Below are 70000 nucleotides of genomic sequence, written 5' to 3'. Positions count from 1 at the left end.
AAGATTTTGGAGCCTCCTAGTTCACTATTTTGCTCAAGTGACTTCTGCTGACTTCATTTTGCTCTTTCCTCCAATACCACTTCATCAGAAAGAACTTCTGTGTCTAAAATGTCTCATTCAGGAGGTTTGGGGAGAGATGCGCACCTGGCAAGGCCACGGAAGCTCTGCACACTTCCCGACACCTGGCCCTCTGCATCTCCTCATCTGTCTGTTCCTGAGTTATATTTTGTTACAATCAACCAGTGATGTAGACCTAGTCTAGGATCCCATGTTACATGCTTGTCATGGCTGCTTATTTTCCTCCTGTGTGGGGAAGGTCCTACATCTTTCCTGATCTTCTGTGTCCTGAATACTTGTGAAGAATAATGATTTCCCAATTCTGGACAGTTCACATAAATGGAATCATTCTCTCTGTGGCCTTCTGTACCACTTTAACTCAGTGTATGTTTTCAACGTAGTGTGTATCAAAACTTGTTTCATCTTGCATTCAAACAATATTCTGTCATATGGATAGAACACACCGTTTATCCATTCATCCATTGATGGACATGTGGACTGCCCTGCCTCTTTGCTACTGTCAATGCTTCTCTTAACAAGAAGATCAAAACATATGTAGGAATTAGGTTCCTTTATTTGATTTTTAAACATTTATTTTTATTTCATTCCATTACTATTTTTTCTTCCTCCCAAATGACAAGACAGAGGAATTCATCTCAAAATAAAGACCAGGAAGAAATGAAAGTGAGGGATTTAGTCAATGCAGACATAAGTAAGATGTCTGAATTAGAGTTTAAAACAATGATTATAAGGATACTAGCTGGTCTTGAAAAAAAGCATAGAAGATGCCAGAGCATCCATTTTACACAGATAAAAGAACGAAAATCTAGTCAGGCTGAAATTAAAAATACTATAACCAAGATGCAAACCCAAATGAAGGCCATGAAAACTAGGATGGACGAGGCAGCGAATTAGTGATAGAGAAGATAAAATTATGGAAAACAATGAAGCTGAAAAGAAGAGAGAAACAGAGGTGAGGGATCATGAAGGCAGACTTAGGTAACTCAGCAATTTATTAAAATGTAGTAACATTCATATCATAGAAGTCCAAGAAGATGAAGTGAGAGAAAAAGGGGCAGAAGGTTTATGAGCAGATTATAGCTGAAGATGTCCCTAATCTGGGGAAAATCCAAGAAGCACAGAGAATTCCCATTAAATTCAACAAAAGCCAGCCATCACCAAGACATATCAAAGTCAAATTTACAAAATACACAGACAAGGAAAGAATCCTGGAAGCAACAAGGGAAAAAAAGTCATTAACCTACAAGGGAAGGCAGATCATGTTCTCAGCAGATCTGTCCAAAGAAACTGGCAGGTCAGTTGGACACCAGAGTGTCCAAATATATTCAGAGTGTCCAAATATTCAGTGTGTTGAATGGAAAAAAATACGTAGCCACGAATACTCTACCCAGCAAGACTTCTTTCAAAATAGAAGGAGAGATAAGGAGTTTCCCAGACAAACAAAAACTAAGGGAGTTTGTGACCACTAGCCCAGCCCTACAAGAAATCTTAAGGGAGACACTTTGAGTGGTGAGAAAAAAAAAAAAAAAAAAAAAGACCCAAAGCAACAACGACTAGAAAGGACCAGAAAGCATCATTAGAAACACCAAATCTACAGGTAACACAATGGCACTGTATTCATATCTTTCAATAATTACTCTGAATGTAAATGGACTAAATGCTCCAGTCAAAAGACACAGGGTATCAGAATGGATTAAAAAAAACCAACACAAGATTGATCTATATACTGCCTACCAGACACTCATTTTATTTTATTTTATTTTATTTTTTAAATTTTTTTTCAACGTTTATTTATTTATTTTGGGACAGAGAGAGACAGAGCATGAACGGGGTATGGGCAGAGAGAGAGAGGGAGACACAGAATCAGAAACAGGCTCCAGGCTCCGAGCCATCAGCCCAGAGCCCGACGCGGGGCTCGAACTCACGGACCGCGAGATCGTGACCTGGCTGAAGTCGGACGCCCAACCGACTGCGCCACCCAGGCGCCCCTCATTTTATTTTTTCAAAAATATTTATTTATATTTGAGAGAGCATGAGCCCGGGAAGGGCAGAAAGAAAGAGGGAGACAGAGAATCCGAAGCAGGCTCCAGGTTCCGAGTGGTCAGTGCAGAGCCTGACATGGGGCTCGAACCCGTAAACTGTGAGATCATGACCTGAGCTGAAGTTGAATGCTTAACCAACTGAGCCACCCAAGCACCCCAGGAGACTCATTTTAGACCTAAAGGCACCTGCAGATTGAAAGTGAGGGGATGGAGAAACATCTATCATGATAATGGATGTCAAAAGAAAGCCAGAGTAGCCATATTTATATCAGACAAACTAGATTTTAAAACAAAGTCTGTAACAAGAGATGAAGAAGGGCATTACATCATAATTAAGGGGTTTATCCTTCAAGAAAATCTAACAATTATAAATATTTATGCCCCCAACTTGGAAAACGCAAATATATAAATCAATTAATCATATAAAGAAATTCATTGAGAACAATACAATAATAGTAGGGGACTTTAATACCCACTTATAGCGATAGACAGATCACCTAAGCTGAAAATCAACAAGGACACAATGACTCTGAAGGATACACTAGACCGGATGGACTTAACAGATATATTCAGAACATTTCATCCTAAAGTAGCAGAATAAACATTCTCTTTGAGTGCATGTGGAACATTCCCCAGAATAGATCACATACTGAGTCACAAATCAGCCCTCAACAAGTACAAAACTATCAAGATCATACCATGCATAGTTTCAGGCCATAACGCTATGAACTTGAAGTTGCCACAAGAAAAAAAAAATTGGAAAGCCCTCAAATACATGGAGGTTAAAGAACACCCTAGTAAAAAATGAATGGGTTAACCAGGAAATTAAAGAATAAAAAAAGTGTGGAAGCAAGTGAAAATGAAAACACAACAGTCCAAACCCTTTGGGATGCAACAAAGGCAGTCCTAAGAGGAAAGTATACTGCAATTCAGCCCTACCTCAAGAAGCAAGAAAGGTCCCAAGTACACAACCTAAACTTACACCTAAAGGAGCTAGAAAAGGAAGGGCAAATAAAGCCTATAGGCAGCAGAAAAAGGGAAATAATAATGATTAGAACAGAAATAAATGATATAGAAACAAACAAATGAACAAACAAAAACAGTCGACCAGATCAATGAAACTAAGAGCTAGTTCTTCGGAAGAATTAACAAAACTGATAAACCCCTAGCCAAACTTATCAAAAAGAACAGAGAAAGGACCCAAATAGATAAAATCATGAATGAAAGAGGAGCGATCACAACCAACACCACAGAACTACAAACAATTATTAGAGAATACTATGAAAAATTATATGCCAGCAAACTGGACAATCTAGAAAAAATGGACAAATTCCTAGAAACTCACAAATGACCAAAATGGACACAGGAAGAAATAAAAAAACTGAACACACTCATCCATAAATAGCAAAAAAACTGAATCAGTAATCAAAAATCTCCCAACAAACAACAGTCCTGGCCCAGATGACTTCCCAGGGGAATTCTACCAGACATTTAACAAAGAATTAATACCTATTTTTCTCAAACAGTTCGAAAAAAATAGAAATAGAAGGCAAACTTCCAAACTCATTCTATGGAACCAGCATTACCTTGATTTCAAAACCAGTAAAAGACACCACTAAAAAGGAGAGTTACAGGGGCGCCTGGGTGGCTCAGTCGGTTAAGCGTCCGACTTCGGCTCAGGTCACGATCTCACGGTCTGGGAGTTCGAGCCCCGCATCGGGCTCTGTGCTGACTGCTCAGAGCCTGGAGCCTGCTTCAGATTCTGTGTCTCCCTCTCTCTCTGACCCTCCCCCGTTCATGCTCTGTCTCTCTGTCTCAAAAATAAATAAACGTTAAAAAAAAATTAAAAAAAAAAAGGAGAGTTACAGGCTAATATCCCTAATGAACATGGATGCAAAAATTCTCAACAAGACATTAGAAAATTGAATTCAACAGTACTTTAAAAGAATTAATCATTGGGGTGCCTGGGTGGCTCAGTTGGTTAAGCATCTGACTCTTGATATCAGCTCAGGTCACAATCCCACTGTTCGGGAGTTCAAGTCCCGCATTGGGCTCTGCACTGATAGTGGGGAGCCAGATTAGGATACTCTCTCTCCATCTCTTTCTGCCCCCTCCTTCTCACTCACACATACACACTCTCTCTCTCCCTCAAAATAAATAAACTTAAAAAAAATTATTCACCATGACCAAGTGGGATTTATTCCTGGGCTGCAGGGCTGGTTCCATATTCATAAATCAATCAACTTTAAATTTTTTTTTTCAACGTTTTTTTATTTATTTTTGGGACAGAGAGAGACAGAGCATGAACGGGGGAGGGGCAGAGAGAGAGGGAGACACAGAATCGGAAACAGGCTCCAGGCTCTGAGCCATCAGCCCAGAGCCCGACGCGGGGCTCGAACTCACGGACCGCGAGATCGTGACCTGGCTGAAGCCGGACGCTCAACCGACTGCGCCACCCAGGCGCCCCCATAAATCAATCAACTTTATACACCACATTAAAAAGGATAAGAACCATATGATCCTGTCAACAAATGCAGAAAAAGCATTTGACAAAATACAGCATCCATTCTTTTTTTTTTTTTTCATTTTTATTTATTTATTTTGAGAGAGAGACATGAACAAGGAAGGGGCAGAGAGAGGGATGGAGAGAATCCCAAGCAGTCTCCACATTGTCAGCACAAATGCGGGGCTCAAATTCATAAACCGTGAGATCATGATTCGAACCAAAACCAAGAGTTGGATGCTTAATTGACTGAGCCACCCAGGTGCCCCCAGCATCCATTCTTGAGGAAAAACACTCAACAGAGTAGGGATATATGGAACATACCTCACGTCACAAAGGCCATATATGAAAGACCCACAGCTAATATCATCCTCAATGGGGAAAAACAGAGAGCCTTTTCCCTATGGTCAGGAACAAGACAAGGATATCTACTCTCACCATTACTATTTAACATAGTACTGGAAGTCTCAGCCTCAGCAATAAGACAACAACAACAACAAAAAGGCATCCAAACTGGCAAGAAATAAGTCAAACTTTCACTATTTGCAGATGACATATTATATGTAGAAAACCCAAGAGTCCACCAAAAATTTGCTAGAATGAATACATGAATTCAACGAAGTTGCAGGATATAAAATCAAGGTGCAGAAATCTGTTGTATTTCTATATACAAATAACAAAGCAGTAGAAAAAGAAATCAAGCAATCGATCTCATTGCAATTGCATCAAAAACTGTAAGATACCTAGGAATAAACCTAACTAGGTTTAAAGGTAAAAGATCTATACTCTGGAAACTACAGAAATGTTATGAAAGAAATTGAAGATGACACAAAGAAAGGGAAAGACATTCCATGCTCATGGATTGGAAGAACAAACATTGTTAAAATGTCTATACTACCAAAGCAATCTACACATTTAATACAATCCATATCAAAATACCACCAGCATTTTTTTTTGCAGACCTACAACAACAAATCCTAAAATTTTTATGAAAACACAAAAAACCCTGAATAGACAAAACAATCTTGGAAAAGAAAATCAAAACTGGAGACATCATAATTCCAGATTTCAAGCTATAGTACAAAGCTGTAGTCATTAAGACAGTATGCTATTGGCACAAAAACAGACACATAGATCAATGGAACAGAATAGAAAACCCAGAAATGGACCCACTATATGGTCAACTAATCTTCAACAAAGCAGAAAAGAATATCCAATTGAAAAAAGATAGTCTCTTCAACAAATGATGTTGGGAAAACTGGACAACCACATGCAGAAAAATGAAACTAGACCACTTTCTTACACCATACACAAAAATAAATTCAAAATGGATGCAAGACCTAAATGTGAGACAGAAAACCATCAAAGTCATAGAGGAGAACACGGGCAGCAACCTCTTTGATCCCAGCCAGAGCAACTTCTTACTAGGCACATTGCCAAAAGCAAGGGAAACAAAAGAAAACATGAACCAATGGGACTTCTTCAAGATAAAAAGCTTCTGCACAGCAAAGGAAACAATCAATAAAACTAAAAGGCAGCCTACAGAATGGGAGAAGATATTTTCAAACGACATACCTGAGAAAGGTTAGTATCCAAAATCTATAAAGAACTTATCAAACTCAACACCCAAAAAACAAATAACCCAGTTAAGAAATGGGCAGAAGACATGAATAGACACTTTTGTAAAGAAGATTTCCAGATGGCCAACAGACACATGAAACGATGCTCAACATCACTCATCATCAGGGAAATACAAATCAAAATCACAATGAGATACCACCTCACATCTGTCAGAATAGCTAAAATTAAAAACCCAAGAAACAACAGGTGTTGGCAAGGATGCAGAAAAAGGGGAACCCTTTTGCATTGCTGATCGAAATGCAAACTGGTGCAGTCATTCTGGAGAACAGTATGGAGGTTCCTCAAAAAATTAAAAATAGGACTACCTTACAATCTAGTAACTACACTATTAGGTATTTACCCAAAGGATATAAAAATACAGATTCAAAGAGGTACATGCACCCCAAAGTTCATAACGGCATTATCAATAATAGCCAAATTATGGAGAGAGCCCAAGTGTCCATTAACTGATGGATGGACAAAGATATGATACACACACACACACTGGAATATTACTCGGCCATCAGAAAAATGAAATCTTGCCATTTGCAATGACGTGGATGGAGCTAGAATGTATTACGCTAAGTGATATAAGTCAACCAGAGAAAGACAAATACCATATGATTTCACTTATATGTGTAATTTAAGACACAAAATGGATGAATATAAGGGAAGGTGGGGGAGAGAAGAGAGGGAAACAAACCACAAGAGACTCTTGACAGACAGTGCACATGAGTGAGGGGCAGAGAGAGAGGGAGACAGAGAACCCCAAGCAGGCTCTGCACTGTCAGCATGGAGCCCGACATGGGACTTGAACTCATGAAACTGCAAGATTATGATGTAAGCCAAAACCAAGAGTTAAATGCTTAACTGATTGAACCACCCAGGCCCCCCATATCAATAAGAGACTCTTACTGATAGAGAACAAACTACAGGTTGATGGAGGAAGGGTGAGCAGTGGGCTAACTGGGTAATGGGCATTAAAGAGGGCACTTGTTGGGATGAGCACTGGGTGTTGTATAAGAGATGAATCACTGAATTCTACTCCTGAAACCAATATTGCGCTGTATGTTAACTAAAATTTAAATTAAAAAAAGGAAAAAAACCCAATAAAATGTCACATTCATGACATTTTCATGCTTCATATTTCTTAATTGCACTTATCACTGAGAGATCATATATTACATATTTTTTATTTATCTGCCTTTTCTGGGAATATAAACTGCAGAGGAGCAAGGAACTTTATCCTGAAAGTCTGAAATGATACCTGGCACGTGGTACATGTAAATATATTTTGAATGAATAAATAAGGCTTAAATTATTATTCAAATTTTGCTCACTTTCATTAATAGTTTTTAATGGTCTTGGTTGTTTACACATCCATATTTATTTATTTACTTAACAGGCATTTATTTTATTTTATTTTTAAATGTTTTATTTATTTTTGGGAGAGAGAGAGAGAGAGTGTGTGAGCAGGGGAGGGGCAGAAAGAGAGGGGGACAGAAGATCCTAAGCAGGCTCTTCGTGGCAGCTGAGAGCCAATGCAGGACTTGAACCCACGAGCCGTGAGATCATGACCTGATCTGAAGTCAGACACTTAACCAACTGAGCACCTAGGTGCCCCTATCAGGCATTTATTTTATACTGACTGTGAGCTGGAGATGGGGGTGGGGAAAATGTGTTTCTAATCTTACAGAGGAGTTAGACAAATGCACAAGTAATACAAAGGCATGAATAAGTGGGAAAGGGCAAGAAATGTTAAATATAAGGCACAGCCAGGTCTGAGTTTGTGATGAGTTTCACTTAAGTCTTATCAGAAGGATCTCAGAGACCTGGAGCAAGCTCTGCTATGGCCCAAATGCAGAAACAGAGAGTCATTCCACCATAGGCCTTGAGGAAGTGACTTAGGACTTGGCTGAATCTCCATTTCTCCTTCTATCTTATGAGGTACTTTCAATAATTCATTAGAAAGTAACGAGATAGAGTTTTATAAACTCTATAAACTCTTGTTATGCTAACAAGAGGGATTTAAGTCTGCTCCTGAAACATGGTTGTTAGTTGTTTATCCCCTGGGTCTGAAGTCAAACCACTCAACAAGATACAAAGTTCACTTTAAAATCTTACTGCAATGATATCATCAGAATTAATTCAGAGTCCTGCGACAAGACAGCAAGACAGATGGTGGCACCAGCTTTTAAATATCATCTCAGAAGCTAGGAAGGCAGGGATGTTTAGCAACCTGTGAACTGACAAACAAGGAATTCATATAAAGAGGCACAGTAAAATGAAAGAAACAATTACTTAGGGGTCTGAAGATCTCACCCTTAGTCTGGTTCTGCTTTTTACTAGTTATATAACCTTGGGGAAGTTGTTAAACTGTTTCCTCATCTGGAAAATTGGGACAGTAATAGCTCACACTGTTCTTATAAAGATCAAAAACATAATACATGGTTTTAAGATTATTGTCTCTAGAGTGAAATATACCACAAAAGACTCTTAACTATAGAGGGTTGATGGAGGGAGATAGGTGGGGGGTGGGCTAAATGGGTGATGGGTGTTAAGGAGGGCACTTGCTGAGATGAGCATTTGGTGTTGCATGTAAGTGATCAATCACTGAATTCTACTCATGAAACTTAAAAAAAAAAAAAAATCTCTAAATCCATTCTCTACACTAAAAAGATCAAGGACTCCTTGGAGAAATGGTTGATTCCAGGTCTGGGGCATAGAGTGTACATGATGAGCCTGGATGGACATCTTGGTTTACCAGAAAACAAGGGCATTCTCCATGACTACTAGGTTAATGCCAAAAGAACACAGGAATCACAGGAAGGAGCTCCCACTGGCCAAAGATGGAACAATTTGAGCAATAAAAAATAATAAAAATGAAGTTGATCAAACACATTGACTGTGTTTTTATAAGATTCATGAGTTTGGGGCACCTGGGAGGCTCAGTTGGTTAAGCGTCCAACCTTGGCTCAGGTCATGATCTCACCATGGCTTGCGGGTTTGAGCCCCACATTGGGCTCTGTGCTGACAGCTCAAAGCTTGGAGCCTACTTCAGATTTTGTGTCTCCCTCTCTCTGCCCCTCCCCCACTCACTGTGTGTGTGTGTGTGTGTGTGTGTGTGTGTGTCTCAAAAGTAAATAAACATTTAAAAAAAAGATTCATGAGTTTATTCTCAAGAGAAAAAAAACATAGAGTCCATTAGCATCCTGAAAATCCATCTTTAAAAGGGAATTATGCGTACCTGTCTGGCTCAGTTGGAAGAGCATATGACTCTTAATCTTGGGGTCATGGGTTTGAGCCCCACAATGAGTGTAGAGATTAATTAAATAAATAAATAAACTTTTAAAAAAATAAAAGAGAATTAAACATTTGTTTTGCCTTTCTTGTCAAAATATATTTCAGGGTAACCAAATAACCTAAGTCCATGAGAGAAAGACATCTAGCAAATAAATGTGGAAGAAATGATTGAATTATAAAATTATCATCTCATAGCCCCTAGTGAAATAATAGCAAATGAACATAACAGCAAATAAAGTAATGAACTATGGATGAAATCATTGGATAAAAGTTTATGTGGAACTTCACAATTTCAGGGAAAGATTGTTACCATATGAGCCCATTGATCAGTCACAGCATCACTAAAGTTGGGACAATGAACTATTGTGGATCTCCTGTTGTGATACCAACACACATTACTTCCTAGGAACTTTTTCTTGCCCCCCAAATGGAATCTGAATATAAACAAACCTCTACATTCAACCTCAATTTACAGGAAATATGGAAGAGAGAGGAACAAGTTAAATGACACCACAAAGAAGCAGACACATCCACAAAGTGGGACACTTTACAGGATAACTGACCCAAATTCTTCAACAAGTCAATGTCAGGGGAAAATGAAAAGGACAGGAAGACTGCCCTAGAATACGAGACTTCCAAGCAAACTTCATGTATAGATTTTGTATATGTATTCTGAGGCCTTTTAGACAATCAGAGTAATCTGATTCTGGACTGTGTATTAGATAAAAACAGGACCAGTTGATTTTGTCAGGTGTGAAAATAACACTGAAGTTTATGTAAGAAAGGAGTCTAGTTTTTTAGAGTTGTATACTGAGAAATATAGGAGTAAAATGACATAAGATCTGCAGCAGAGGAAAACAAAGGGATATATAAAGCAAATATGACAAGGTGCACCTGGGTGGCTTGGTCAGTTAAGCATCTGACTCTTGATTTTGGCTCAGGTCATGATCTCAAGATTGGTGAGTTCAAGTCTGCAGCGGGCTCTCACTGACCGAATGGAGCTGGCTTCGGATTCTCTCTCTTCCTCTCTGTCTCTCAAAATAAATAAACTTTTTAAAAAATGTGACAGGTCTTGACAATTGTTCAATCCGTGTGATGGGATATGGGAGTTCACTGTTCTATTCTTTGCACTTTTAAGAATATCTTAGTATTTTCGTAACACAAAATCTAAAGAGTTTTTTTTAAGATCATGTATGGGGGAGTAGTAAAAGGATAAATATTAGTTTCTTTCCCAACAGCAAATGTAAGACACGTGGGTGGAAGAGAAAAATCCCCTCGGTGTTTTATTAAAAACACTCTCCTGGGACTTGTTCATTTAAAGAACCACCAAAATTGCCCTGAGAGCGTGGTATGTAGGCCACGCCCCACCAGGGATACGACTTCAGAGTGCGGAAGAAAAAATTCAAATGGACAACAAACAGCAAGATCAAATATCTGGGAAGCAACCCCCCCCCCCCCGCCAACTTTTTTTTTTAAGTAGGGTATTATTTTGATCTATTAAAAAGAAAATCCCCCAGGGGATAGCTGCAATTTTTGTGGGAAGACAATTATCTGGGCTACTTAAAGGCGTTCTTCGCAACAACTCCCTGAGAGAAGCTTTTAGAGACACACTAATTAGGTAATTAGACCTGGGAGTCGCCCCGGGGTGTAATGACTCCCGCTCCGCGGTGCAGCGGCGCCCCTCCGCTAAGAGGCCGACGTGGCCTTTTCCGGTGCAGTAACCCTGACGGATTCCTCTCTCCTTCGCCCCTCTCCTGGAGAACCCTTCCCCGCCCAGGGGATCCCAGCGCAATGTGCACTGATTGGCCGGACCCTCGGCTCGCGCTAAATACCCTGCACCGCCACTCCCTACTCCCGGCTCTCACCCCAAATTGCCGGCGCGAGGTTACCTCGTGTATTGTAGCCTAACTGCGGCACTTGAGTAACCGCGGATAATCCGAAATCGCGCGCAGTTCCGGGTCTTATAGCAGGCAGAGTGCCTTTTGCTTTAATAATCCCTCGCTTAAAGCAATTAAAATTCACACTCCTTATCAAAAACGGGTACGGTGGAAAAGAAAAACAGCTAATGTATATATGGCCCTTCAAGCCATAAATACTTTCAACATTTTGATGAGTTTCCTTTCAATCTTTTATATAGACAGATCTTTAAAAAATACGCTACTGGGATACCAGAGATATTTCTTCAAAAGTGAATCTTTCACTTTACATTATTACTGAGCACTTTCTGATGTCATCAAACAGCCTAACAAAATGTTTACTGCTGATCAAAGTCCTCGAGAGGAACACACATTTTCTTTAAGTAGTCCCTTGTTGACACTTGTAGTTTTTCATTCTTGACCGACATAAAATGTTCGGTCGGATTTTGCCAAATGCCCCTCTCGCGGCGGCGGCGCACAGGCCCGGATAGACGAAGTGGTCATTGTGGCGGGGGCTGGAAAGCAGAGGGCCACGCGTGACCACTTCCCGGCTCTGTTAGGTCATCAATAAGCTCCGCCCCCGCAGGCACAGCCAATCGAAACGCGGGGCGGGGTCTCCCAGAAGCGCGCGCGTGCGCCGGCCGGCGGCCATGGGGGACGACGAGATGGGCCCGGCGTTTCTCAACGCCCGGGCTCGGGTCCGGCAGCCTCCAGCCGAGGCGTGGCCGCCCGTGAGCTCCGAGGACGAGCTCTACGATTGCCTGGATTATTACTACCTGCGCGACTTCCCGGCCTGCGGGGCCGGGCGCAGCAAGGGCCGGACGCGGCGCGAGCGGGAACTGCGCACCAACTGGCCAGTGCCGGGAGGCCACGAGCGCAAGATCGCGCAGAAGCTCCTCAACGGTCAGCGCAAGCGTCGCCAGCGCCAGCTGCACCCCCGGGCGCGCACGCGTCTCGCCTGAGCACAGGTGCGTGCGGGCTGCACCTGGCCAGGACTCTGGGAAGCCCCGTGAGCGCCCTGGCCACCCGGGTGCCTCTCGCGTCCGCCCTCTGTGACTGCACCCGGGCAGAGTCGCCTCCTTCCGAGGCTGCTTCGCGTTAGCGAGTCGTAGCTGGACCCCCAAAACACCCACCTGATCTCTTGGCTGCAATTAGAATAGTGTAAAACTCTACCTTTTGGAATTTTATAGTTGGGAGAAGAAGGGTCTAGGAAATGCAGAAACATCTTAAAAATGTAAGAATTTACTTCCAGTGCGTATGCATGGGCTAAAGACAATAATTTATTTCTTTTTTGTCAGTTTTCTGCAGGATACCCGAAGGCCCTGATAAAAGTATTTTCTCTGACTCCAGCTGTAACTGTGGTCGTAAGGGGGAGAATCCGTGTTGGTCAACATAACTTCTTTCCGACATCACTTAAGTTTACCGCTCCAGTATCTTTTCCTTACTGATTGTTAATTAAGTAACATCCAAGTGTCCAAGTGGGTATGCCTTTTTAGGGTTTTTAATTAAAAGCAAGAATGGCATTTTAACTCTTCTGGTTTTTTGTTTTTTTTTTTCAGTTGCTACGGTAACTCGTTTCAAATATACAAATACTTGAGTTCATCTTAATGTGTAATAGGGGGAGAACAAAGAGAGGAATGTGTGCAAGATTTCAACCCCCGTGTCATAGATGCAGTGTGCAGGTTTAATATTTGTTTGCCAGAATAGGAATATTTTAAGTTGTAAGAGTGTGTACTGAACAGCTGCTAGATTCTCCGCACTGCTGATCCCACAACAGTCCTTTCAAGTGGACGCTGCTGTGTCCCATTTTGTAGAGGGGATTCTGAGGCAAAGGAGTTCAAATCACTCTTCAGAGGTCATGCAGCTGGTTACAAAGAAGACCAAGTATAGCAGATACTCAAAAGCCTTCATTCATTCCACCATCACAGTTTTCCTCTATTGTACACAATATTCTGTGGTGCAGTACCACCCACAAACTTCAGCTCCAACGATGAGAGTTGAGATGTGGTTTAAAAAGTATGCAGAATACATCAGGGTGGTTGTCTTTCTCTTCAGTCTGCATTCCTTAGGCCTCTGCACCCAATGGTGAGTCCTTGGTTAGGAGAGAAGGATGGTGCGTACTGGAAGGAGCAACCTGAATTTTAATCTTCTGGCTGTTCATCGCTGTGGCATTCAGCACGCTTCTGAGGTAACTACTTTCAAGTTACACCAAGCCTCGAGTTTCTCATTTGTAAAATGGAATGATACTGGATTACCTTACCACACTGGATTATAGATTAAATATATAAAACATCTCACACAATTAAGTATGCAAGAGATACTCAATAAATAGTAACTATTTTTAAGTTTACAAAACAGAATCCTTTCTCCTTCCTCTCTGGTCAGTCTTCAATTCTTTCATTCACTACATTCATTCTTTTAAAATGTCTCCAGATGGTGTGCTGTAATAGGAATTCTGGCTTTGGAGTCAAACACCTGTGTGAACTTGGGCAAATTGCTTAAACTCCAAGTATCTGTTTCCTTATCCACAAGATGGGGATAAAACAGTACTTACTTAAAGAGTTCTTGTGAGGTGTGGGGTGCCTGGGTGGCTCGATGGGTTAAGCGTCTGACTTTTGGTTTTGGCTCAGGTCATGATCTCATGATTCATGGGTTTGGGCCTGTGTTGGTCTCTGCAGTGTCACTGCTTGGGATGCTCTCTCTCTGCCCCTCCCCCATGTTCCCTTTCCTGTCTCTAAATAAATAAACTTTAAGAAATAGTTTTTGTGAGGTGTAAATAAAATAATACATGTAAAGCTCTTAGTGCCTGGTATACAAAGGCACTCACATGATTGTTGTATATGTGCTGCCTGAGTGAGCATGGCACTCACATCATTAGTAGTATTCCCATTGTCACCGTCTTAGCCTTTGATTTTTTTTCCTTACCCCTATTCTGCTGTGTCTCACGCACCATATGCAGATTAATCTTCCAAAGGCCATTTTATTTATTTATTTTCAAAAAAAAATTTTAAATATTTATTTCTGAGACAGAGCATGAGTGGGGGAGGGGCAGAGAGAGAGGGAGACATAGAATCTGAAGGAGGCTCCAGGCTCTGAGCTGTCAGCACAGAGCCCGATGCAGGGCTCGAACTCACAGACTGAGATCATGACCAGAGCTGAAGTCGGATACCCAACCGACTGAGCCACCCAGGCACCCCTCCAAAGACCATTTTAAATATATAAAAACCCTCAATGACTGCTCTAATCCTGTAGGATAAAAAGCCTAGATTCCTTATATTGTCCTGGAAGTCATCTCTTGGATTTTCTTAAATTTTGTACCACAACTTCCAAAAACATACTCTGGATCTTGACACAGATCTTCTGTCCTCCATATTTGATTCTGCTTTATTTCAATCTGTGCTGTCCTACTTACCATGCCCTTTTCCCCTTTGTAATTTTAATCTTTCTAAAACAAATTCCACCTGTACTTAATTTTACGTGCCACTTTCTCCCTGAATCTTTCATCCACAGTGAATAGCCATTCCTTTGAAATCCTTAGAACTTCATAACCACTTAACCTCCTAACCACTTGTTTATATAGTATTTTGTATTTTTAGATCAACAGTTAAAAATTCACTAACTGGTTCATTCTTTTTTTGTCTGGTATGTGCAAGGCACTGTTCATATGTCTTTGTTAGCCAAAGGAAAAACTACATTTAGAGTGTAAGGACCTTAATGTCTTAAACATCTCAGTTCCTACACAATTCTTGCTGTAAAGTACAGCATACCCAGACAGACACAAGCCATGTTAAAGCAACACTCTGTTAGATGTTCTAACTAGATTTTGCTCACCTTAGATACTAGAACCTTTACAGTTTAAATATAGTAACTGTAGAAATTGTGTATTAGTTACCTATTGCTGTGTAATTACTCAAAAACTTAGTGACTTAAAGCAACATATCTCAGTTTCTGGGATTACAGAATTCAGAAGTGGCTAACAAGGTGGTTCTAGCTTAGGGTCATGAGGTTGGAGAGTAATTAGGCTCCACTTTTTGAAGGGAGTGTCTAAGAATCTGTGGATATATTTTAAACCACCATGGTATGTTTAAGTAGTTTAAGGATGTTCATTTTAGACAAATTGGAAAATATGACCAAACAAACAAAAAAAAGGAAATCACTACCCAGTGGATAACATCACTACTTGAGTGTACATAATTCCAGCCTTTAAAAATACATGAACTTTCTCAATATAAACCTACTATGTATACTACTTTGTAATTGTTCTTTCCCTTGATAACACTATGAAGATACTTTTCATGTCAGATATTCTTTCATAATACTTTAAATAGCTGCATAGCATTTCATGTGTATATATCATAACTTTATTTCTGTATTGTAGGATACTTATTAGTTTTCCCTACTTTATGGAATTTGTTAAATAAACATCTTTATAGCTAATTTCTTTCCACATTCATGAGTGTTTCTTGAATTCCTGGATTTCTGTGGAATTTCTGGAACAGATCTGCATAATTTTAAAACTTCTGGTATCTACAGCCTAATTTGGGTAAAATTTTATTGTAGTCATCAGGAGTCCATTCATCCAAATGTCAGTATCAAATATCTGTAACAATGCCTGCAAGAGTTCTTTGTTCAAATTTTGATCACTGTGAATTTGTTGAGAATGACTGAAATCACTATGGAATGAGAAGTTGTTACATACATTTTACTAAAGAGGGAACTTCAGCATATTTATCCTGGCCAACTACAAATGATATGTAGCAGAATTCTGAAATTTGTTTTAAATTCCTGTTTTTATTTTAATTTTTACATGTTCTTAATCTGTTTTTGAGTAGAGGTAATATATTAACTGTTTCAGAATCCAAAACATAGAAAATGTTTTCAGTAAAAGTCCCACCTTGTGCTACAGCCACCCAGTCCTACTTCCTGAAGGCAACTAACAGTGTTTAGTGTTAGCAGTGTTAACAGCTGCAGATAGTTTGTGCATATTAATAGTCTTTTCTCTCCATGTTACACAGCACAGTACATTCAATTCTGCCTCTTGCTTTTTTTCTCTTGACAGTTTCTCTTGGTATCTTTCGTACTAATAATAACAGAGAGGCTTTTTTATTCCTTTTTATAGCTGCATATTGTGTGATGTGCCTTTTTTAAAAATCAGTATTACACTGACAAGAATTTAGGTTGTTTCCAATCCTTTACTATTACAAAATAACCTTGTACAAATACCTAATATTCTCTCCTCAATGTAAGAATTAACAACTTAGCCAGGTATGATTAAAATTGTCTCTATTCTGGATACCTGTCTTAATTGTCCAAAGTTATGCTCATTCAAGCTCTTCTGCTAGGATGTCCTTTATAGGGCTCCTTTACTCCGTCTCTGCTTATGAATTATCCAAAGGCAAGTACAATGTCATATCATTTGTAAAGCTTTCATTATAGTTCTATGAAAATAAAACTTTTTCATGAAAGGTTACTGCATTATTTACCCTTCGGTTCCACAAACATTCTGCTGTTACTGGAAACAATGTGCTTTTACTGGAAAAACTACTAACCTCTGGTGGAAGGGAAAATTTTCTGTTTGACATCCTAGCAGAAATGGAGGGTCCACCTTTCCTTTTCTCCTCCATAAATCCCATCCCATCCCAAGGACCTTCCCATGAAGCCGTCCTTGAAATACCACTAACCAACTTTTCCACTACTGCAGAGGCCCTAAAACGTTACTGTTACGTCACATCGACAATCACTAAAACATACAACCGTGGGGCCTTCGCAATTGCTGTTTCCTCTACCTGGAATGCCATTACCCTTGATAAACATTTTGTTTGTTTCCCTGCTTCCTCAAGCAGTCTATTCAAATACTAACTCTTCCAAGAGTTCCTGCCCTCTCCAACCTCTAGCTCCCCATCTCACTCACCATACTTTGGCTTCATATCACCACTACCTGATTTACGTAGACGTTTCTGTCTCTCCTCAAACTTTAAATTCCACGAAGGTAGAGTCTTGTTTTATTTGGTGCTGTATCTTATCTGTAGGACCTAGCTAGCACTTGGAAATCATTCAGAACATTTTTATTAATAGTGAATGAATACTATCCCAATTATGGGCACAAGTTCTATGACGTAATGAAAAGGGTCTGAAACTATATAGTAATACATAAATGTAAGGCATTATTACGATCTGATCTTAACTTGTTGCCTGAGTCCACAAAGAAGAGAAATACAAATAGAATAAACTCAGCTTTGTCGGTGTTGCCTAAAGTTTTCAGTTTCCTTCGTTCAGTTCACATTGTGTGCCCGCACTGTGCCTCAAAAAAATACCCAAATAAATAACCTTAATGCTGAGAAAAGTTAATTTGCCTAAGGTCCAGTTGCACAACGCCAGATAATCTGCCTCGCTACCATATATTTGAAAGAAGTGCGACGGTCCTCATACCCTACAAAGCAAACAGCGGCTCAGACTAGCACCAAGCTGGAAGTACACTTGCAGAGTAACCTCAGGCACTTCCGGTCTCCTAAATGAACCTGGGGCGGAGCTCATGACGTTAACCGCGTACGACGACGCGCCGCCATGACGTCCTGCTCTTCCAGTGACCTTCAGGGCACGCGGAGACGTCGGCGATCGAGAGGCCTCTGCCTGGGCACTGATTGGTCGCGCGCGGAGGCCAAGCCCGCCCCCCGTTTTCCGCTCACCAGCTCGCAGAAGCCGCCGGGGTCTCCGCAGAGTCTTGCGTTTCTAGACGCCGAGCCGCCCTGCAGTTGCCATGCCGCGTGGAAGCCGGAGCCGTACCTCCCGCATGGCCCCTCCGGCCAGGTGAGACCACCTGGGGGGTGGTCTGGGGCCTTGCCGGCGCCGTGACGCACACGGAGGCCGCAGTAGGCCTCGCCGCCGCCTGGTGGAGGCTGGCGGAGGCTCGTGGAGGCCGCTGTAAATGCGGCGGCCTTGGTGCGTCTCCACCCGCCGCAAGCTGGTTGTAAATGGGCTTTGGCTAGGTATCCCGTTAGTGGCAAACTTTCTAATTTCGAGCGTCCGTGAGTTATTACTTAAAATACTGTAGAGCTCATTTGAAAAGTATTTTGAGTTTGTTTAAATAATCTCTACACCCAACATGGGACTCGAACTCAGGATCCCGGATATCAAGAATCACCCGCTCTTCCGACTGAGCCAGCCAAGTGCGCCTAAAGCTCATTTTAAGTTAAAATGGGCAAGTCCTCCAAAGAAGTGGATATTTGTAAGTGTAAACCGGCTGAAACTTTAAAAGTAGCAGAAAAAAACAAAAAACAAAAACCAGTGTTGGAGAAAGGTAGTAAAATCAGGAAAATGATCTCATTTCAATAAACTGGATAATCTTTGAGCACCAGCAATGAGCGTTCCAGGGACTCAGCCCAGTCAGGGACGTAGTTCCTAAAGCCTCACTCGTACATGATGTTTTTTAGTTCATAAAATACTTTAAATTTTTTTTTAAGTTTATTTATTTTGAGAGAGAGCGAGCAGGGCAGGCGCAGTGAGAGGGAGAGAGAGAATCCCAAGTAGGCTCCGTGCTGCCAGCGCAGAGCCTGATGGGGCTTAATCCCACCACTGAAATCATGACCTGAGCAGAAGTTAGTGTCGGCCGCTTAATTGACCGAGCCACCAAGGCTCAGTTCATAAAATACTTTTAAGATGTACTGCCAGTTATACTTTAACCTTAACACCAATAACCTTAGGGATAGATGTTATTCCTGTTTTACAGAAATCAGGAAACTGGAGACTCAGAATAAGTGACTTGTCCAAGGTTATGCTACCAGTAAGTAGGAAAGCCAGGTCTGACCAGAGTTTTCCAGTGGCCAGTTTAGGACGTTTAGCCCAGTACCACATTGCTTTCCAGCAGTAAGGTGGATTTGTGTTCACACAGGATGCTAGGAGTGTAGGGAAGCAGTTCACTTAATGGAAAGAAGCTTCTCACCAAAGGACAGAAAACCGCATTTTTGTAAAGTGATGCCAGATGCCACCTGATTGGAAGCAAAGTCATTAGCTTTTCTGACCTAGCCTTATTTGGTTGAAGAGCTCCCAAGGAAACTATCTAAAAATGTGCAGAGGGAATATAACATGTGAAGATTTTTAAAGCAGTGCAGGACATGTTAGTGAAAATGCTGAAAGCATCTCAATGTCCTACGGGATGGGATACAATTGATATTTTGGTGTAACAGTTCAGGCAAGTCACTCCTATTTACTGGTCTTCGATTTCCTAATCTGAAATGAAGGAATTAGATTGTATTATTTCCCCCATATGACTATTTGCATATGTTTACTAAGATGATACCAACTCAGTTACACTTAACCTCACTTGACTGTCCTAAAATTGCCAAGTCCCACATGTTCTCCCTCTCTTAATATTTTTTACCTAATACTACATGACATATTTTCCTTAATTGAGCCCTCAATAGTGTCATGAAGGCAGAGGTTTTTGTCTTTTAACGGGTCGATTCCCGGCACCTACAATGATACTTAACCCTAGTATCTGAGTGGGTGAATTCTCTAAGGACCTTTTAAACTCTGAATATTTTATGATTTTTATGGGGTATTGGAATAACTGTGTTCTGTAAAGCTACTCTAGGGTATACGAATACATAGAAATGCAAAAAGCAGGCAAAGATAGTTTATACTTGGTGATTATAACCTTAAAAGGTTAAAGAGACAAAATGATGTAAATAGTTCTGGGAATTGTGTTCCGTAAAGTTTTCTGGTTTGCATAGAGTATTTGTATTTAAGAATTAAAAATGAAGATCCTGAAGTTTATTTTCATTTACATTTGACTTTTGAACAATGTATGGTTTAGGGGCACTTACCTCCAGTACAGTTAAATCTGTGAATAAATTTGGACTCCCCAATAACCTAACTTCTGTTAGCCTACTTTTGACTGGAAGCCTCACCAAAAATATAAACAGTTGATTAACATGTATTTTGTGTGCTATATATATTATAATACTGTAATCTTACAATAAAGTAAGCTAGAGAAAAAATGTTACTAAGAAATCATGCAGTACTACACTGTAGTTATCAGAAAAAATCCACATATAAGTGGACCCGCAAGTTCAAATGTGGGTTGTTCAAGGGTCAAGGTACAGTTTCTTTAAGCTGACGATTTGAAACCTGGTAGGAAGTGTGAACTTCATACTTTGTGTTCTTTTCTTTCACAGCCGGGCACCTCAGATGAGAGCTGCACCCAGACCTGCGCCAGCCGCTCAGCTGCCGGCAGCAGCTCCACCATCTGCTGTTGGCTCACCTGCTGCTGCACCCCGGCAGCCAGGTCTGATGGCCCAGATGGCAACCACTGCAGCTGGCGTGGCTGTGGGCTCTGCCGTCGGGCACACGCTAGGTCATGCCATCACTGGGGGCTTCGGTGGAGGAAGTAATGCTGAGCCTTCAAGGCCTGACATCACTTACCAGGTAGGATTTTATGCATTTTGTTTTCCAGTGGTATATTATGAGAAAAACCAGTGCTGTTAACAGAAAACGGGTTATCAAAAGCCACATTTGGCAGCTGAGTTAGTGCCTTAGGCCAGCAGCATCAATTGTACAAATTGTATTTGTTCCCAGGAAGTAGAATAGCAGTTCAACCTGATCCACTGAAAAACAGCCATTTTCCCCTTATTTTAAGGAATTTGTCTTGGTGACTCTTACCTAATTCAGTCTCCATCTTAGTTAAGTATTTAAAAATCTCTTTAATAGCTCTGTGCTGTTTTCTGATCTTTTATCTGTTATTTGCCCACTGCCCCTCTTTTTTGAAGTATGTGAATTTTCTCCTCTGATGGGCTTGAATGTATACTCTGTTGTGTTTCTGGTATATTTGACACTCATCCATCTATTTTTCTGTAATAGTTCCACTTTGTCATTCATGAAACTTTTCACTGAACCACCCCCCCCACACTGGTATTTAGGTAGGCACATAACCATTTCACTTTATTTGCATGTTTGTTCTTGAATCTTTCTGATTATAACTGGAATTTTGTTAAAACCCATTTGCTTTTCGCCTTAAAGTTTTTCACTTTCATTGTTATTAGATGGACACTTGAATTTGCATTCTGGTTCTAGTTATGGTTCCCCAGCTGACCTCAAAGACATTAGATACTGTTCTTTGTTCAGGTCTAGATCTAATTTCCTTTCTCAATGGTCCTGAATGTTATGCCTTTGCAGGAGCCTCAGGGAACCCAGCCAGCATACCAGCAGCAGTTTGGCCCCTGCCACTATGAGATGAAACAGTTCCTGGAGTGTGCCCAGAATCAGGGTGACCTTAAGCTTTGTGAAGGTTTCAGCGAGGTGCTGAAACAGTGCAGATTTGCAAATGGTAGGTGATGCATCAATCTGTGATTAAAACTGCATCTGCTTGGGGAGGGGAGGGTGGGTGATGGTATTGAGGAGGGCACCTTTTGGGATGAGCACTGGGTGTTGTATGGAAACCAATTTGACAATAAATTTCATATATTGAAAAAAAAAAACTGCATCTGCTCAGTTCACAGCATGGTACTCCTGGACCCTAGAGAACTTTAGGAGTCTGTGTTTAATAAATTAATCTGACAAGTTAGAGGAGATTTGGTTTACATTATTCTAAAAATAATCTAACTCTTCCAACAAAGGACTAGTCCAGAGGTTTCTAGTCATAAGCTTTTACCAGTTATGTTCTGAATCTCATTCTTCCATAAGTGGGTATAGATTAGTGTGTCAGATCTTGTTCTGGTTATAGGATGTGAGTGATCTAGCCATAAAGCTGTGAATAGAAAATTACATTCCATTTTCACCAAAGTCCAAGAATGGACATAAAGACTCATGTGTTGTTGGCATTCCCCACACCTGATTTGAGAGAGAAGAGTTTCTTCAATCCCTCAGTGCAACTCTGATATTTGGGCTGTCTAGAATGTTGACAGTGAAGTTGTTTTTACATAATTTCCTCCTATCAACCTAAGAATTCACCATCTATTAAAATGCTTATTTTCATTTTCAGGCATGAACTGATAACCTTGGGCTTTTGTCCCTCTTTTTATCATTTGGAGGGCTTCTGCTTTGCTAAGAAGGTACAGCTATTGTTCTAACTTACCTTTTCTGTTTGCAGGATTAGCCTAATCAAGAAGTTCAAGTTGAAGATATGGAAAATCATCTCCCATGACCAAGTTAATTTAGCATAAAAATATAACTGATAGTGAAGAAATAAAGTGTAAAACCACCAGTTAAACCTCTCCTCTATCATTAAATACAGCTTTCTTCAGAATTGGAATGAAAACAGGTGTTCTTACTGCATAGAAGTTCATTGTGAGATGGTTTTGAGTTTGGAGCTGGGCAGATGTTCGTGTGCCTCCTTAAACCAGCTTTTGTGACATTGTTTGTGAATTAATTAGAATAAAGTGATTTTCTCCCAGAATGTGGCGTCTTTTAAGTGACCTTTTAAGATGTGGTTTTGAAGATTATAAATTAGGTACAGTATATACATGTTGAACATACGCATTTTGCAAAAGAACACAATTGTCTCAACATGTCTTTATTTACTTTGTAGTCTCAGTATTAAATAAGCACCCACCTGGGGCTCCTGGGTGGTTCAGTTAGTTAAGCGACCGACTTCAGCTCAGGTCATGATCTCGTGGTCTGTGAGTTCAAGCCCCATGTCGGGATCTGCGCTGACAATTCAGAGCCTGGAGCCCATTTCACATTCTGTGTCTCCCTCTCTCTCTGCCCCTCCCCTACTCACACTCTGTCTCTCTTTACTTCAAAAATAAATGAACAACCACCAAAATAAATTAGCATCCACCTGGAGGACCTGACAGAATTCCCTGAGGAGCTTTTGTAGAAAAGTAGTTATGTAAGGAGTAGCTCACTAGTAAACAGTGCTCGTTAAAAGGGTTCTGGGGGGGTGGGGGGGTGGCTGAGTCAGTTTTAAGCATCTAACTCTTGCTTTCAGTGCAGTTTATGATCTCAGTTCATGGGATTAAGCCCTGCGTCAGGCTCTGTGCTGACAGCATGGGGCCTGTCTGGGAATCTCTCCCTCTCTACCCCTCCCATGCATACTCTCAAATAAATAAACTAAAAAAAAAAAAAAAAAAAAAAAAGCTCCAGTTGGAAGGTCAATGTTTCTTAAACTGAGCAGTAACAGGAAACTGTTTAAAATAATACTTCTAATCGACTGAGTGATAAAGGAAACGTAGGAATAAACCCCATTACAAGTGCATTCCTGTGGCCAGGTCAGCACATGTCCTAACCGCTGATCTGTCCAATTAATTGGTCAGAGATGAAAACCATTGTCTTTTGCAGTCCCCCTGCAGATGTTTTTCTTGTGTAAGGTACTGTAGTTACCCTTTCTTGAAAGACTCAAGCTCATTGCAACTGCCCACTCCATGTTGCCTTAAGGAGATAGACTCAATTTGGGGTGCATCGTTTTTAAAAATGAACTGAGCTCCATTTCTCACAACTCAAAAATTCATTCGCTCAGAGTTGACCTCCAGTCTACATTGTGCTCTGCAGTTTTCCAACTTCCAAATACACCTTTTCAAGGCTGATTTTTTTTTCCCCATCTATAAGTTTCAGAGACCTGTGAGTAAAGTGGTATTGAGATTAGTCAATTGCTGCCTGCTGCCCGCTGCCTCCTGTTCTCAGCTGTGTTCTTAGAATGCCCTACTCTTCTTGAGTTCCTGAAAGTGACCAAGACCACCTTGCCTGAATTACCACAGACAGTTCACAACTGGCAAGACCCCAGCATATTTGCTTCTGGATTCATCTGTGGGCTCCTTTGTCCATTTTCCCTGGAAGTATGTGAGTTTATAGTGTTAATGCCCCTTATGTCCAAGGGCCGATGGCATATGGTGACTAGCCAAATAGTTTATTGTTGAATCAGTGAACCAAAGGAAAATGAACCACTGACATCAATAAAATGCAAGAGTCTGGCTGGCCTGGCCTCTCCCTTGTAGGAGCCAGGGCTACACAGAGATGGGCACAGGGAATAATCCACTAGATGCACTGGCCCTTTGCCCTGAGTTCAGAAGGGATTTTGTTAAGCATTGAAAGTATAAAGCACAAGTCCACTCTACAGCTTTGCATCAGGACCACAAAAAGAGGAGGTGGGAGCTTACAGTAAGTGAAAGGAGATTGAGGTGTTTTCATCATTGGAGCCAGATGTTGTATCTCAGTTAAGCAGAGGCCTTAATGCATAGTAGACCCAAAGTCCTTCCCAGTGCCCATTTATATAGAAATCAAGCCATTTATATAGAAATCTTTTCACTCCCAGGAGTGAAAGAAATAGATGGTCAGCATGAATAAAGGAAAGAGCTCTTGGGCCCATACCTGGGGTTCATCTAGGCCTTCCTTACCTACTTCATGACCTTGAGCAAGTCACATTCTCTTTAAAATTGCCTTAATACCAGAGTTTTGGGGTCCAAGTGAGAATGTGCAAGTGCTTTGTGAAATGCTAATCAAATGGGTGCTTGTGGGCTCAGCCTCTGTGTGAAGCACTGTATTAGCCCTCCCTTCATTTGGTATATTAGGGGTTTGAAAAAAGGTAGCTTTAGGGGCACCTGGGTAGCTCAGTTGGTTAAGCATCCAACTTCGGCTCAGGTCATGATCTCTTGGTTGGGGGTTCGAGCCCCGCATTGGGCTCTGTGCTGACAGCTCAGAGCCTGGAGCCTGCTTTGGATTCTGTGTCTCCCTCTCTCTGCCCCCTCCCCGCTCACATTCTGTCTCTCTCTCAAAAATAAATAAACATTAAAAAAATTTTTTTTAATAAAAAAAAGAAAAAAAGTAGCTTTAGAATGAGAGAGAGCAATATGTCAGTGTCAGCATGTTGCATACATTATTTCCAATTCTGTCAACCTCTTAAGGTAGAATCATACTGATGAGGGCCCTCACTCAAAGAGCCCAAAGGGGCACCCTGTCAGAGCTCATATGCTTTTCCTGGCACACGGACCTCCTCCCAATAGACCACAGGCTGAAAACTAAACGGGTTAAGGATGAAATCATGGAGGCAGATCAGAGATGGATTCCTGAAGGGGATGTTCCTTAACCTTTAAGGTCTGCATTCTGCAGGTCAGCCACAAAAACTGTTCCTGAGTGGGCCCCTGTGGACACTGGGGCTACAGTGTGGGTGCGCCAGTTTCTCCTGGGGTTTCTTCAGGTCCCTGCTCTCAGCATATAGAGACACTGTTCCCAGAGAAGTGAATGTGTTCCCGTCAAGGCTGGCTTTATCTCCTCTGGGCCTGGAGGCCAAAGGAGCTCCAGAGGGAAGATTGGTCACCTCATGCTGTTCCTGCGTGCTCTCAGGCCACCAGAGTTTCCCTCACCGTCCAGCAGAGGTCACCTCCTGGTGAGACTTGGCCCCTGCTGAGTCTTGGCCTGCATCCCAGATTTGCAGTTGTGATTTATTTCTGGCACGTCAGGCTTCCGTCACCAAGTAGCAAAGCCCGGAGGACGAGCAGCAAGATATCCTACTGTGGCCACGAGTGTCTGCTGAGGACCTGCTTCAGCCCTCAGTTGTCCCCTCTCCCCAAGGGGCTCTGAGACCTTTGGGATTCCTGTCACATTCACTCAAGGGCCTGAGAGGACCTAACAGTGAGTAGCTGGGCTGGTGATGGACAAAAGCCAGGCAACAGGCAGAGAGGGAGAGGCTGTGGGCAGAGAAGATAGAAACATCCAGAGCCATTAGACCCACTTTTCCCTTCCGAAGGCAGCTGGATGCAGAGTGGCAGCATTGACTCTTGAAGCCCCCCTCAGGGTATTTGCCTACAGAAAGGGGGTTCTCTGTTATTGTATTTTCAGACTTTGTGTTTTGGGGAGGGATGTGTTGTTCCGAAAAGGACCAGGTTCTCTACTTCCATCTGGGGACCCTTTCCAAAAGAGTCTTGGGAAAGGTGGGGAGTCGGGGGTGGGAGGGCAGGTAGGGAGGTAGTGGACAGAAGCGCAAATGTGGCTCAATCAGGCCTAGAGCAAGGGAGTGGTCCCCCTGCCCCACCCCAGGACAGGTGAATGCAGCCAGAAGTGTGTGAAGCTGGTCAGGCCAGGGAATGGAGCCCCCAGCTGGGATGGCTTCCTGGAACGGGTCTACCACATCCTCTGCCTGTAGAGGGCTGGGGGAAGGGAGAGAACTTGCACTACCCAGCTTTGGGAGGTGGGGGACACAGACACCCATCTTGGGAACTTAAAAGGACCTGCAAGGAAATGGGCTTGTTTTTACAGGAACAGACATTTCTGTGCTCAGTTGGGGCTGCTGACTGGGAAGCCTGTGAGCAAGCAGCCCAGGCGCCTGCTGTTGGCAGAGATTGTTGTTATTCTAATTATTCCTCTGGTAACCAGGCACCCAGCAGTGGGGACACCAGGCTTCCTGGAACAGCTAGCCCTACTTGGCTGGTCAGCAAATTGGCCCATTTGATAGGCCAGGCCTTCCTGGGCCCAGAAAGGGCAGTGGAAGTGGGGCTAGAGGCAGCTTTGGCCCTGCTGAATGTTAACTTGTGCCCATTTTCTATCTGCCCCTCTTCCTGTTGGTAGATGATTTTCTCTGTTCCTCAAATCCTGTATCTGAGGTAGGAGTTTAGTACTATGGTGGCCTCTATATTCCTCAGGCGCCTGGGTGGCTCAGTCGGTTGAGTGTCCAGCTTCGGCTCATCTCATGGTTCGTGGATTTGAGCCCTGTGTCAAGCTCTCTGCTGTCAGCGCCAAGCCCACTCGGATTCTCTGTCCCCACCCCACCTTACCCCTTGAACTTCCCCCACTCACACTCTCTCTCAAAAATAAATAAACATTTATATTCCTCAGGCAAAGCTGGCCAGCTCAGCTCCTGTGTCCAGGCCTGAGTATCCTGGCTTTGTACCGCCCCACACTGTGGCGGGACCACTCAGGGCTCACCGGCCATCATTTGGTAGGACATGGGGCATTCCAAGGATAGAACCGACCTGCCATCAGAACCCTGAGCCAAAGGGATACCTCCAACTGTTGACTCACATCCAGGGAGCAGCACTGGGCACGGCAGGGAGGAATGGCTGGGACACCCCAGAGATCAGTCTAATGGAGGAGGTGACACCACACACTGACAGGTGATAGCAGAAGCAGGGCCCATTAAGCTCTGCATCCCTCTGAGCACCTGGCAGAGTGCTTCTCAAAAAGCATGAGAGAAAGAAGAGAAAAGAAAGAAAGAGAGAAAGGAAGGAAGGAAGGAAGAAAGGAGGAAAGAAAGGTTAGGAAAGTCCTGGTTGAGAGCAGAATGAGTAAGGAAGGAACAGTGGGAAGCACTGGAAGTGTGTTCCGGAAGGAGGGCTGTTTTCACGGAAGGACAGTTACACTGGGGGAGGTGAAAGAGAGGCTCTAGGAGCCCCATATTGAGAAGATGAAATCATGAAGCTTCTCACCTTTCCGCAAGCACAGAGAACAAGCAGAGGAAAAGCAGGACTAGCCTCATCTCCTCAAAGAGAAGAGACAGCCCTTTAATTTGTCCTCTGCAAAGTTTCTCTGGGGTTCTTTCTAAAATCAAGGGTGTGCTGGCCTCCTCAGAGCTAACCCTGGGGCTGATGGCCCAACCTTCTGCCTCTGGCCTGGGCTTAGGCCTGGCCTGCTGTCAGCAGGGGGCGGCAACTTACAGCGAGAACATCCGGGGAGCCACAGGGTTGCCTGGGGTTCACAAAAGTTTGCAGCCAGCAGGAAGACGCAAGCTGGGCTCTTTCCAAAGGGTTTTTCAACTCACATTTATTTTGAACGTCCACTATAGGCCTGTTCTGTGCCAGGAGATACAAAGATGAGTGAGAAAGGGTTCCAGTCCTCAAAGAGCACATCCCTTAGATCAGGACGGCTGCCAGCTTCTTTCCATCTCTCCCCTCAGAGCCCCTCAGAATCACCCCGGAGGAGCTGAGCATGACCCGGGACGAGGCACTGCCAGACTCGTATTCAGCACAGGGCTTCTATGAGAACTATGAGCCCAAGGAGATCCTGGGCAGGTAAGGCCTAGACCTGCCCCAGGAAGTGCTGTCTTAGGCTCCAGCCAGTTCCATGGGCCCATGGGCCCATCCCCAAAGCACTGTCCACTTGGAGAAACCCTCAGTTTGGGGTCCTGCTCTCCTGAACCGGGACAAATGAGAAGGGTATATACCTCTCCCAGCGGAATTCTCCCAGTGCTGTTGACAAGCACTTCCAAACCCACTTTGCACCAGGGTCAGAGATCAGGGGTCAGAGGGAAGGTGATGGCCCTCGATGCTGAGAAAGAGCACTAAACTAGGAATCAAGAGTCCTAAGACCAGGCTCGTTACTCATCAGCTCCAGACAAATCACCCTCCCTCTGCCATCTTCGTCCCCCATCCCCAAAAGCTCCTAGGGAGTTGGTGGATAAGGCAAGACATCTCTGTTGTGCCTTGGACCTGGGATTCTCCCTGGGGTGAGGGGCCCCTGGACCACCTGTACTCTGCACCCCCAGAGGAGTTAGCAGTGTCGTCAGGCGCTGCATCCACAAGCCCACGTGCCAGGAGTATGCTGTGAAGATCATTGACATCACCGGCGGGGGCAGCTTCAGCTCTGCGGAGGTGCAGGAGCTGCGGGAGGCGACGCTGAAGGAGGTGGACATCCTGCGCAAGGTCTCGGGGCTCCCCAACATCAGTGAGTAATGGCTCTGGGCCCCAGCAGGGTGCTCCACCATGATTCTGCTCTAATAACCCAAGTCAGGGAGTGCGTGCGGTCCCACCGTGCAGCCAGCCAGGATCCCCAGAGTGTCTCCTGCCCCGGAGACCCTGCCAGCCCAGCACCCTGAGGCTTGAGGTTCCCAGCCGCACCCTCACCACCCTGGAGACTCAGCTGTAAGCCTCCTCTTCCAGCCAGCCAGAGGTTTGCAAGCAGAACTGGCGGTGGTTGCGGGTCAGGGAATGGGGGTGTAAGGTCCCGGGCTGGCCCCTCCCTTAGCGGGACTCCTTTGAACACTGTTCTGATACCCCTTCCGGCTCTTGAAGTCAGTCGGAGCAGCTTTAGTACCCTCACCCCTGTGCCCCCCCGCTGCCTCTGCCCAGGCTCCTCTGCTACCTGAGACGAGTTAGTCATTTCCATTTCAGTACAGCTGAAGGACACATATGAGACCAACACTTTCTTCTTCTTGGTGTTTGATCTGTAAGTACCCAGTCCTGCAGCCAGCCACACCCTGGGGCCTGTCGGAGAACCTCCTAGTGTGGTCCCTACCCAGTGCTTCCTGGAGACCAACAGCCAGCTCCCTACACTGTGGAGGCCAAATAGGATCACCAATGCTTCAGGTCAATCAGCCCCGGGGTCAGGCTGCCAGGTCTCGAATCCTGGGGCCACCACTTATGAGCTAGATGGTTTCTTTAAGTATCCGTTTTCTCATGGGCATTACAGAAGTAATAATAGCACAGCAAATGGCACAATGTAAATGCTATTAATTATCAACTACAACGACGATGACGAAGGTGGTCATTCAATACTCATTCTGGACATTGAGGCTATAGCAATGAACAAGACAAAGTCCCCAACTTCATGTAATGATTATCACAGAGAGTGAACAGAAAGCAATGATACATACACATAGTTATGTACATGTACAGATGCATAAAGCAGAGCAGGAGTTAGAGAGAGGTGGGGCTTCTTTAGATGGGGCTGTCAGGGAATGCTCTCCAGAAGGTGACCTGAGCAGAGGCCCAGATGAAGTGAGGGAGGGATCAGAACCAAGACCTGGAGAAGGACCCTTCCAGCCGAAGGACAGAAGGAAGAGCCAGAGCAAGGGCCCCACCGGATGGGCTTCATATATTCCAGGATTGGCAAGGAAACCAGGGTGGAGTGGGGCAAGCTTGTGAAGTTGGCAGAATGTGAGGCCAGTCTGTACTGAAGACCGGATTTTGCAGGCATGTCAGCCATGGCAAGGACTTTGGAGGGATGAACACATCCCTCTTACTTTTGAAAAGCATACTACTGACTATAAGGAGGCAAGAGTGGAAAGGAGGAGGCCAGCAGTATTGAGGCAAGAGGCCCACCAGGGAGGCAAGCAGTAAAGGATGTATTTGGGGTGTGGCTCAAAGACTGACATCATCGTTGTCGTCATCAATGTCACTATTCCCCTGCTTCTGCACCAACAGGGCTACTGGGACAAGCCCCTTGTCACAGGGTCCACTGCCCACAGGGGGCCTTTCAGCTCTGAGAGCCTCTGTTTTCTCAAGAAAGGAAAAATGATAACAACCACTGTGCCCATCTCACCAGGCTCTAAGTATTGAATTCGACGACACAAAGTGCTCTGTGAACAATGTTTTCAGACTTATCATTTTTATCAGAAAGGCTTCCCAGGGAAGGAAACTGTCCAGCTCCTTGTCGCCCCACTCCATTGAGTCCTCACTAAAGGCTCCATGAACCACCACCATTGTGTGGTGTCTTGATTCCTCCATACATAGTAGCTAATTTTAGGGACTGGATTTACTTGAGAAAATTATTCAAGTAGGTTTTGTCTTGTTAGAATGTTTCATACTGTAGCCATGCTGAATATGTGTAGGGTTATTTTCTTCCAGACACAGTATAACCTGGCCTGTGTGTACAATTAAACTGCCAGGTCCATGAGGCAGCAGCCTGTTGTATCTTGCCCAGTCCCCAGTGTTTACTGGTTAATCTTTCTTATGTTGCTAACAGTGAGTTCTTCTAGTGTCTTTAAAATGGAATTAGAATAATAAAAACTGGATTCACACATGGCCTTTCTGGAACACAGTGCAGATATTGTACAGATAAGGCTCACCTCTGTAAATTCTAAGTTGTCTCCTCAAACAGAACCCCCCTCCCTGCCATACCAGCTAAGCTCAAGGGTTTTCTTGCCTCTATGACAGTGGCCAAATTCCTTTGTGTCCCAGGAATCCTGCTGCTTTCCCTGGAGGGGTGGGTGAGGAGAGCAGGATGTACCTTTCCTCTTTAACCAGGGGAGACTTTCCCAGGGCCGCCCAAGACTTAACCAGCTGCAGCTGTCCCCAGCTCTGCTCGGTGACACTGCCCTGTAGAGCCCTTGTGGGCAGCTCAAATATCCCTAACCTTTGAAGAAGTTGCTTAGGGAAGCTATTTTTAATGCTGCCCTGAGTTGCCCTCCAGGGTGCAACTAGATTGTTTTAGCAGCGACCTCTTTCTACATCATTCCAAGAAGTGGGAAGATTGAACTGTAATTCTTACTCCTAAAATAGGCCAACTTTGCTCTCGCAGCACCTGCACTGTTGCCTCTACTGTCCATTCCTGGGAATAATCAGGACACTCTTGTCATGATCTGGATCTGGGGCCTTGGGCCAGTGGCTCAGGGTCCCTCTTTCACCTCCCAGCCCTGATTTTGGCCCTGATAGATCCCAGTGTGTCACTTCCACAGGTGGGGGGAACTTCAGGCTGGTGCCATCCCACCCCCAGTGGGGGAGACACTCACCCTTGTGCTATCCCACCCTTTCGGTTTCCACTGTTCTTCTAATCTCCCTAGACAACCCCTCTGCTCACTTCCCCAGCTTCTTCCTGCAGCCCTTGGTCCTTCATGGGGAGTGGTCCACTCTGTCTCTGGAGATATGAGGGGAGGAAACAGGTCTCTGGGAGTAGGGTAAGAAGGGGGTGCTCTTGGGACCCATACAGATACAAACCCGCCATCCCCACAGGATGAAGAGAGGGGAGCTCTTTGATTACCTCACTGAGAAGGTCACTCTGAGTGAGAAGGAAACCAGGTGAGGATCCATTTGCCCCTATGGCCACTCCCTGCCCCAGAGTCCTAGTGAAACTGGCACCAAGCTCTTGGAGTGAGAGCAGCATGCATTTGTCTGGGCTGGGGGCATGCACTGCTGGCTTTTGTAGCCTCCCTCCCTCTTTGGCTCAGCCTAGATGGTCTCAGCCTGTCCTCCCACACTGGCAGTCTGGTGGGTATACGGGCTTTGGTCTCCCTGCTTGCTACCGGGCCCTGCGGAATAGGAGATAAGAGTGACATGTGCCTGTCCCACCCCAGGAAGATCATGAGAGCCCTGCTGGAGGTAATCTGCAATTTGCACAAACTCAACATTGTACATCGGGATCTGAAGCCTGAGAACATCCTCTTGGATGATGACATGAACATCAAGCTCACAGACTTTGGTTTTTCCTGCCAGCTGGAGCCAGGAGAGAAGCTGCGAGGTCTGGTAACATGGCCTTGGCCCATGTCAGGGGCTCAGGTCTCTCTCATCCACGCTCCCAGGAACAGAGATTGCCTGGATTTCTCCCCTGATTTCCGCTCCCAGAATAAAAATCCTACCATTTCAGGGCTAGGTGTCTCTTCAGGTAAGCCTCCTCCCAGGGCTGAGCCAGGTTCCCACTGCCTGAGTTCCAGGCCAGGATGGCTAGACGTGACCGAGGAAGCAACAGACCCAGCACCCAGGCCCTGCCCTTGGCTCTGAAGGTGGCCAGTGTTAGAAGAGTCCCAGCCCAAGCACCATTTTGCTTTTGTCTACATTTTTTTTCTTTGGATCTTCCCCCTTCCAAGTGCCCCCTGCTGACCTGTCCTGAATGTAACTATTTCTGCAGAGGTCTGTGGGACCCCCAGTTACCTGGCCCCTGAGATCATTGAATGCTCCATGAATGATGACCACCCAGGTTATGGGAAGGAAGTGGACATGTAAGTATGTTGGGAAGTGACCCAGAAGGACAGGGATGCCCCCGTGGCTAAGAGCACCTGGCTGGGGAGGGGAGGAAATGGCAGGAGCTACAGCCAGTTCTCCTGCCTTCCTCCCTGTTCCACCTGATACCAGGTGGAGCACAGGCGTCATCATGTACACCCTGCTGGCTGGCTCCCCACCCTTCTGGCACCGGAAACAGATGCTGATGCTGAGGATGATCATGAGTGGCAACTACCAGTTTGGCTCACCTGAATGGGATGATTATTCAGACACAGTGAAGGACTTGGTGAGAGACCAATCCTTCTGGCTCCTCTGCTCAAGAGAGGGGGAGTCCACCACGGGGGAGAGAAGCATATCATGCTACAAAATGGAGGACCCTACTGGGAAAGACCTTATGTCTTCTGAAGTGCTGGAGGGGACCCTGCCTTGATGTTTTCAGCTCCCCCTTCCTTATTCTCTCAGGTTTCTCGCTTCTTGGTGGTGAACCCCCGGGGCCGCTGTTCAGCAGAAGAGGCCTTAGCACACCCGTTCTTCCAGCAGTATGTGGTGGAAGAAGTGCGTCACTTCAGCCCCCGGGGCAAGTTCAAGGTACTGAAGCTCCCCTCCCACCCAGGGCAGGACTCAAGTCCAAGCCCCTAAGTCCCTTTCCTTCCCCCAGGGACTCCTTTCACTCACAGGGTTTCCAGAGCACCTGCCCTTCCCCTCCCACCCATCCCTGTGATGGCTCCAGCTCAATTTCTGGCATCAGAGAGGACAGATGTCACCCATCTGGCTCCAAAAGCCCACATCTCTGCAGATGCCGGAGGGGTGGGAATGATAGGGGGAACACTAGGAAAGGCCCAGCAGTAGGCACACAAGGCTTCATAGCAATCACGCTCAGGGACTCCCTGCACTGGAAGGGGAAGGAGACAGGCCGGCAGGGACTGGGTCCAGCTTCTCAGTTCTGGCTTTCCACAGGTGATTGCTGTAACAGTACTGGCTTCAGTGCGGATCTACTACCAGTACCGCCGGGTGAAGCCGGTGACCCGGGAGATCGTCATCCGTGACCCTTATGCCCTCCGTCCTCTGCGCCGACTCATCGATGCCTATGCTTTCCGCATCTATGGCCACTGGGTGAAGAAGGGGCAGCAGCAGAACCGGGCTGCCCTCTTTGAGAACACACCCAAAGCTGTGCTCCTCTCCCTGGCTGAGGAAGACTACTGAGGGGCCAGCAGGTGGGGTAGGTGGGGTGGGGGGCGGGCAAGGAGGGAAAGCCACAGAAACAGAAGTTGAAGGAGTGAGATCATGTCCAAGCCTCTGTCCAGAGCGGGGTACTTGGGCCTGGCCAGAACCCCTGCACCCAAGGCCCCTATCCCCTCTCAGAGGCTCTGCACAAGGGCAGGGCGCTCCCATCACACGTCATCACATGTTGGTGAGTGTGGTCAGGGCCTGTCCCCATAGAGGGGAACTGCTTCTCTACTTCCCAGCTGTAAGCACCATCTCAGGTTCTTCTCATGGGAGGCCCAGAGTTCCAGATGCTTGCGCGCCCTTCTCTTAGGGTCCCAGGGTGAGGATAAAAGAGAATAGTCTGAGATATACAATCACAAGAGGTTTTACTGACCTCACAACATCCAGTGGCACCATGGGAGCAGGTTCTTTTCTAGGGACATATGTTTAGAGGCATATGGGAGCCCTGATCTGATTAACAATAGAAAGGGAAGGTTCTGGTATTTGTCTGTCTGGAATATCATTTACTTTGTGACTCTCACAATACAGTTTTGTCTGGTAAATAATTCGGCTCCCCTAGACCCTTTTAAGACTGACATTGTGCTTTAAAGAGCCTGGTTACTGCATTCTGTGTACGGTTAGCAGAAATTAGGTTCCTTCAGAGGCATGTGAAACACTACAAATGAGGTGAATGAAAGCAGTATTTTCCTTCTACAGCAATTTGCTTGGAAAACAAAGAGAAATGGTGAAATTCTGCCTTGAGAAAACAATGTTGGATCCCTGAATCAAACATTGATTTAAAATTTTTAACAAAGTGCCTTTCAGAGCACTCTGGCCCAATTGTTTGAGTACTGGGCCCTATACAGTTAATATCTGACCTCTAAGAGAAACACCCAGCTCTTGGCCACAATCAATAAGTTGGGCCCCTTCTCCAGGAGACAGTGGCACCCCTCCTCTGAGGTTAGAGTCCTCTCCTGGCCTGGTGAGAGATGCCTGCCACAGAGGAATGGAAGAGGGGTAGGAGGTCATTCCTGAGGCTAAAGTTTAAGAGTCTGGAGTTTGGCTGTGTCTGGAACGTGGCCAGGGAGTGGCACGGGCACCATGGGGCTCTTCTCTTTGGCTCTGCATAGCTGTTCACAACTCCCCAGGCAGTCGGCCTGCACTGGATGCACAACGGAAGCCAAGGTTGTCTGAGGCTGAATCTGGAGTGTTGCCCATCCTGGCACCAGAGAAGAGGAGAAAGAATGGACATTTGTTGAAAAGGGGTCTGGAGTCTTACTCCACTTTCCTGCTCTACCTCCTAGGGCCTGCTGTGGTCCAGGGTGCGGGAGGACATGGTCTAGAAAGAAGCCTGGGGTGAGGGCGCTCCTGGGGCAATGGGGAGAAGGGCCCTGGGACAGGGTGGAGGAAGTGTGAGTGAACAGCCCTGAGAATCTGCTCTGGAAGGCAGGAAGGGCAATGACTAGTAACTTTAGCTGCTGGTGGTTTAGAATAACTCAGTCGAAACAAACAATCAAAAATTCCTGTCAGTAAGAAGCAAAATGTTGTAGTGCCAGTGAGTACTTCATACTTTTTAATGAACTTTCACATATGCTCCTTCATTTGCCATTTCTCAATAGCTCTGGAAGGGAGGGTCTGTTCACCATTTTAGAGACCCAGCAGATACTAGAAAGATGTAAATATCCTGCCCAGAGCCAACTACTGCTTCATGGGCACAAGAGATTCAGTGGCAAACCCAGCTTCCTGGTTCCCAGGCTAATATCTTCTCCATTACTTTGTCCTAAAAAAAGGAGGTGAGAGAAAGTCTTGGGCCTCAATGTGTCAAAGAAACGTCTGCAAACCTGACTTCCCGAGGCCACAGAAACTGTGGTCTCTTTTTAATCCCTATGGAACCCGTAAGGGGAGGAATCACAGGGAGATCAATCAAAATAAATGTACAGATGAGAGTGTAGAGACAGTCCCAGTAGGAGACTCAGGTGCTAGCACTAATCATCTGTGTGAAATGAGCAGGTCCCAGCACCTCCCTGAGCCTAATTTTCCTTGACGGTAAAACAAAATGGTTACAGAAAATGACTTTTCATGTGCTTTCCAGTTTGAAGGGTCAGTATTTCCATGACCCCAGGCCATAACCTATTTATGTGGCCATTCTACCCCCCTGTCTCCGCACACCCAATTAGGAGGACAAGAACAGAAAGAAAACCTTATGGTGTGGGACACAAAGTCTTTCTGGGTGCTGAGAGCTGGCAAGAAAAGGCACAAGTCGCCCTGGGCTCTTTTGCTTCTCATGGCAAGTGCTGCTTGTTCTCTTTTCTGTGCCCAACTCTGGGTGCAGACGGAGGTGTGGAAGCAGTGCCAACACCAGCTCTGGTGCTGTCTGTGCTCTGGGAGACCAGGACCTGACCCTCAGCCCCCAGATCCCAGGCTTCTTACCTGGTGGTGACCCGGGCCCGGTGGTTGGCGGAGCCATCAGCTGTGTCGATCCAGGATGCCCCCCGGAGGACACGCATGTCCTGGTCAGTGGCCGGGTACGGTGATGCCGTCCACTCCCACACGTTGCCCATGAGGTCATAGAGCCCTACAGCACAGCAGGGTGGGGGGTCAGTCCCAGGCTGGCTAGTACCCACCCCCCCCACCCCCACTTATGAAGTCTTTAGGGGAGCAAATGCTTCTCTGGTGGTGTTTCTTTCTGCCTCATTGATCAACAGAATGATCCCACCAACCAATTTGTGAGTGTTGACAGCAATGTGAAAGGAAATCTTACCATAGTTATTCTGTGGGGGGAAAGCATTCACTGGGGAGACTCCATGGAAGCCATCCTCAGCTTTGTCACCCTTGGGGAACTTTCCCTGAGAAGGAGAAATTTAGACTAAAACATTTACCATCCTGTTCCAAGGCAGGTGTCCCTGTCTACCCAGAGGAAAACCAAGGTCACTTGCTGTGTCATCTGGGGTGGGGTGAGGGGTATGGGGCAGTGTTCTGAGGTACCCATCCTGAGCTCCCAAACTAGTCACCTCATGTCCTCCACCATCACCTCCTGGCTGGATTAGGACGGGTATGCCTTCCCCTGTGCCCACAGGGGTCTAGAACAAGCCTACCCCACTCCCACTGTCTCCACTCTCAGCAGCTCCCACTCCTCTGCCTTGGACCCCATGCGCTTCGGTGCCTTGGGAAGAAAGGCTCTCCTCCCCTCCTCTGTGGTCAGCACCACCTGCCATCTGCAGAACAACCAATGCCCACCCTGTGCTCTCCTGTAACACCTCTTCCCCTTCTACCACCAACAGGTGTAACTCTCCCTCGTCTGCCCTGACTCTATCCTCATCTGTTCTTACCACCAAAATTCCTGAAAAAAAGGACCCTATATTTGCTGATGCAATGTGTCCAATGTGTTCATTCTTCTCATTAAAACTGGGATTCATCTTCCACTGGTCTACGGAAACTGCTCTTACTAAAGGGGAGATAGAAGGGGCAATAGCTACTATGTGCTAGGGCTACATTTATCGCTTTTAATTTAATACTTACAAGGTTGTGAGGCAAGTATTTTCTCCCTTTAAAAAACTGGCAACTGAGGCTCAAAATGGCTAACTTATCAAAGATTACAGTGAAGAAGTCAGATCTGTCTTTTTGCCAAGCTCTGATCCAAAGATCATCTAAGATCAGTTTACCCCTCAGGTCCTTTTTAATGCTACCCCCTGAAACGCTGACGCTGTACCACCTCACTCTATAGAGTCTCCCTGGGAGATGACATTCTTGCCCAAGATGTATGCTGATGACTCCCAAACCACTTGCTCTGACCCAGACCTCTGTCCTAAGTTCCAGACTCATATTTCTGACTTTCAGCATATAAATGACCCAAAGGCACCTTAAACTAAGCTGATCTTAGTTCAGTGATCAGTGATCTCAGTTCAGTGATCAAGTTCTAGCCTTCTGACCCCAAATGCATATCATCTATTCTGATAATGGTACACCATCATCCTGTTGCCCAAGCTTAGATTCATGCTTGAACCCAACTCTCTTTCACCTCTCCACATCTGATTAATTACCAAACCCTATCTATCTTCTCAGGCATGCCTCTTCCATTTGGCTTCCTCTCCATCCTGCTGCTACTTAATTCACATGTTCAAAATCCCTTGTGCCATTTCCACAGCCTCAAATTCAGAGACCCCCCCCCCCACTGCCACCATTGCAGCTGTACTCTGTTGGGTCCTGTGCAAATTAGCAACTAGCATACTCCCCAAATCAAAGATGCTTTTAGTCCCCTCTGTTGACTCCCCACTGCCTACAGGGTAAGATATAACCGTATCTTGGCACACCTGGTCCTTCATAATCTGCTTACAACCCACTGCCTACATCATCTCCTACACACCCCATTTCACTGTGCTCCAGCCTCTCTGAATTTGTCCCGTCTCTGAACACACAGTACCCTTTCCTAATACAATGCTTACACTTTCCTAATACCCTTTCCTAATACAATGCCCTTTCCTACACTTTTCACTTGGCAAATTCCAATCTCCATCAGGTTCAATGTCATCTTCTCTGTGAAGTCACCCCCAGCTCTCTCAGGCAGTCATTTACTCCTGCAACTCTTCAGTATGTAGCCCTACCACACTGTCTTTTGCTTTACCAGTTTAGTAGTTTATCAGTCCCATTAGAACACAAAGCCCTCTGAGTCCCACAGCCCAATGTGCCGCCTAGCCTACAGCAGGTTTCGATCAAGGCTTTGAGAAGGGAGAGGGGTGAGGAATGTATATCTTACCTGCCACAGGTTGGTGCGGTTTGGCTGGAACTGGTTTCCCCATGGATAAACCTGACCTGCCAAGACAGCAAGGAGATAGCAGGGGTGGGAGAGGTGAAGGGTTGTGGAACAAGGGAAAGACAGAAATAGTGAGGGAACCAAAAGGAAGTCAGAAGGTGATGAGAAAAGAAGAGAGAGATTACTTTTATTTCCAAGGCCTGTCCCTTCCCCTCACTGTACTGCACTCAGAGCCCCTGGCCTCCTGATCTGCTCCAGGACAGTGCGATCCCAATTGTGGTCCTGACTCATGCCAGTCTGTAAACTAACTGTTACTGGATCATGTCTAGATTAAGTACAGAAATTGGGGGTAAGAATGAAGAAACTTGTCAACTAGACTTAAATTGGATAAACAAACAAGCAACCTTATTATTCACATTAATAATTTTGACTACTGGGATAGCTGGTGTTCATTCAAAGAGTAGCAGAGGTGTTGAACACGGCGAGTTGCTGCTTCCTGCTCCTAACTTTTTGTTTAGTTGGGATTGCAGAACAACAGAGTTATGAGCAAATAGTGATTCTTTAGTCCCTTTACACCTATGGAAAAGGCAGTCTAGGTAGTGCTTTTCTTTCCCCCTATGCTATGGTGTTCTGATCATTTACGGAAATGTAACATGTCTGGATGCAATCTCCAAAAATGACAAATTTTCTGTCTGTTCCTTCATTCCATTTTTCCAGTTAGTAATTTTTATGGCATTGTACATTAGTATGGGTGTGAGATGGATTAGAATTGAAAACAGAACAACCGGCCCTTTGCCACACAGTTTAGAAGACTGCTCTCGGGAGTATGGACCCTTCCCACCCTTCAAAGCCCCCCATGCAGGGTAGTATGGGAGAAGAATAAAGGGGAGTCGCGCTGCCAACTCTATACCCGTCAAGCCCCCTCGGGCAGCAAACTCCCACTCTTCCTCGGTGGGCAGCCGTTTCCCCCGCCAAGCACAGTAGGCACGAGCGTCATTCCAGCTCACGTGTACCACTGGGAGCTCCAGTCTCTCTCGGATGCCAGAGCCAGGACCTGCAGGCTGACAGCCAGGATGAAGTGAGACAGACTTCTGGGAGCTCATGGAAGTCTGAGGAAGGCTAGGCTTAAGGTGGCTGAGTTCAGCTTTTACCACTAGATGGAGCAAGGAAGTTGGAGGAGACAGCCTGGTGAGCGCGGAGAGGCCCAGAGTCAGAAACGGAAAAGTGGGGTGGGCGATGGGAAAAAAGATCAGGGCACAGGAAATAGGGTTGCTTGGCTGTGTCCTCAAAATTTATGGTCATCCTTTTTAATTCCATATTTCTAGATGGGCAACGGGTCTAGGGAAGCCAGGCCTCCAGAATAAGAGTCAACAGGGGCAGAAAACAAGGCAGAGGAACCAACCCTTACCTGTCTCCAGAATGCCCTTTCCACTGGAAGCCACCAGAGAACAGACTGCAAAAAAAGGAAAAGGCATGACTGCAAGATGCTCTGACCCAGCAAGGTCACCTTCCTGACTGACACACAGGAGGCAGAGCAGACACTTTAGGCTGAGCCTCGGGTGGTCCAAGTGGGGCTGTTTCTGGAACCTTTAAAGCAGGACATCTCATGACCGTTATTGGAGGGGATGTTGAGATGTCCTCTTGTCAGTTCATGGAGTAACTTGAACCCTACATGTGACCAGATCACCAGACTTTTTACAAAGTCTCTCTAGGCAGAAACCAGCACAAGGTTAACATCTCGGGAGTATGTGTTCATCTGACTCCTCCAGGGATGATCTCTCTTGCTTCCTCCCTGCCTGTGGCTCTCAGGGGTGATTCTCTCTTGTGGCCCAGGTGACCCCATAACCCACAGGATTCTCTGTCCAGGGCCCACTCCTTCAGCTGAAAGCCCAGGTTCTCTCACCTCCATCTGATGGGCCACTTTGTTTCTAAGCTCATCCGAGACAAAGTCCTCAAAGACAAAACTCCACCCAAACTTCTCAGCCTCTGTCCGGTACTTTTTTTCCCTGACAAACTCCCTGAAAAGAGAGATATTTCACTTAGTTAAGCTGCTACAGTTCCAGGTCCCACTGTCACCCCCTCCTGCTCCAGAAAACCTCATATATCCTTCACCTTTAAGTCACACATCACAGAGTTTCCCTCAACAACAAGGAATTGACATTGAAGTCTGAGTAGGAGATTTTCCTTTAAAATCTGTTGCTGTATGTGTAATTCACGTAGAGTAAAATTCACTCTTTTAGTGCAGTTTTGTGAGTTTTGACAAAACTTATAGTCATTATCACAATCAAGATATAGAGGAAGTTTATCAACCACCTCCAAAAATTCCCTCATTGCCTCTGCAATCATTGCTGTTTTTTGTCCCTATAGTTTTGCCTTTCCCAGAATATAAATTCACATACATCAAATCATACAGTATGTAGCTTTAGAGTCTGGCTTCTTCCATTTAGCACAATGCCTCTGAGAATCACCCACGTTGTTGCCAGTATTAGTTTGTTCCTCTGTTTACAGAGTACCATTTTATTGTGTGGAGGTTCTGTATTTTGCTTATCCATTCACCACTTGCAGGTCATTTGGGTTATCTCCAGCTTTTGGAGATTATGAATAAAACTGCTGAGAATATTTAAGGGTGGGGAACAGGTCTGTTTTCTGAAAGGTCTTCAGACATCCCCACTCTCACAACAATCATGTGAGGGAGGCAGAACGTGATTATCTCCATCTAACAAATGAAAAAAAGTGGAATCAAATAAAAATGATGTACTGAAATTTTAGAATGGATTTTCACACAGTTTGGTATGGTTTAGCAAATTTTAGCACGTAAAATTTCCAGGGTAAGATGGATTGTTTTCACTGGGCTAATAGTACCCCGTCTGTGCCAGCCCTCTGACATGAAGAGACATTGTTCACCCATGAAAGGGGCATTGAGAATGGAGGAGGTGATCAGTTGTGGTAGCAACAGCTATTCACCAACCTCAGAGCATCTGAGTAGTTTGAAAATCTTTCACCAGAGAGGCAGAGACAAATCATGGGGGTTCTAAGCAAAGTTTAGGGGCTTGCCAGAGGTCTCTCATAAAATAGGTCATTAAAAATAATAAATAAATAAATAAATAAATAAATGTCATAATTTGAAATATAAAAGAACACACACTGTTCATCTATCTAGCTAGCTATTTCTGGTTGTCATGATGTGGTGCAAACCTGATCAAAAGCGATTTCTCCTTCAATTTTAATAACTTTCCTGTTTAAAAATACTTTTAAAAAGCACATATAAGCATGGAGTGCTGGTTGGCTCAGTCAGTTAAGCGTCTGACTCTTGGTTTCGGCTCAAGTCATGATCTTACAGTTCGTGAGTTCGAACCCCGCACCAGCTGTATGCAGCCTGCTTGGAACTGTCTCTCTCCCCGCCTTTCTCTTCTTCTCCCTTGCACTCATTCTCTCTCTTACTCTCAATATAAATAAATACTTAACAAAAAAGCACATATGTGTAATGCATATTGTATTATAGAAAAATGAGAAAGCACAAGTATATGAAAAGAAACAAAACTGAAATCATCCATTATCAGACCAACTAAGATATATATATATATATATATATATATATATATATATATCCCTTACATAGTGTTCCCTGTCCTGCCCCCTCCCCCTCCCAGGAAGGATTTTTAAATACCTTTAATAAGGTGCTTCCCTGGAATTATTTTCATTTGGAAGTCACAAAAACATGGGCAAAATCTGTAAACTAACACAATGCTGCATCTCCCAGTTCTTTTTTTTTTTAATTTTTTTAATGTTTATCTATGTTTGAGAGACAGAGAGAAACAGAGTGTGAGCGGGTGAGGGGCAGAGAGAGAGGGAGACACAGAATCCAAAGCAGGCTCCAGGCTCCAAGCTGTCAGCACAGAGCCCAACGCGGGGCTCAAACTCACGAACTGCGAGACCATGACCTGAGCGAAGTCGGACACTTAACTGACTGAGCCACCCAGGTGCCACAAATACACTAATAATTCTTATGCTTACTCTGTCTCCTGAGTAAATTTTTCCCCGTAAATTTTTATCTTAAAGAGTTTTAAGGCCACAATGCAACATATAAATCATTTCCCACATTTGCTTTGTCTTCCTGTTCCCTCCTCTTCCTTTTCCCACTCCTCTCTCTCTATATTCCCCCTGTATCATTTGAAGGTAAGTTACAGGTATCACCTGGATCATTCCCCACTTTAGCCTTTGCAAAACATACCACCTTGAGGAAAGTGAGGCGGCTCAACAAGGCTTCCTAGATTGAGTTGGAATCACAATGCTTGTCCTAAAACAATGCCAGTTCCATAAGTAAATATAAAGGATATTTAAAGACTCCCAGCTACTATGACCCTTCTCCCAATCCCTTTTCCCTGTGGAAGAGGTTTTTGTTAAGTGTTTGACTTCTGCCCCTATTTCTCAGTGTTATATCCAGTGTAATGGAAAATCCACTGGCTCAAGGGTCAGAGGGTTTGAGTTCCAGGTCCAGCTCTGCCGTAAACAGAGTCTCCAGACTTCAGATTCTTCACCTGAAAAATGGAGACAGCACTTATCCCATATTACTATTGCAAAGATGATATGTAATAGTGAACAAGCTAGTTTGCTTTTAGCTATCAGGAACGAAAATCAGAAAGAGCCTTTACCGCTCTTAGAATACCTGATGTACCTGAAATCTTTGTTGGTGACAGGAAATATATCAATGGCAAAGGGTTTTACTGTCACCTCCCGGACAGGCCCTTCACCATCTCTGCCATCTGGTGAATTTGTTCCCATCTGGAATCTCCCACCTGGTAGCTGGACCATGCTAGTAGCCTGCCCATTCCCTGCAGAGAAAAAGGAGCATCATCAGTAATACGTGAATATATATAAAACAAGTGACAATATTTGGATCATACGTAATATTCATAATGATGTAATGAAAAAAAAATGCGGCTTAAAAATTTGGCTTTAAATTCTTGTTCTGCCACTTAATTTGTTGGGTGGCCTTAGGCAAATAAGTCAGTCTGAGTTTTGGTTTCTTCACCTACAAGATGGAGATAACATCTAGCTATTTCATAGGTGTGGCTGTATAAATTAAAATTAACATGTGTGAAACGTTGTGAGTGCATTGTAATTATTCAACAAATGTTTATTTTCTTTCTTACTGCTCTATTCCTGTACACAACTCTTTGTCCCAGCTAGGTAAATCTAGACACTATACCCTGAAATACATCTAGCACATCTCTACCCACACTTCTGCTCAAGTTGTTTCTCTGCCTCTTCCTCCCCATTTCTGAATGATTTTCACTATTATATCATATGCTCCAGAAAGAAAAGAACTACATTTATTTTGCCAGTGTATTCCTGGCATCTAGCATAAGAGCACGATAATTAGCAAATAACTGAATGAGGTCCTTCATATCTACTGTTTGAACACCTCAGAAAATCAGAATTAGAAATATCTTTATTATTTATTTTTTTAACTTTTTTTGTTGTTGTTGTTGAGAGACTGAGAGCACGAGTGGGGGAAGGGCAGAGAGAGAGAGGGAGACACAGAATCTAAAGCAGGCTCCAGGCTCTCAGCTGTCAGCACAGAGTCCAATACGGGGCTCGAACCCACGATCCGACTGAGCCACCCAGGCGCCTCAAAAGATCTTTAATTCAACCCCCTTATTTAACAGGAAAAAACCAAGACCCAAAAAAGAGAAACCACTTAAAGAACTAGTTAGCAGGGACAGCACTAGATCCAGGTCTCCTTACTTCCAGGTCAGCACTATTTCCAACCTGCTACACTTGTCTTCACACTTTGGGGTGTTATGTTTCTGCCTAAGGATGTCTAAGTATTATAAGTTCCTCAATGGCCGAGTCTACCATTTTTTCATGTTTCTCTGTCTTTAGCCTTCTTATTCTCATTCTGACACACACTGATGATTTCATCTACTTCAAGGGAGAAAAAATTTTACAGGGAAATCTCAGATTAAAAGGGAATTCAGAAACAACATATAACTGCAATGTATGAACTCTGACATTAACTCAGTAAATAAACTATAACAAACACAGTAGATGAATTTGAACACTAACTGTATGTTTAAGGATATTAATGACAACTGTTAGTTTTTTAAGGTAGAGAAAGAGTATGGTGGGTTTTTTTTCATGACTTCTTGTCTTTTTGGCTATTCATGCTGTGTATTTACAAATAAAATTGTGTCGTGTCTGGATTCACTTCAAAAAGGCCCCAGGGAAGGAGAAAGTGATATACCAAAATAGCAAGATTAGTTATAAACTGGCGCCTGTTTTTAAGCTGGGTTACCGGTTCATAGGAGGAGGTGTTTTTATATTCTTTTACACTATGTTCGAAAGATTCCAAAATAAATTAAAAGTGAAAAAGCAGTTAGATAGGATATGAGCATTAACCATCTTGCCAAGTTGGCTGCCTCTGGCTGCTCCAAGCCCATCCCGGAAGCGGGCGGAGGGGCCACGGTCTCTTTCCCGACCTGGCAGGGCACCCACCCCTTCCCTGATGTTTCCTGGGGCACACAGGGTCAGGGGACAGGCCAGCACACTGACCTAGCTCGAGCCACGGGCCAGACAGGAGCAGCGGCAGAATCAGCAGCGGTGGCGAGGGGCCCATGCCGGTAACACGAGCAGCACGCCGCACCGTAAAGCCCTTCTGCGCCTGCGCCCTGCGTGCACCGCTTCGGCCACCGTATCGCTCGCAACGCCTCCTTAGCGTTTCCCTCACAACCCCCTTTGGTCAAAAGGGCTTGGTTAGTCCCAGGCTGCGGCTGGGTATAGAACTTGTGGAGCCAGAGAAGAGATTAGTGTCCAGGGGCCCTGGCGTTCCGCAAGCTCCTCCATTACACTGTGAACAGAACATTTCCACGGATTTTCTACCCATTTATATTCAAATTCCTTTTGGGCCCTGGAATACCATTTCAAGATCACAGAAAAGGTTTCAATTTAATATTTATTGCACACCGTAGGCAACTGCCAAGTCCTCAAAAACACAAAGCTTTGCAGCACACAACTTCACTCTCAAGGGCTGTGAATGAGATCTACCAACTATAAAAACAATTTTGTGGTAGCGGGTGGGAGAGAACAGTAACTTGGGTGAAAGACGACACTACAGAGTTTGGAATGGTCGGGCAGGTCCTTCAGCATAAGCACAGGTACAGACAGGGGTGTGAAAATATGGTCCATGTGAAAATCTCCTTTCCCTTAGCCCCCATGCCTTTAAGGGTGTTTTTCCCTCTGTCTCCTCTATTTCTAGTTTTCTCTCTTCATACTTTCAGTTTATTTATATATAATGATCAACTCCCTTGCCTCTACTTCACCCATCTTTCTGCCCAGTACAACTTTCCTGGGGAGCATTTTAGCAAAAGTACTTAAAAGCATTAAAAGTCCAAACAAATGATTCCAACAGTTTTACTCAGGAATTAATACTAAAGAAACAGGGATGCTTTCAAAATCTTAAGTTACTTTAAGTATTATTTATATTTGCATAAAAACCTACAAGCCTGACAGTGGAGAACTAGTAGATATATTAAAACACATCAATTAGAAGAAATTATTAAACCATTAAATTTGCTTTTCAAGGAACATTTAATAACAAGGTAGGTAACATACTTGTCTAACACGGTACTTTTAGATCATGGAAGCTAAAGCAAAACATCCTGTTCATTGGGTGAAAACAGCCTGCTTAATGGTGTACACTGCAGTGAAATTTAAAAAAATACTGTAATTATAATTTCAGAACTTCAAAATTTGAGTGTGAGTGTTCTTTTTTTCATATGGGAAAGGAAAATGCTTTTGAAAATCATTTGAAGCTTGGACGAAAATTCCATGGCTATATTCTTAGGATCACTCTGTAGTCTTCATGATACAGATGACACAAGGGAAGCTTCAATTCAACCTTTTAGAGAAGACATTCCAGCTCGCATGATCTCATCAACCAGGAGAATGTTGGTGGCAATCACAGTGCTGAAAGGGGACGGAAAGATCAGATGGCTCAGATGTGACATATGAACCCCAAACTGCACAAATTATATCCAATTAACTTTCTCCTTTCCCCTCAAAAATATAGAAGGCTAGTTTAGTTTTTATACTTTCAGCTGATTACATTTTTATGAAAACGAAAACAAAAAACCCCACGTAATTAAACATACCAAGTAAGAGTATGAGGATTCTCTAAAGGTTATTTTAGTTTTGGCTGTCTCAAACTTACCAGGAGTGAAGAAGCTGTTTCTTTACACAATAGTTATCCCATATGCCTACATCAGCAGCTACCATTGGCTCACCTGTAAAGTAACCCAGTATTCTTAAAATCACACACAGAAAGTTGGAAGATCAGAATGCAAATAAAACAGAGTATTTTGTGATTTGCTCATCACTGATTATTCTCATTATCCAAAGTTCCTCAATTAGTCCAATTTTGCTCCAAACTACGATCTCTACTCAGAAGACATCCAGTAATAGTAACGTGCTATTTCGTTACCAAATGTTTGAACATCTCTATTTTTCCAGATGCATTCTTCTTGTTTGTTCATATTAACGTAGAGCACTTGAACTGGCCAAAATGGACCTACCATTTCCCTCATTCCAGAAACCCTTTCTACTAATGTGAATGTATGATGCTGTTGACAGTAATAGGTCTTACAAATACTGCAGGATTCTGTTATCTTTCTTCCACTCTACTTTTCTCCAACATTCTTTTGTTTCCATTTTTTATCCTCCCTGATTTTACCTCACCTGAATCTAGTTCTCCCCCTACAAATAGCTGTGTTCTCTTACCTGTGTTCAAGTCCACACCTACAAGTTGACCTGATTCTGAATGTTCTGCTTGAACTTTAACTAGTGTTTCTTGAAGGTCAAAACCAGAATTCTGAGCAAGAACCTAAACAAACAAATTTAATCTTTTAAAAGACAGAACCCTAAGAAGTGATAAGAACCATAATTCCAATTAGTAAAAACAAAACAAAAAAAACCCCCCTTAAGATAGACCAGTATTTATGTTCATATCAGAGAATAACTAAATAGAACATTTGTTACTAACCAACTCATTAACCCACCCCAAGCCCAGCAATACACTGGTCATAAACTATATCCCTAAAATAGCATACAAGAGAAAACAAAAGAGCAAGCTTGTACTCTAGTATAACTCCTACACTGCAAACTCTTAAAACAGTTTATCTCCTGCCATCTGAAACTTCAGTTATTCAACTCCCTTCCACAGGAACCAAATACATTTGGATAAGAGATACCTGGCTCTAGTTATGTTAGGGAGAAAATGAATAAAACTTGTTTACTCAAAGTCTACATTATAAAAACGCCATTATCAAAAAGCTTTCATCAGCTAAATCATTTTGATGTAGTTAAGAAAACTGTTAAAGTATTCATACCTTGGGAATAATGAGCAATGCATCAGCAAATGCTTGCACTCCAAGCTGGGCCCTGCCCTTTACACTGGGCTTATATTTAATCAAGGCTTCTGCCATTGCCACTTCCACTGCACCAGCACCTGGAACTACACAGCCTGTTGGGGGCGGGGGGGACGGAGAGAAATGCTAAGTTGCAGAGAAAACAAAACTGTAGAATCATTTTTAAGAAAATTAAAACACACACACAAAAGCCATCCATTTCTTGAGAATTCGGCATAACCACCACAGTGTTAATACTACACTTGAAAGCAATACAAGCAACACATCAAATAGCAAAATGGCCCAATTTAACTAGTACTTGGAAGCTCTTGCAAGGTCTTAGCATTAGTTCATTTATTTGTATCCACTTTTAATCATGATATGCTATAAAAAAGCCTCGCATACCATCACAGGCATTTTAAAGGGAAGACTTTACTTTTGCATGGTGTCTGGCTGTGTAAATTACTGATAAAAAGAACACAGTATTCAGCCATGCCTTTCACACTAGCAAAAGAATATACAATAAGAATCTTACCATCATCAATAGCATTTTTAACAGCCCTCAAGCCATCTCTTATTGCATCTTTGATTTGAGTGAGTGTGTGCTTATTTGGTCCTTTGACCAATAATGTGACAGAGCGAGGGTTGTTACATTTCTCAATAAAGGTGAATTTCTCTTCTCCCTATGTGAAAAAGATATTTTCAAAAACAGGATATGGTTATACAAAGAATGAAGAGGGGCTTATGGAAGAATAAGTAGTTTATTAATAAGAAAACAACATACCAATCACATTAAAGCAAATAAACTACTTCATATAAAAGAAATGTGACTTTTCCCATCAATGGCTTATCATTACTACACACAAGCATCAAAATGTATGTAAACAAATCAAAAATATGATTCTGGGTTTGAATGAATCCATGAACGAAACATCATTGTATTATCATCTTCAGAAAGAAAATACACTCACCAATGTATATTCATAGACAAGTCCTGCATGTCCCAAACAATCAGGATTTAGGTCATCAAAAGAATTTAGAGCTACTCCACCACAAGCAAGAGTCAGCCTGAAATATTGGAAGTGTTTTAAGGGAGACCTGTAAGTGGCTTTGTTATGTTTGAAGAGATTAATAATTTTTAGGAAGTGATCTTTCAGAATTACATACCGAAATTAGATATTCTGAAATGTATTTTAACTCAAGCCTTTCCATTCACCACCAACCAGCTAAAAACCAGTCTTTTCTCCTAACTCACCATTTAAACCAGGCTTTCAAAGTTAGGAAATACTCCTTTGATAAGAAATCTAAAGGCAAACAAGAGCTCTTTACTGTGGTGAGCTCGGAGGAAAAATTAGTTCTTTGAAACCCCTTGATGCTGTCTCTCGACATGGTTACATACATACACATTTCGTGGTTTAAAATTAAAACAAGCATATACCAAAGTTCACAGCAGCATTATTCATAAGAGCATTATTCACAACAGGACATTCGAGGAAGAAACTCAAATGTCCACTGATAAATGTATAAATAAAATGTGATATATTCATACAATGGAGTATTGTTCATCCTTGAAAGGGAAATGAGATTCTAACATATGCTATACAACATGGATGAACTTTGAAACTATCATGCTAAGTGAAGAAGCCAGACACAAAAGGACAAATACTGCATGATTCCCTTACAGGAGGTACTGAATTTAGAGACAAAGTAGAATAGTATTTACCAGGAGTGGGAGAAACAAAGTTATTATTTAATGAGTAGAATTTCAGTTTGGGAAGATGGAAAAGTTCTAGAGATGAATGATGTAATGGTTGCACAATAACGTGAATGCAATTTAATGCCACTGGATTATAATTAGAAAAAATGAGTAAAATGTTAAGTTTTATATTATGTGTATTTTATCACAATAAAAAAAGGAAAAATGTAATTACAGGACAAAAAGCAATCCCAGTTAACTTGCAAAATAAGTAAAATTTACATCACCAAGATAATCTGGTATCTGTACCTTTCCATATTTCTCCTTTTAGCCCTCCGCAGAGCTACTATGCCTTCTTTTGCAAGAGCATCTAAGGAAAAGGGGTCAATTCCCTGTGTCAAAAACAAGTTAGTTTTAATAGAAGTCACCTTAAAAATAACAATGAATGATACAGGCTCATTTATAAAGTAAAACTTCATTCTCACCTTTTGATTAATAACCACGAATCCTTTATCTGAATCACCACAGACTTTCTTTTTCAGTTCTATTATTTTTTTAACTCTATCTTCAATGAATTTTCTTTCAGCTTTTACAAGCTTCTCTCTCTCTTCTGCACTCTTGTAAAAAAAGCCAGAATTCACTTCTCTATTTAAAAAAAAGTTGGGGGGGGGGGGAGGGAAATGTTTATTTTTTAAGAAGATAAACCAGCCGAAGAAATTGGGTTAGTCTTGAGATTTAACAAATAGTTAGTTAACTCCAGTCCTTATCCCTGGAATGTCTTCAGAAGTTATTTTCTATAATTCACCCAAACCCAACTGAGGCATTACTATCCTTAGAGTAATCTCACAAGTGACTTGCCCAAAATACAAGCTGCTCCACCTCTCCACTCCATTTGTAAGGGGCTATAGACTCACGTTTTTTCATATTCTAATGACACATTGCACGTGAGGATGTATGCATCTTCTACTCTTTTCTTCATATCAGGATGCCGCGCCCCATGGTCTAAAACAAGACCTCTGATTAAGCTGTTAAAATACATAATTTATAGTTATTGATTTCTAAATGATACATAACATGTATTAATGAAATTCAAACACTGAATTGAGACTGTATTGATAATTTTCACACAACTTTATGAGTTTTTGAACAAGACTTTTGGGTGAAACCAGGCAGGTTCAATTATGAAAAAACAATATCCAGAACATAACAGACACGACCCATTCAAACAAAAGTAACAACCCTTATCTTGTACAGGAAACTGCAGAGAAATAGTTGCAAATGGTTGGCTATCAAATTGTGATTACCTCCTTTAAAACATATTTCTCTTAAAGTTTGTTTATTCATTTTGAGAGAGAGCAGAGCATGTGTGTGTGGGGGGCGGGGGGCAGAGAGAGGAGAGTGATCATAACCTGAACTGAAACTAAGAGTTGAATGCTGAGCCACCCAGGTGCCCCTAAAAATATTTTTTAACTTGGTCATTGAAATATATATTTTAAATTCCCCACCAGTCTATTATGCTTTGTATCCCACAATTCAATAAATCACTGATGTAGCTCACTTTTCAGAATCATTCTGACTATAAACACATCATACCAGTAACTTCAAGAGGAAACACTACTGAGCAAACTAAATATTCACCTAGGAATACACACAGGAATTCAGAGACAAAAAAAAAAAAAAAGAAGTCAAAACAGATGTACGGTAAAAAGTGCCTGTAAATTTGGAAACATACCATAAGGATTTCATAGCATCCTACCACCTACCTTGTATCAGTTTCAGATTTATGTTTCATCTCCATAATCTCAACCATGAAGAGGTCAATAGGTTCATCTTGTTTTTTAATGGCCAAAATGGAATCCACCACAGCCTACAATAGGAGCATAACCATTAGATGAATTTGATTTGCAGAAGTCCAGACACTTATGCTGCTTGTTCTTCAGAGAAGTGTAGTTTCTTTAAAATCTCTGAACTGATCTAAACCCTTCTCTATGAGCTAACAATACATTATTTGTAAAGGATTGAAGTCATTTACATTCCTGACATCCCCACTATTTTATTAAAAATATTGACGACACAAGTTTTTTTCATAATAAAATTTCCATTTTATAAACCTTTAATGGAAACTCTGATTATATCTTTATAACCTGGTCAGGTATACTATTATTTGATTTTCTCATTTTACATTTTAGGAACACACATCAGCTACTCTCACTACCACAAAAAGGAAACTACTTATTTCACATGGTATAACACTGTGAACTTTTTTTTTTTTTAATGTTAAAAAAAAATTTTTTTTTTGCCTGGGGGGGTGGGTGAGTGAAAGAAGGGCGGTGGGGGTGGGGTGGAGAGAGAGAATCCCAAGCAGACTCCCAATGTCGATGCACAGCTCCATCTTACAACCATGAGATCATAACCCGAGCCAAAATCTAGAGTTGGGACACTCAATGGACTGAGGCACCCAGGAGCCCTGACACAGTGAAGGTTTCAGATAGCATCCTGTAACCGAAACTAGGAAGTATATCAAGGGTCTTCAACACAGGTGTACTGTACCAAATGCCACATTTAACATACCTCTGTTAAGACATCAGCAAGTTCAGCATGCACTTTAGTACGTAGAGATGTTCTGGCCACATCTATAAGTGTTTCTCTGTCCATTTCTTTGCTTACTTTGACTTGTTCCAAAAACTGAAGTGCCTTTTCCTTTGCAGCTTCAAATCCTTCTGTTATTATTCTGGGATGAAGACCCTACAAACATATGATCATATAACCATATAACCATCATCTCTAACACTGGAGTTCTTCAATTAGGTGACAAAGTAAATTTTTAAAGGAATATTCTGGATCATTTATATGCTTTAATACAATAAAATGTGCTGACTTTCTGAATACATTTAAAAGGATAGATAGTCCTTTCAATGCAGAGGAAAAGAACAGACATTGCTGTAGCACAGAGTCAAAACCAAGGGAACTATAAAGCACACTTGGGTTTTCACTGTGCAAACCACAAGGAATAATGCCCCAAACTCAAAACTGTGCTCAGGGGAACCATTTATTCACATCTTTTACGAACAAACACAGGGAGACCAAGGGTCTGATTTTCCTTTCTTCCCAGGAATTTCTTGGCATTAGATCACTACTATGGTTTGCTTTAACTTTCAAACTACTCAGGACTAAAAAAAAGTTGTGAATTCTTATTTAAATTTACATTTTAGTTGGCTTTTTCTTTATAAATATGCCTAGTCCTGAATATCCGGTTTCTAGATCTCAACTACCAATCTATGTTATAGACATATATAAATCATATGCAACGCCACTTGATCAAAAAAAAAAAAAAAAAAAAATCCTGCAGGCCAAGGAAGGTTCTTTAATCTGTCCAGGATCACAATAAACTTGTATAAGACCAGGCTCTGGTTCCAAGATTTAAGCCCCCTGCTCTTTACATTCTACTATACTGCCTCAGCTACTATGAACACATAAATTTATATAAATAAAATTCAGATTATTTCATGTTTACATAACTATCACAGAAACACAAGAATCATGTATACTTCAGAAATGTAGAGATCCGCCTGTTTCAGTAGTTCTCCAATGATTAGGACATTGGAAGTGGTACCATCACCAGTTATGTCATCCTGGGCTGTTGCTACTTTGGCTATTAAGGAGGCTGTTGGGTGTTGAATTTGCTGGAAGTAGAAAAAGAAGAAAATTACTTAAATTCAAACAGTCCAAATAAATATACCTTAAAATATCTGAAGGGACTCCTTTAAGAGCATCTATTTGCATAAATTGCCCAAATGTTCAGCTACATGCGGCGCTGATTTAAAACTCACCATTAACTATTTTACACATCAATTTATGGTAATAAAAACATTCACATATAGATTTGAGTGGATTATCTCCACTTTACTGATGAGGAAATCTGAGGCTTAGTTAAGGTTTATTGAAGGTGAGTTACAAGTAAGAAATAATTTCAAATCCATGCATGCTTCTTTATGACAAATCTATGGCTCTTGTGACAATAAACCAGGTTCCTTCTTTTTTCTTTTTTAATGCATATTTTTTACGTTTGTTTATTTTTGAGAGAGACAGAATGCCAACAGGGGAGGGGCAGAGAGAGAAGGACACATAATCCACCGCAGGCTCCGCTCTGAGCTGTCAGCACAGAGCCCTATGTGGGGCTCAAATCCATGAACTGTGAGATCATGACCTGAGCCAAAGGTGGACACTTAACCAACTGAGCCATCCAGGCGCCCCTAAACCAGGTTCCTTCTAAAATTAAACCCCAGCAGCCTCCAGTTCAGTTGGAACGGAACAAATAATTAAAAAGAAAAAAAAGTTCCTTTAGCAAAGATCATCGGTGAATGCTACATCACCGAAGAAAGGTTTTGGGAGAACAGGATATTCATTATGTCTCCAACATCACCCACAGATTCTTAATTACAAAGGATCCAAACAATGCTCCTGTACTGCTTTTGATTTTTAAATCTCCTATTCTCCACTAACCTAGTGCAGCCTTTTGTCTCTGGGGACACTGACAGTTTGTCTGCTAGCACAGGTCACCACTCAGCCAACTAAAAACAAACTAAAACTAACCTTCTAGGTTAGCTAATCCTTACTGAAGATTACAAATATCTGCAAACTGAAGGCATGGTACCATAATATCAAAACCCTAAATTTTATTCTGGATTCAAAACACAGGCAAGTCATTTCCTTTCTTGGATTTTAAGTGCCAGGTTTTGGAAACTTAGGGAAGAGTAAAACAATTGCTCCTCTCAACAGTCTTATATTCTTGGGTCAGTGAGACTTAAAAACGGTAAAGCAAAGAGTTTTGTCTCCCCTTCAGCTGGAGGTGGAGATGGACCAGACAGAAACTGCGGTTTTATAAAGAGAAAAAATAGCATATGAATAACAACAACAACAACAATAATAATAATAATAAAGTATAGCCGTGTTATCACATTTTGCACCTACCTGGGTCAACCGCTTAGTTTTCCAAATTTTAATAAATTTTAGTAACTACCATCCTTTAACCAAGGACTTACATGGCAAGAGTAGGGATTCAAAAATAAGTTATCAGACTCCCCAGGGTTCCTCCTGGCACTGTACTGTCAGTACTGTTACCGATAATATTCCTTTTCTACTTCCTCAAGACCTGCTGAGGGCTAATAGTGATTTCTCCTATTTTGAAAATGAACATTAAAAATCCTCTTGCAAATTACACGTAATACGGAAAACCAAGACATTTTTGACCTAGTATAGCAGTCTCTCACCATTTCATGAAGCAGCACATTGCCATCTTTAGTAAGCTTGATGTCTCCAGCACCAGAAACAAGCCTGTTCAATGGGCAGAAATGAACCACAGTGTGACTTTTTCAACGGACACCAAATTAAGAGTCCCATTCAAATCCGGCTTTACCCAGAACCTAGGGAGCTGGGGCCACGCGGCTGGTTCTCTCTACCCAGCAATAGGAATGATGCAGTGCCCACCCCCTCCCTTCAGAGAAACAGTCGGCCGAACCCTTAGGGTTGCTGGAGCCCAGGGCGCGGGGGAGCGCCACGCACGCGGGCAGCTTTGTTCTCCGCAGAGACGGCATCGATTACAAGAGGAAACGGCCGGGGCAGGAAACAGGCGCGACCCGGGAGTATGCGGGTAAGTAGGGCCGTAGCCGCGAGCAGAGGCCCAGGGGCGGCGAGCTTAAGGCCGTGGCCCCCGCCGCCATGCCCGCGACGGCGCGAGGTGCGTGGTGTCCGCCCTACCCTACCCGCCGGCCCCGCCTTACATCTTCATGGTGCCTTTAGGCCCCAAGTTGGTCCTCAGCACGTCCTGCAGTCCCCGGGCCGCGCTGATGTTGACCGCCAGCGCCGCCTGGGCTCTGGCTACCTCGGCCTTGGGGTTCAGGGTCTTCACGGCCGCCATAGCTAACCACCACAGGAAGAGGAGGAGAACCGGCGTGCGGAGTGCCTAAAGCCGGCTCAGTGTGGCCTGGAGGCGCTACCCGGGTCTTCTGGAAAAGTCGGGCGCGCCCGGACCGTCCCCAGCGTGCCCGCGCTGCTGCCATTGGGCCGCTAGTCGGCCAGCGCCGCTCATTGGCTCGCGGCGCCTGCGGTTCCGCCCCTCGCGGCCGGGCCCCGGCGCCATTGCTCACGAGAATACCCTGTTCCCAGGCAGAAAGGGCTTGCAGCGTTCCGGTTTCACCGCCGTCTTGGCCCAGCTTGGCCGTCCCGGGACCTGAGGACGGAGGCGGGGCGGGGCGCGCGGCCGCTCTTGCGCCAGGCTGGGCCTGTGGGCGGCGCGCCCCCGGCATGATTGCAGTGTGGGCCGCTCTTTTCTGGAGGTCTCTGGCCGCCGGTGTAGGGTGGGCTTCTCCCTCCCCCACTCGCGCGGTTTGCCCTGCTTCCTCCTCTTGCTTCTCTGCTCCCCGTCACTAGCGTTTTCTTGACTTGATACTGTGTGCCTGTAGGGCTTCTAGGTGCTGTGGCGATACAGAAGCGAATCCGATAAGGGCCCTCGCCCAATGTTTTAAGCCTAGAGAAGATGAGATAGAATGCAAGGTAGAAAATGCTCGATGCCTTTTTACCAAGCTGCAGGATTGGTGCCATGCGAGAAGCATGTCAGTCCACCCTTTGGGCTCCGGACACTGCTGAGGCCTCAGGCTCGCAAGGCAGGTTTTAAAACTTAAACTTGATGGAGTAGTGAGTCGTGTACGTTCTTTGAGAGGACTCCTTTTTAAGACAAAAAAAACCCCTGAAACATTTCTGCCCATTGTTTTCTAGTATCCAGTACCCCCCCCCCCCATATTAGGTATTCAGTAATGCCTTGTGTTTCATTTTTATAAGTAGTAACGAAACTTGTTAGAACTCAGAGGTGCCAAAGGGTATCTGGTGAAAAGTATGCCCTCCTCCCTCTAGTTCAACTTGCTTTATAGACAAGCACAATTACCATTATATACTCTGAATATCCGAGAGGTTTTCTGAACTTACAAATTCATGTGCATATAAATATAAGCATTTTCCCCACACAAAATGTCAATTTATAATACACACTGTTGGTGTATATTATACTTAAAGTATCTTGGTGATGGTACCATGGCAATACGTATAGGGATTCCTCGTTGTTAGCAGCTGAATCATATTCTTTGTAAGAGTGACAACATCAACTAGCCATCTACTGGTTGATATTTAGGTTGTTCCCAGTCTTCTGCTACTGAAGCTGCAGTGAGTATCCCGGTATATAATGCTTTTAAGTGGGTTTGTATACTTGAGAATCATAAAAGCATATATATAAATTTGAGTAATAGCATTGCACAGGAGACTTGTGTTTACTTGCATGCAGATTTATTTAATTAGTGTTGGAGATGTGTGGGGAGACATAAGCAGAGATGAAGATTGTGTAATTTCAGGCACGTGCTTGTAGGTAGGGAAAGGGAGTGGGTCTCCTGAGATAAAATTGAAGGGGGCACCAAACACTCAGTAATTGAGATCAACAGTATTTTAATGCGGTATTTTTTAAGTCACTATGAATGCAAGAAATCCACAATGAAGAAATACTGGAATCTTAATTAGGCATCTCCACTAACATCATACCAGGCCTTAGACAAAGTCTCCGCAAAACAGAAGAATCCACATGATCTCTGTAGAGGGAATCTATTTGTATGTGTCATTCTTCTAGTCTCCGTTATCACACTTTCAGACAAATTAATTATTTTCATTATATGATACAAAAGAGAACTTTAACATTTTTTTATTTTTAATGTTTATTCATTTTTGAGAGAGAGGATCTGAATTGGGCTCTGTGCTGACAGCAGAGGTGCTCCTAGAATAGAACTTTAGAATGTCTTTGGAGAATTTCAAACAAGAGGTCATGTTGTGGGAGCAGATCCATTTCAATACTTCATGGAAGAAATGTCAACAGATGTTTAGCTATTTGATACAGGAGGGATTTCAATAAAGAATAAAATTTTAAGGAAAGAACTCTAGTGAGGCAAGGTGGTATATTAGAATCTTAGAGTCCAACAATTTGAGTTTGAATTCTAGTTTTGCAGTATTTACCAGTAGGTGACCTTGGACAAGTTACTAAGCTTTTTTGACTCTGTTTCCTAATCTATAAAGTAGGGGTAAGTGAGATCTTAGAGAAAATTAAATGCAATTGCACGTATAACATGCTTTGTATTGTGCCAGACATGGAGGGTGTTAAGTAATTGCCACTTTTGCATTAATGTAATGTAATTAAACTATATAGTTTTCATAGCACCTTCACATATAGTGTTTCACTTGATCCTAATATGAATCCTTTGAAGTTTAGTAGATCAGTGTCATAAACCAGTTTCACCGATGATTACACAGAGATTAAATGACCAACAAGGTCACTCTGTGTTATATGCAGAGAAGTCCGGAAATCTAGATTTCACCCTTGACTCCTTCCTTTGCCAGTCTCCCACATCTACTTACTCCCTGAACATTTTCATTTTCTAGATCCCCCTCTCTACACTCTATTCACTCTTCTCTATCCCCATTTACACCACTCAGGTTTAAGCCATGATCATTTCTTGTACAACTACTGTAGTGCCCTAAGTAATCTTTATTCCCCATGTTGCTAATGGAGCAATCTATCAAAAGTAAATCTACAAACCACAGCTCTGTTTATAATCCCTGTTATCCCCCAGGACCTTAGACTGAAATCTAAATGCCTTAGTTTGCTTCCAGGGTCAACCATGTCTTGTGCCTACCTCTCTCTCTTTCTTTCTGTCTCTCCCTCCCCTCTCCCCTCTGTCTCCTCTGTCTCTTCTGTCCCCTCTTCCCTCTCTCCTCTCTCTTCTTTCTCACTCACTTCATGCTCTTGTCATTCTGAACTTTTCAGTGCTTAGAACCTTCTACTTGCCTTCAGCCTGAAACACTCTTCAAGGACCACTAGTCTCATTTTCATCCCCATCCCAGTCCCCATCCAGTGGCTATAGAAATAAATAAAATCCCTAATCCTCAAGAAGCACGTGGCCTAGTTAGGGAGATAAACTGGTGAACAGGTAAATGACCATAAAGTGTAGAATGTTATAGTTAAGAGATGAATGAAGTGCTGTGAGCACAAAAGTATTAACTTTGAGCACCAAGGATGGTTTCTTGGAGGAGGTGTCTTTAATAGAATTTTGAAAGATACATAGATTATTTCTTAAGAAGATTTAGGAGAGTGATTCCAGGCTGAGCAACAATGGGAGTGCCTGGCGCACCCAATGGAAGATGGATATTTAATATGGAGGGAAGAAGGTTGCAAGAGCTAAATCTGGAGAAGTAGCATGTTCTGTTATGTTTTGGTTAAGGCACCTGGGTCAGCAGTGGGAACCCAAAGAACTTGTGGTAAAGATTACTCTGGAGGTGAAATGGAGGATGAACTAAGAGAAGACTAAGGATAGGGTAGTCAGAAAAAGGGTATTGAAAAGCCCATGCAGAAGGTGATGAAGACATTTAATGACATAAAGAGGTATTCTTGATAAGAGGGAAAAACATGTTTTAAACAGCATGTATTATATGTTCTCATTTTTGTAACCACTCCCCACATGCAGCTATACAAAAACAAGGATATGCATCAAAATATTAACATTATATTAAAAAATTCAGAATATTTTCATTTTTGCAAACCTTCCCAAATTTATGTATCCACAAAAGGAGAACTATATACGTGAAAATATAAAATATATAAAGCATTTTTTAATTAAGTCCCTCAAGTGTGTGTGTGTGTGTAGAACCAGGAGAATATACATCAACATGCTTAACGTTTTGTTTCCATGTTTGCCAATCTTATAGGTGAAAAATGGTATCTTAGATTTGTTTATTGAGAGTTGAGCATATATCTTATATGTAAGAGCCATTTGTAGTTCTTTGTGAACTGTCTATTCATGTCTTTTGACTGTTGTCTTTGGTTACTTGTGGATTTATAGGATCTCTTTATGTTTTCTGTGTTGCAATTTACTTTTCTCACTACTGTTTGTTCAGTATTTTGTATTTATGTCTTTTTTCCTATTAAAAATTCAAAAAATTCTTTCCATGCAGTCAGATATATCCTTTTTTCCCCCTTTTATGGGCATTTGGATTTTGTGCTATACTGTGTAAAAGAGGCCTTAACACTCTTAAAAAGTATTCTTGGGGTTCCTGGGTGGCTCAGTCAGTTAAGCATCTGGCTCTTGGTTTTGGCTCAGGTCATGATCTTGAGCTTTCGTAGGTTCAAGCCTCAAGTCAGGCTCTGTGCTAGCAGCTCATAGCCTGCTTGGGATTCTCTCTCTCCCTCTTTCTGCCCCTTCCCCACTCATACTATCTCTGCCTCTCAAAATAAATAAATAAACTTTAAAAATAAAAAAAAAACCTATTCTTAAATTTCCTCCATGCTTTCTTTTTTATTTTTCAGGTTTTATTTTTCATTTTAATGTGTTTTTTTTGTTTTTTGTTTTTTTGAGAGAGAGACAAGAGAGAGACAGAGTACGAGTGGGGGAGGTGCAGAGAGAGAGGGAGACACAGAATCCGAAGCAAGCTCTAGGCTCTGAGCTCTCAGCACTCAGAGTCTGATGCAGGGCTTGAATTTGTGAACCTCAAGATCATGACCTGAGCTGAAGTTGGACACTTAACCGACTGAGACACCCAGACACCCCGATATTTTATTTTTCATTTTAATCCTTGCTTCATTTGGAATTTATTTTGATAAGGAATAAGATAATCTGTGGTGTTAAAAACGTACATTTGGGCTTTGTCCCTGGTTCCTGGCACAGAACTCCTAAACCATTTTTGAGTGATAACGAGTATCTTTTGTTATCCATAATGATCCCTTTTAGAATAAGCCTGAGTCTGTGCGAATGATGTGAGTAAAGATGGGAACCCTAGATAGCCTCAGGATGGGAGCTGGTCACTAGAAAGACCAAACACACTGACTAGAGGGTGGGGACTCTCAGTCCCATGTCCCCATCCTCTGGGGAGTGGAGGTGGCAGCAGATAGGTTATAAAAATGCTTGAATAGCCAGGGTGGGTGAACACATTCCTACTGTGGTAGGGTAGTGTACCTAGAGGGTGTGGAAGCTCTGTGCTGCTTCCCCGATACCTAGTCTTGTGCATCTCTTCCATTTGCCTCTTCCTGAGTTATAATAAACCATAAACCTAAAGGAAGTGATTTCCTGACTTCTGAGTCAGTCTCCAAAATGTTCAAACCTGAGGAAGGAATTGTGGAACCCACAAATTTACAGGTAAATCAGATAGAAATGCAGGCAGCTTGGAGACCTAGGACTTGTAACTGGTACCTGAAGTGGAGGCAGTCTTCTGCGACTGAGCCCTTAACTGCAGGGTCTGTGCTAATTCTGGATAGAGTTAGAATTGAATTAAGTTACTGGACGCCCAGTTGGTGTTGGAGAACCAAGAAAGTTGGTGTCTGAGAACTGAATTGGTTATTGGTGTTTGGAAAAAGATTACACAGAATCCAATTTAATTTTTTTCCGGAATAATTCATTTTCTACTATTAATATGTAGTACAGTTCTCAGATGTATGTGCTACATTCTCAGATGTATCTGGATCTACTTTGGTCTATATTCCATAGCTATGTCTTTGTAAGTAGCAACACCATATTGTTTGATTTGTTGTAGTTTTATGTTTCAAAATTCGGTAGGGCTAGATCCTCTTCATCAATCTTTTTTTCAGAAGTTTTCTGGCTATATTGCATGTTTGTTTTTCTTTCCAAAGGAAGTACAGAATTATCTAGTTTAAAAAAAACTATTGTTTGACCTTTGCTTTAAAAAATCAACATGTTCAGTACTGCAAAAGAAAAAACAGTAAAAAATAAGCATGTATTACTTTTTAAATAAGACGTATTTTATAAGTGGGATAGTCAAATTAAAGCAGTGGACATACAGATCGCAAAAGGCCAGTGGCTACAGGCATTTTTGACATAAAATTGAAAGAATTTTGAAACATGTGATTTCTAATTTAGGAGTCTGAAGAGGTCAAAGAATTCCCAGAAGTGGGACAGGTTTAGGATGAGTATGTGGAATAATAGTATATTGATTTGGGGTAATATTTTTTCTGTTATTGGCCATTCATTCTTTGAGTGTGTACTTTGTGGCAGAGTACTATGCTTGGGTTAAACATATGCACATGATAAGAGAAGACTCTTTCCTTTAGAGCCTTCCTAGTCTATTAGAGAGACAAACATACAACAGTATACACAATATACATGATATACTGAACAGCTATAATGGTATATTCTCAGTGTCATGCTACTAGGGAAGACTTCCAAAAGCAAATCTTTTAAAAAATATTTAAAAATATATTTACTTTTTCTTATTACAAAGATAATACATAACAATTACAGAAAAAGTAGCGAAAACCGTTTTAAATAAATTCATAAACTTACCGCTCAGAGATAACCATTTGTGATGATAAATTTTATGTGTCACCTTGGCTGGGCCACGTTGGTGCCCAGATACTTGGTCAAATGTTATTCTGAAAATTTCTGTGATAGTGTTTTTTGGGTGAGGTTAACAATTTAAATTGGTGGACTTTGAGTAAAGCAGATGATTTTACATAATAGGGGTGTGCCTCATTCAATCAGTTGAAGGCCTTAATAAACTAAAGACTGACCTCCCTATAGCAGGAAGAAATTCTGCCAGTAGATTGCCTTTGGATGCAAACCGCAACTCTTCCTTGGGTCTCCAGTCTGCCAGTCTTTGCTGCATGTTTTGGACTCATCAAGCCTCCACAATCGTGAGAGCTACTTCCTTAAAGTAAATTTCTATCTCTCTCAACAGTACATAGTGCCCTCACTTTAACAGTAGACACCCTGGGAGGCTATATCTATATATACATCGAGATACACACCCTGTTCGTTCTGTTTGGAGAATCCTGATTAATACAGATTTTGATACTGAGAGTGGTTCTAAAGGAGCAGAATCTTAAGGATGAATTCTCTAAATTGGTTCCGGGTTTTCTAGAATTGGCGGCTCTCTGATATGATTAGATTTAAAGACACTAATGATTCTGTTTCCAGTAGTAAAGAGAGTAAAAGTAATGATATAGTCTGTGACATGATACGAAAATAGAAATATGCAAAATTACCACTGGATATTCTTAAACACTTATAAGAGTCAAGGAACTGGATTACCATGTATGTGACACCTTCAAACATTTTTGTCAAACTAATGAGTATAATGAGATTGGTTGTTGCTCCTAATGTCACTGAATAAAGTGGGGGGGGGGGGGGAAAGAATGAGTTCAGGGATTCAAATTCCCAGCTCAAGCACTGTATAAACGATTGAAATCTTCTGTGTCTGTCCTGAAAAGATACTTAACTCTGGTAGCTGCAGAGCTGAGATTGCTGAAAACCAAACCCAAAATCTCATCATGTGAGTAGCTGAATTACAATGCAAATTGAAAAGAGGGCATTGATGAGGAAGGAATGGGATCCTGATATTTGGAATGGGATGTATGAGAATACTCTGATGAAGATGGGGACATTGAGCCTGTAAATCCTGTTGCACTTTCTTTGCCAGTAGAAGCAGCTTGTCCACCCCTGTCTGAGGAGATACACCCTGCATTGCACTAGGAAACTGTAATAGTTTCCCCCAAGGCAGTTGTCTTGAAAGACACTGCTGATTGTCTTCAGGACCCACTCCTACCACCCCTCTTTGCTTCTAGAACTATAACTAGGTTAATATCCCAGGAGGCCCTGAAAGCACAAATAAGTTACATGAAGAAGCAGCCCAAATATGCATGGTCCCAACTCCTGCTATTCTACCTTCTCTCTCTCAGCCTGCACCTGTGGCCTCAGAGGAAGTTCCTTGTGATCAGTTGACAGAGGAAGAGAAAACTTGGGCCTGGTTTACAAATGGTTCTGCAGGATATGCAGGCACGACCCAAAAGTGGGCAGCTGTGTATTACAGCCCCTTTCTGGGACATTCCCCAAGGGCAGTGATAAAGGGAGATCCTCTCCATGGGCAGAACTTCACATCTGGTTGTTCATTTTGCTTGGAAGGAGAAATAGGCATGATGAATGATTATATACCAACTCATGGGCTGTGGCTGATAGTTTGGCTGGACAGTCAGGGACTTGGAAGGAACACGATTAGAAAATTGGTGACAAGGAAGTCTGGGAAAGAGATACATAGCTTGACCTCTCTGGGTGAAAAATGTGAAGATATTTGTGTCCCTTATAAATACTCACCGAAAGGTGACCTCAGCAGAAGAGAATTTTAATAAGTGGTTAGCAAATTGGCCTCTTTCTTTAGCCACCCCTGTTATTGCCCAGTGAGTTTATTTTATTTTTTAATATTATTTATTATTTTTGAGAGAGAAAGCACAAGGAGGGGTGGAGCAGAGAGAGAGGAAGACAGAGGATCTGAAGCAGGCTCTGCAGTGACAGCTGAGAGCCTGATGTGGGGCTTGAACCCATGAACCATGAGATAATGACCTGAGGCAAAGTCAATGCTTAACCAACTGAGTCACCAAAGTGCACCCCAATGAGTTTATTTTCAAAGTGGCCGTGGTATTAGGGATGGAGGTTATGATGGGATCAACAGTGTGGACTTATATTCACCAAGGCAGACCTGGCTACAGCCACTGTCAAGTGCCCAGTCTGCCAGCAGCAGAGACCAACACTGAGTCTCTGATATGACACTATTCCTCAGGGTGATGAGCTAGCTACCTATGGCAAGTTGATTACATAGGACCACTTCTGTCATGGAAGGAGCAACATTTTGTTTTTATTGAATTGACACTTAACTCTGGACATGGAATTGCCTTCCCTGCACACAATGCTTCTGCCAAAACTACCATCCATGGACTTACAGAATGCCTTGTCCACCATCATGGTTTCCCACACAGCATTGCTTCTGGTGAAGGAACTCACTTTACAGCAGATGAAGTGTGGCAGTGGCCCCATGCTCATGAAATTCACTGGTCTTACAATGTTCCCCACCATCCTGAGTAGCTATCTTGGTAGAATGGCAGAATGGCCTTTCAGACTCAGTTACAGTGCCATCTAGCTGTCAGCTCAGAGCCGGACGTGGGGCTCGAACTCACAGGCCGCGATATCATGACCCGAGCCGAAGTCGGCAGCCCAACCGACTGAGCCATCCAGGTGTCCCTCTGCTCATTTTTTAATCAGATTTTTTTGATATAAGGTTTTGTAAGTTCTTTATATATTTTGGATATTAACCTCTTATGGGATGTATGATTTACAGTATCTTCTCCCATTCAGTGGGTTCCCTTTTCATTTAAATGAAATTTATTTTTAAATCCAGTAGCTTTTATTTATATATCTTTAAATATTTATTTTGTTATCATGTTTTGGTTATCTTTGGGAAGTTCAGCTGTCCATGTGTTGGGTCTCCCTTGCCTATCTTCTATAGCAATCATTTTCTCTTTAACTCTTTCATTATTTTATTAATTTTTCATTTACTTTTTTTTAGAGAGAGCGTGAGCAGGGGAGAGGGAGAGGGAGAGAGAGAGAGAGAGAGAGAGAGAGAGAGAGAGAGAGAGAGAGAGAGAGAGAGAGAGAGAAGCGGGGCTCACCCAAAGCAGGGCTTGAGCTGACCAGATGTGGGACTCGAACTCAACAACCATGAGATCGTGACCTGAGCTGAAGTCAGATGCTTAACCGACTGAGCCACCAAGGCACCCCTCGTTGTGTTTTTAATATCAAGACAGAATGTATAGTCATTCTTGATTTTCCTCTTTTCTGTGACTAACAGTTTTCTGGTGTGTGTATTTATGGGTAAGATTTGCTGCCCTTTTCTACCATTTTAACAGTAATTTCATATGGAAGGTTGTAATAGTTTGTATAGCAGAATACCACAGACTGGATGGCTTAAACAATAGAAATTTATTTTCTCACTGTTCTGCAAGCTGGGAGTCCAAGACAAAGGTTTCAGCAGGTTTGGTTTCTTCTGAGGCCTCTTTTTGGCTTGCAGATGGCTGCTTTCTTGCAGTGTCCTCACATAGTCTTTGTTCTGTGTGCACTCACATTTCTGGTGTCTCTCCATGCATCCGATTTTCCTTTTTGTATCAGGAGCCCAGTTGGATTGGATTAGAGTGCCATCTGAAGACCTCATTTTAACTTAACCACCTCTTGGAAAGCCTTAACTCTGTTGTCACATTCTGAGGTACTAGAGGTTAGAACTTAAACATATGAATTTGGGGGGTACACAATTTCAACTCATAACAAAGGTATTTGTCACTTTGTTCTTCTTTCTTTTACTTTTAAATCCATTTTTAAATGAGTTGTATTTTCTAGGACCCACCATTTTCAAGGATCTCCTGTGAAGGAAGGGCAAGAGGGGCCACGGTAGTTTTCCAGGCTGCACAATGCCAAAGTTTTCAGCTGCCACAGTTAGACTGCCTCATTCAATATGGCACTTCTTTGTGCTTTTTGAGTAGCCCCTCTTCCTTTGCTTCTCTCTTCTAAACTGACCCTGTAGGCCTTCTGCTGTCAGACTTGTGTTCCCTGGCATCATCACTAGTCATCGCACACAAGGAACATAGTGCCTGCATTTCCGGTGAGCTCTTTATCTACTTTCTGAGATTAACACATCCGAGTTTCCAAGCCATTCTTTTTTTTTTTTTTTTTAATTTTTATTCATTTTTGAGGGGAGGAGCAGAGAGAGAGGGGGACGGGATCTGAAGCGGGCTCTGCGCTGAAAGCAAGTGAGCCGGATGCGGGGCTTGAACTCACAAACCACAAGATCATGACCTGAACGAACCAAAGCTGAAGTCAGATGCTCAACTGACTGAGCCACCCAGGTGCCCCCCACAAAGACATTGTTTTGAACACTGTACCTTCTCTGTCTACTGTGTTCCTTATAGCTTTAATGCAACCTCACTTCTCTCTATGTATGCTCTGCTTGTTTTGAACAGTAAGTTTTTTGATTTTCACAAAAACTTCTCATCCTTAGGGAGTGAGTCTACTTTCTGGTGTTTTGTGGGACCTGCTGCTGCTGGTTACCTTACACACTCCCAAGTGCCACTTCCCACTCAGTGCAGCCACTGCTGAATCTCAGGGGCTGTTGGTAACCCTTACTCAGGCTTTCGAGTCTCTAGTTGCTTTTCGTCTCCTCATATTGCAGAATACTGGATTCAGGTCCTCCTCACCCCCATTATCTTTTTGTTGCTTTGTTTAATTTCTAGGAGGAGGAGGGGGAAGATTCAGTGTTAAATTGCTGCACTTATTATATCGTAATCATATTGCTTTATAATGTAAATTTTCCCATTTTTCTCCATTTATATTTTCCCTAATGACAAACATAATACATAATGCATTACCATGTAGGAAATTCAAGTGATACGAAAGAGCACAAGGAAGACTGAAAATCATTGAGAGGCAGACATTCAGCATTTTGGTAAACATTTCAAAATGTCACATACAGATTTATATGAATAAGTTTATACCGTATATATTGTTTTGTATTCTGCATTTTTATTCAATAATATATCCACAAGTTCTTTGTCAATAAATTTAGGTACAGACCATCCTTTTTAATGGTTCTGCTGTATTCTATTGTACAACATATGTATATACAATAATTTAACTTATCTAATGAACATCCTAGAAGAGAAATGTTTATGCATTGATTGAGTTTTTTGGGATAGGTAACTAGAAGTTGAAAAATTGCATGGATTTATATTCATACTACCAATAAGTGCCCATTTTCCCACATCCTTATCAACGTTTATCATCTTTGCACATCTGTGAAAAAAATTTGTAACTCGTTACTTTTCTTTGAATTTCTTTACTAGTTTAATTCAAATCTCTTTATTGGCCTTTAGTGAGTCACATACTCATGTCCTTTGCCCATTTTTCTACTGGAATTAGTTTTTTTCTTACTTACTTGTAGGCCTTCTTTGTAGTAATCTCTGCTGATCCTTGTCCTGTCTTTGTCACATCTATTCCTTGCTATTCTTCTGCTCTGCACTGACTCTTAAGAAAAATACATTTTCCTCCAGGTTCCTGTGTCAGCTGGCTTTTGGCTAGATTTGGTCAAGAGAAAGCCCTGAAGAGAGGAAATGAGAAACCTGGATATTTCTTCCCCATACCTCAGGTGCAATGTGTGTATTTCCTCTGTGGCTCCTGCTCCAATTGGAAAGGCCACTGTGGTTCCAGCTCCTACCAGATGATCCTGTGCCTGGTAATACCACCTCCCCAGAGTTGGCAGTGGCTTCTTGGAATTGTTACTCTCTGAGCCTGTTAGACACCTCAGTTTTTCCATTAAATGTCTGTTTCGCGCTATTAACTTCCCTTTATTGTATATACTCAGAATGGTTTTAACTTTACCATAGCTTACTTTTTTAATAAAGACTTTATATTTTTAGGAGTTTTAGGTTCACAGCAAAATTGAGAGGAAGGTGTAGTTTCCATATACCCTTTGCCCCCATACATGCATAGCCTCCCCCATTATCCGTGTTGCTCACCAGAATGGTACGTTGTTGCAATTGATGAGCCTACACATCCTAAACACTCAAGTCCATAGTTTGCATTAGAGTTCACTCTTGGTGTTGTACGTTCTTTGGGTTTGCACAAACATGTAATGATGTATTGATTTTTCTAGTATCATACAGAGTATTTTCACATCCCTAAAAATCCTCTGTGCTCTGCCTATTCAGTTTATCCTCCTGCCCCATACCACCCCCTGCAAACCTTGGCAACCACTGATCTTTTCACTGTCTCCATTGTTTTGCCTTTTCCAGAAGGTCACATGGTTGGAATCATATAATACATAACCATTCAATATTGGCTTCTTTCACTTATTAATATGCACTTAAGCTTCCCCCATGTCTTTTTAGCCTTGATAGCTATTTCTTTTATTTTTTTATGTGTATTTATTTTTGAGAGAGCGAGACAGAGTGTGAGCAGGTAAGAGGCAGAGAGAAAGGGAGACACAGAATCGAAGCAGGCTCCAGGCCCTGAGCTGTCAGCACAGAGCCCGATGCAGGGCTCGAACCCATGAACCGTGAGATCATGACCTGAGCCGAAGTCGGACACTTAACCGACTGAGCCACCGAGGCGCCCCGATAGCTATTTCTTTTTAGCATTGAGTAATTAATATTCCATTGTCTGCATGTGCCACACACCATTTATTTATCCATTTACCTATTTATATTTCTTTTATTTCGTATTTTTAGTGTTTATTTTTGAGAGAGAGAGAGAGAGGTTGGGTGAGAGAGAGAGAGTGAGGGAGAGAGAGAGAATGCACACAGGGGAAGAGCAGAGAGAATGGGAGAGAGAGAATCCCAAGCAGGCTCCACACTGTCAGTGCAGAGCCCAATGTAGGGCTCAAACTCGTGAACTATGAGATTATGACCTGAGCCAAAATCAAGATTCGGACACTCAACCAACTGAGCCACCCAGGTGCCCCTATATATATATATATTTTTTTTTTAAAGTAGGCTCTAAACACAGTGTGAGGCTTGAACTCACACGACCCTGAGATCAGGAGTGGCATGCTCTACTGACTAAGCCAGCCAGGTACAACCCTATCCATTCACCTATTGAAGGACATCTTGATTGCTTCCAAGTTTTGGCAATTATGAATAAAGCTGCTATAAACATCCATGTGCAAATTTTTGTGTGAACATACGTTTTTAACTCATTTGGAAGTGCAATTGCTGGATTGTATGATAAGAGCATGTTTAGTTTTGTGAGAAACTGCCAAACTGCTTTCCAAAATAGCTATACCATTTTGCATTTCTCCTAGCAATGAATGAAACTTCCTGTTATTCCATGCCCTTGCCACATTCAGTGTTGTGTTACAGATTTTCTGATAGGTCTTTAGTGGTATTTTGTAACAACAAATACATTTGCATTTTCCTGATGATACATGATGTTGAGCATCTTTTCATATGCTTTTTTGCCATCTGTATATCTTTGGTGAGGTATCTGTTAAGATCTTTGGCC

General features: G+C 42.8%; 5 protein-coding genes and 2 non-coding genes across 8 annotated transcripts; 3 read left to right on the top strand and 4 right to left on the bottom strand.

Moving 5' to 3' along the window:
• The first annotated feature begins 12101 nt into the window (after positions 1–12101).
• On the top strand, positions 12102–12991 carry NUPR2 (nuclear protein 2, transcriptional regulator). The gene is made up of 2 exons (XM_030300957.1): positions 12102–12430; positions 12761–12991. Exon 1 carries the CDS (start codon positions 12113–12115, stop codon positions 12422–12424), a length of 312 nt encoding a protein of 103 aa, XP_030156817.1. The 5' UTR covers positions 12102–12112; the 3' UTR covers positions 12425–12430; positions 12761–12991.
• A 5119-nt stretch (positions 12992–18110) lies between these two features.
• Positions 18111–22851, top strand: CHCHD2 (coiled-coil-helix-coiled-coil-helix domain containing 2). Its single transcript, XM_030300956.1, has 4 exons — positions 18111–18269; positions 20636–20885; positions 21633–21783; positions 22546–22851. Exons 1-4 carry the CDS (start codon positions 18220–18222, stop codon positions 22554–22556), a joined length of 462 nt encoding a protein of 153 aa, XP_030156816.1. The 5' UTR covers positions 18111–18219; the 3' UTR covers positions 22557–22851.
• Positions 22852–25849: 2998 nt separating this feature from the next.
• Positions 25850–34806, top strand: PHKG1 (phosphorylase kinase catalytic subunit gamma 1). Its single transcript, XM_030301061.2, has 10 exons — positions 25850–26021; positions 28279–28393; positions 28867–29045; positions 29492–29546; positions 32051–32116; positions 32392–32555; positions 32943–33033; positions 33167–33320; positions 33497–33622; positions 33992–34806. The coding sequence occupies exons 2-10, from the start codon at positions 28311–28313 to the stop codon at positions 34235–34237; spliced, it is 1164 nt and encodes a 387-aa protein (XP_030156921.1). The 5' UTR covers positions 25850–26021; positions 28279–28310; the 3' UTR covers positions 34238–34806.
• Positions 34610–45643, bottom strand: SUMF2 (sulfatase modifying factor 2). Of its 2 annotated transcripts, none has more exons than XM_030301063.2 (9): positions 45546–45643; positions 43666–43822; positions 40894–41008; positions 40399–40443; positions 39901–40051; positions 38994–39049; positions 37002–37086; positions 36671–36815; positions 34610–35459 (listed from the first exon to the last, which is right to left on the bottom strand). In XM_030301063.2, exons 1-9 carry the CDS (start codon positions 45607–45609, stop codon positions 35375–35377), a joined length of 903 nt encoding a protein of 300 aa, XP_030156923.1. In that variant the 5' UTR covers positions 45610–45643; the 3' UTR covers positions 34610–35374. The 2 variants fall into 2 exon arrangements, with proteins under 2 accessions (XP_030156923.1, XP_030156922.1); XM_030301062.1 differs by having other exon boundaries at positions 35282–35459; positions 43657–43822; positions 45546–45640.
• Positions 45644–45927: 284 nt separating this feature from the next.
• On the bottom strand, positions 45928–56105 carry CCT6A (chaperonin containing TCP1 subunit 6A). Its single transcript, XM_030300117.1, has 14 exons — positions 55871–56105; positions 55361–55424; positions 53639–53773; positions 52662–52835; positions 51854–51957; positions 51005–51115; positions 50576–50735; positions 50400–50482; positions 49366–49462; positions 48930–49077; positions 48377–48510; positions 47769–47871; positions 47203–47275; positions 45928–46958 (listed from the first exon to the last, which is right to left on the bottom strand). Exons 1-14 carry the CDS (start codon positions 56005–56007, stop codon positions 46886–46888), a joined length of 1596 nt encoding a protein of 531 aa, XP_030155977.1. The 5' UTR covers positions 56008–56105; the 3' UTR covers positions 45928–46885.
• On the bottom strand, positions 48751–48890 carry LOC115504641. Its single transcript, XR_003965745.1, has one exon. It is a non-coding gene; the product is annotated as a small nucleolar RNA SNORA15 (small nucleolar RNA).
• LOC115504642 lies at positions 52957–53090 on the bottom strand. Its single transcript, XR_003965746.1, has one exon. It is a non-coding gene; the product is annotated as a small nucleolar RNA SNORA22 (small nucleolar RNA).
• Positions 56106–70000: the final 13895 nt, after the last annotated feature.

This window comes from Lynx canadensis, chromosome E3 (genome assembly GCF_007474595.2).
Source record: "Lynx canadensis isolate LIC74 chromosome E3, mLynCan4.pri.v2, whole genome shotgun sequence".
NCBI lineage: Eukaryota > Metazoa > Chordata > Mammalia > Carnivora > Felidae > Lynx > Lynx canadensis.
This window is presented reverse-complemented; position numbering and strand designations above follow the sequence as displayed.

What these genes read in the sequence shown, in the direction of transcription:
- NUPR2 (XM_030300957.1), top strand. Translation starts at nt 12,113, where the DNA reads ATGGGGGACGACGAGATGGGCCCGGCGTTTCTCAACGCCCGGGCTCGG.
- CHCHD2 (XM_030300956.1), top strand. Translation starts at nt 18,220, where the DNA reads ATGCCGCGTGGAAGCCGGAGCCGTACCTCCCGCATGGCCCCTCCGGCC. An exon ending in CGCATGGCCCCTCCGGCCAG is followed by an intron (nt 18,270 to 20,635) that starts GTGAGACCACCT and finishes TTTCTTTCACAG; the next exon opens with CCGGGCACCTCAGATGAGAG. An exon ending in GGCCTGACATCACTTACCAG is followed by an intron (nt 20,886 to 21,632) that starts GTAGGATTTTAT and finishes ATGCCTTTGCAG; the next exon opens with GAGCCTCAGGGAACCCAGCC.
- PHKG1 (XM_030301061.2), top strand. Translation starts at nt 28,311, where the DNA reads ATGACCCGGGACGAGGCACTGCCAGACTCGTATTCAGCACAGGGCTTC. An exon ending in GCCAGGAGAGAAGCTGCGAG is followed by an intron (nt 32,556 to 32,942) that starts GTCTGGTAACAT and finishes CTATTTCTGCAG; the next exon opens with AGGTCTGTGGGACCCCCAGT. An exon ending in TATGGGAAGGAAGTGGACAT is followed by an intron (nt 33,034 to 33,166) that starts GTAAGTATGTTG and finishes ACCTGATACCAG; the next exon opens with GTGGAGCACAGGCGTCATCA.
- SUMF2 (XM_030301062.1), bottom strand. Translation starts at nt 45,609, where the DNA reads ATGGGCCCCTCGCCACCGCTGCTGATTCTGCCGCTGCTCCTGTCTGGC. An exon ending in TGGCCCGTGGCTCGAGCTAG is followed by an intron (nt 43,823 to 45,545) that starts GTCAGTGTGCTG and finishes TTTTCTCTGCAG; the next exon opens with GGAATGGGCAGGCTACTAGC. An exon ending in TGCCCGAGGGGGCTTGACGG is followed by an intron (nt 39,050 to 39,900) that starts GTATAGAGTTGG and finishes CTGTCTTGGCAG; the next exon opens with GTCAGGTTTATCCATGGGGA.
- CCT6A (XM_030300117.1), bottom strand. Translation starts at nt 56,007, where the DNA reads ATGGCGGCCGTGAAGACCCTGAACCCCAAGGCCGAGGTAGCCAGAGCC. An exon ending in ATGTGCTGCTTCATGAAATG is followed by an intron (nt 53,774 to 55,360) that starts GTGAGAGACTGC and finishes TTCTACTTCCAG; the next exon opens with CAAATTCAACACCCAACAGC. An exon ending in AAAAGGAGAAATATGGAAAG is followed by an intron (nt 49,463 to 50,399) that starts GTACAGATACCA and finishes CCAATATTTCAG; the next exon opens with GCTGACTCTTGCTTGTGGTG.